General features: G+C 37.1%; 1 protein-coding gene and 1 pseudogene across 2 annotated transcripts; one reads left to right on the top strand and one right to left on the bottom strand.

The window, feature by feature from the left end:
- The first annotated feature begins 41,673 nt into the window (after positions 1–41,673).
- On the top strand, positions 41,674–45,047 carry LOC149203870 (uncharacterized; annotated as a pseudogene). The gene is made up of 3 exons (XR_016253707.1): positions 41,674–41,715; positions 41,875–41,985; positions 42,788–45,047. The product of XR_016253707.1 is annotated as an uncharacterized LOC149203870 (transcript).
- Positions 45,048–49,891: 4,844 nt separating this feature from the next.
- Positions 49,892–50,580, bottom strand: LOC149203869 (cyclin-dependent kinases regulatory subunit 1-like). The gene is made up of 3 exons (XM_089400259.1): positions 50,528–50,580; positions 50,337–50,397; positions 49,892–50,059 (listed from the first exon to the last, which is right to left on the bottom strand). Exons 1-3 carry the CDS (start codon positions 50,578–50,580, stop codon positions 49,892–49,894), a joined length of 282 nt encoding a protein of 93 aa, XP_089256385.1.
- Between the last annotated feature and the right edge of the window lie 21,509 nt (positions 50,581–72,089).

The following is a 72,089-nucleotide window of genomic DNA, read 5'->3' as shown; positions in this document are numbered from 1 at the left end:
AAAAACCATATCTGATTTTTCTTCTTTTATTCTACTGCTAAGAGTTATTTGTTTCATTTTACTTCCTAGACCTCTAATGTTCCAAATTGTAAGCTTCATTAAGAAAGGTTTGTAAAGGAGTAACTGGTAAGATCCCTCATCTTACCTGAGTTAATCATAAGTTTCCCACATTCGAATAGCAGCTCATTATGTTTTTTTCTTCCTCTTTTCCTACCCGGGTTCTTGGAAGAAAGCATCAGTGTATCCTCCATCGTTTTCACTCCCCTATTTTCTTGGCTATCATGGTTTCTTTTGACTCTAGAACACTTCATTTGTGATCTCCAGAGGAAGAGTTGTTGAACCCTGTCAAACTCCTCTTTTTGTAGAGAGTCTACCCCTTTGGTGATTCCCTACTCTAGAAACTTTTCTAGATCTAAATTCTCCCTCTCTAGAATCTCCTGCAGTTCATGGTCTTCCATTCCAACCTCACTTGGGGTCATCTCGTGGTCCCTGCTGAGATCCATCATGCTCGGCACATCATCCGTTTGTTTGTTGTTATTTGGTATATCCTCCATATTACCATCGCTTTCCTTCTGAGTGGGACTATTCTTCGATTCCTAGTTTGTCCCATTGTTTTCAACTTCTTCTTCTAAGATCTTGAAACTATTGTGGTTCGGTTGTCCGTCTTCAGTAATTTTCTTTTGGTACCTCTTGCCCCTTTTCCCTTTACCCCCAACCTTAGTAAAACCTTCAGGATCCTTGCCTGTAGTGGCTTTCGCGTTTCTCTCCAACTTGTTCATTAGGCAGTCCCTGTATAGGTGCCCGTGTTCATGGCACTTATAGCACCTAAATGGGACATGTTCATATTCTACCACCTGCACCCATTCCTCGTCATACACTTCCAAAATGATGGCATCCGAAAGTGCCCCAGATAAGTGCATTTCCACACATATCTGGGTGAAGGAAGTGTATTTTCCTCTTAGAGTAGCATCTGAGATCTTTATAAAATGCCCTAGCTTGTTACCGATAGCCTTTACAGACTCCAGCAGTTAATAATCTAAAGGAAGGGAGTAGATTCTTATCCATAACGGCACCAAGGTGAAAGTTTCTCATTCTGGGACAAAGTTAATTACCCATGGTCTCATGTAAAGGCCTGCAGAAGTGTAAAAATAAGGTCCTCCCTCAAACACTCTGTCTTTATCCTCTAAGCTTGTGAACACCACCGTGAAGAAGCCCTTGGACCCAAGGTGAAGGTCAATTTTCCCCTTTGGTTTCCAGTGGTTCCTTATCCATGCTTGCAAAGCCTTCTCCGTTGGCCAAATCCCCATAAATTTACAGATAACAGCATATTCCGCCATGTGTTCTCTGTGCACCTGCAGCACTGGGTCACTTAAAACGACTCAAGGAATAGTGGTCGACTTGGGTTTACAGGCCCTGATGTATTCATAGGAGAAACTTTCTGATTACTAACCTCTATCCTCTTCTCCTTACTAGCTTCCTCATGATTCTCTTCCTGTCCTTGAGGTCCAATGGTTTCTGATTTTTCTTTATTCATAGCCTCTATTGCCACCTCTGTTGGTTTCTTGAAGCAATGCGATCCAACTCCCTTACTTCTGTCCTCAGCCACGTGACAGTAGGAGGGAGTTGAACTCCCTCCTCCATGCACTGCCATAGTAACGAGCTATACAAACCCTAAAGCCAAAAACCCTAGTTCAGATTTGCAGAGCTCAATTTCCTCGTGTTGAAAATTAATTAATTAAAAGATTTATTAAGATCTTGTCCAAAACTATTTAAGAAAGTTTTATACGAAACTTGCTAGAAATGATTAGAAATATTCAAATTTTAATTATTAAAACTATTAAAATATATAATGTAGAATCTAAAAATTGTTAAAACTTTAAAATAGTGATATTCCATTAATAAATGAGTCATAATAAAACTATAATCCTATTTAAATTATAATTAAGAAAATTTTGCATGAAACTAGCTAAATTATTAAAATGTTCAAATTTCAATTATTAAAACTGTTATAATGTAGAATCTAAAAGGATTAAAACCTAAAACATTTTATACTTTATTAATAAATGAACCATAATAAAACTATAATCTTATTTAGGAAATTTTATTTAATTTTATAATTAGTAAATTTTATATTATATAAATAAAATCCTAATACATTGAAATCTTGTTCAATACTAGTTAAGTTAGAGTTGAGAAAATTTTAGGCAAAACAAGATAAATTATTAAAAGTAAATCTTAATTGTTGAATTTAAGCTTCTGTGATCCATATATTGAGAAGATTTTTCGACGGAAATCACATTATAATACTTTTTTCGATGTGTTTCGAACCAACGAGTGTGGTTCATCATCATGACAAGTTGAAGAATCAAAAGGAATTCATTAGCCAAGAAAGATCCTAAAGAGTGAGTCTCAAGGGTTCATCTCCCTTTCATCCAGGGGACTACTGATAAGATTGCTAGAATTCTTAGGAAGCATAATGTTCCCTCTACCTTTAGACCCCTTAACGCCATCCGTAGCTCCCTTAGATTGGTAAAATACTCGGTTGACCCCAAGGACATGAAAGGTGTCTATGTTATTCCATGTTCTTGTGGGACCTCATATGTTGGTGAGATTGGTCACTCTATTAATCAAAGGATTAATGAGCACTCAGCCAACATAAAACATAGGAGGACCTAGTCTTCCGCCCTGGCTAAACATGCGGAGAATACTAAGCACCATGTATGCATTGAGGAGGCCCGTGTTATTGCCAAGGTGGCACATTTCCATCACCGGAAATTTAGGGAAGCCATAGAAATCGAAAGAAAACTGAGCAACCTTAATAGAGATGACAACTGGAAAATTAGTAGTTGTTGGATCCCTGCCCTCTCCTCCTAACTGCTTCTCCAACCTTCCCCCCCTCTCCCCCGTCCCGAGCCCAGGTTTTCCTTATTTTCCCCCTCCTCACCTTGATCGATCGTTTTCCTTTTTTCCCTTCTTGTCTCTCTATTTTTAGTTTCTTCCACTCCCTCCAGATGAATAATCCTTTTCATTAACTTATTGTATGAACAGATGGATTATGAACATTCCTTCTGTTCCTAGACATTGATTTTAACCAGTAAATTCCCCCCATGCCCCCCCTTTTTTAGGAATTAACCAACCCTATTCTTCTTTAAGGATTTTAAGGATTTTACCTCTTCTCAATACTTTTAGTTTCCTTAATCTTAATTATTGGTCCTTTATTTAACTTATTAGGTTTTATAAGCCTCTAGGATATATATATATATATATATATATATATATATATATATATATATATATATATATATATATATATATATAATTGATTTTTGTTTTTATTTTAGATAGGTCTATTAATAGGTTAGGGTCTTGTGAGTTAATTCTTACCATTTCTGTTTATGATAATAATATTACAAGAAACTAACTTGCATAATAACTAATTACCTATTTATTTATATATTTATATTTAATTTATATATTTACAAATTATTCCATATTATATTAATAATTTATAGCTATTTCATAATATACATACATATTTAATTAGTATTCCATCTATATATAGATATATATATATATATATATCATTGGTTATAATTTGTCATATACCCCGATAACCTCGCATGTAAAAATAGGGAGTTAGAAGTTTTTATACAATTACCACAAGTAATTAATCAATTCACAACTCCACAAATCATCATTAACCGTAGATATACTATTCATTATTACATCAAGTAAATTGCCATCAAAGACAGTAAGTTTCATAACCATTGCATAACCTTTCGCCACCACTGTAATAACATAAACTGTCTCATGAATCCTTGCATCCATTTCTTGATATCCTTAAACATATTAGATAATCATGTACTAAGACATTATAGTTGTCTCATCAAATAAAGAACCATCATCATCAAGGACTCATCATTATCAATGGACACAAAAGGCAATCACACCATTTGAACACCAATTTACCCTGGAAACCCCGTAGGGTGAAAACCAACAAACGTTTAATCTTATTATTAAACGCTCGTGAGGGATTTCACCCCTCACTCAATGGCTTATAAGGGATTCCATCCCTTAACCATTGTTATAAAATCATTACAATAAGTTATCATTAAGTTATCACATAACTAGCTAAAAGCTAATACAATTTCCATGTAAATCTTTCACTTACATACCGCCACATACAATAATCCTTGTGGCATGATTGTTCTAACAATGTATGTTCCTGCAACTCGAACTCATCCGCATGGACCAATAATCCTTTTCTTGCCATAATGTTAAACATCACTTTCCTTTGGCACCATCATCTGCCATCGTTTCCTGTCAATGTAGTTGTCAACAAGCTTGGCAACAAGATTAGATGTCATATTAATCAATCAATAAGCAACTTCTAAAAGAGATCTTTTAACATCTACTCATATGCATGAGCAAGCATAACATACTAATTAACTAGTACATATATTCAAGTAAATTCTTGTTCTACTTTTCACAATGCTTATTCACACTAATGCATATTTCTCTCTAAGAGATCTAACCATTAGTTTTTACAAGTCCATGTTATCATTATCAACATTGACATCATGATTTCATTTATAAATAATCATATTATTTAGCATTTTCCCCTCGCTCAAGCACATATTCGTAGAGGACAAAACATTAAGGGATACCCTTGAAGGGACTAACTACAACATCAGTTATAATCTGCTTACATGAAAATTTACATAAACTTTTACCAAAAGAGCTAGTCTTCTAGCCATTACTTTTGTTGCCTGCAAACATGTAAAGCAAACTAACACAACTTGTTGTCTCTTCCTGCATGCATATGTATACCCTTTCTAATGAAAGCTAGCACAAATCTCGTGTGCTTACGCATCTCGTTCAACAAGAAACTAAGATAATAGTTACGTTAGCATAAGGTAATCACATATTATTTTACTAAGGAATATGACTCAATAGTTATGTCCATACAAGAACATACCTCTATAACACGATGGCTAATCCTTAGTGCATCCCATAACTTATCATAATCATTAACTTCTATTCCTTTAATATGCATTCTCTTTTCCAAAGATGCAATATTAACTTCTATTCCTTTAGTATGCATTTTCCTTTTCCAAAAATGCAATAGCTATTAAACAAAATAACACATATTCATTTCCTTACCCAAAATAGCTATGTCTATAAACAAATAACACATACTCATTTTACAATACTAGCATAAACTCTTATGTTTTCCAAGATTGTCATAAATACTTATCTCTTCAGTTGTATCACCATCAAGCTGAAGCTGCTGTAGACATGGAGCGCACAACAGCTGCAGCAATGCAGCTTGAAACAAGCGCTGACAGGGGAACTGGACCGCATGAAAAAGCTCCAGCCTCCGCCCAAGAACCAACCTCTAAGAAATTTGATTAACCAGCAAATGTTTCAGTGCCAATTCTCTCGAGGCATGTTGTGGATGACCAGCAGCCCTGACACTGATGATTGGAATTGCAGGTGGAATCCTTGTTTCTCTGTAGGTCGTTCCTATCGATTGGGCAACAACCATTTCCGGACGTCGATGTCAATGGTTATACTGCAGAATTTAGTTGCAGGAGGCTCCACTTTAATGGACACATACTTGTACCCGATCTCCAACCTCCAACTAGTTGTCCCCAACGATAGCAGGCAAGGCTAGCATATACGCAGCACCCTCAAACCTGCAATAAGGCCTGCAACATTCCTCCCACGGTGCTGACCAGGGTTCGAATCCCCGGATGCGCACCGGAACTTCGTCTCCAGCCTCCACCAGAGGGCACACAATAGCCGAAGGCAGAAGCTCGTGGCCATTGTTCACCAGCGATCAGCACGACGTCGGAGAAGACTCCGAGGATAGGTAGAAGCAACCCGCCAATTATTCCAGGGCCCATCTGAGTTAACAAAAGCTCACGGCCATCCGCAATAAACATGGCAGACTTGAACATCATGTGTCCATAAGCCGCCATCAAAACCAAATTTCCCACTACAGTGATACTGCAAGGCATGAAACCGTAAGTCTCATCGCAACTACCCGACGACAAAGACCGTTGCCGGCCTGTCTGCGAACTGGGCTTCGCTATCAAGCCCCAAGAAGGCGTCTCTCGAACTCCATTGGAAACCAAGACTGGTTCGCGATCGATTCCCGTTGAGGATCCGTAAGAAAGAATTCGCCCCGGTGCCATCCCACGAAAATGCATGCTCCTGTCTTTCCGAATCCATCTCTTTAACCACCGTTAAAGGCTCTATCAGTCGGACTGCCATTCCGTTGGCGAAATTTACGACAACCACCCAAATCAGTTATCAAGAATTAGTTTGTAACTAATTCGTAACTTATTTCAGAACAATTTGATTTACGTTGAGTTAATTACGTGAGGGATATGACATAATTATTATTATCTTCTTCTTTTTTAAGATAGGTTTATTAATAGGTTAGGGTCTTGTGAGTTAATTCTTATAGTTTATGTTTATAATAATAATATTACATAAAACTAATTTGCATAATAACTAATTAACTATTTATTTATATATTTATATTTAATTCGGAAAGTATATATTTACATATTATATATAGCTATTTCATTATATATATATGTATATATATGTATATATATGTATATATATATATATATATTAGTAACTTTTAGGTTATTAATGATTAATGTTTGATTTGGCGATTACAATTTTTGGTAATAAATATAACAAAAATTAACTTTCATAATAATTAACTAACTATTTATTTATATGATTACAATTGGAGAAAAGGCCTAGTAATAACTAATTTATTAATTTTCTTAATTTTTAAATACAAACTTTACCTTTATTCAAATGTTGGTAATAAATATAACAATAGTTTTGGTAATAATTATAACAAAAATAACTTTTCTTTTCCCTCGGTCTAGTCAGGTTGGCCAGTCAAATTTAGTCATTTGCGTCGACAAAAGTATTATAATGTGATTTCAGCCCAAAAATCTTCTCAAAAATCTTAATTATTAAACTATTTAAATATATAATATATAATCTAAAAAAATATTAAAATTTAAAAAATTCAATACTCTATTAATAAATTAGCCATAATAAATATATAAGGTTATATAGGAAAATTTAATAAAAAGAAACAATGAAACTATAATTCTATATAGAAAATTTCTATATAATTAATTTTATAATTAGGGAATCTTATGCTATATAAATAAAATAATGATATATTGAAATTATAATAAATTTTATATTATATTATATGATAAATTATGAAATTATATAATAAATTTAATTAGGCTAAAAAAGTTTTAAGTTGTACAATCAAATACTAAAATAATTTAATGAAAATTGATAATTTACTTTATTTAATAATTTCAAGATACAGATAATATACTAAATAAGTATTGCATTGCATTAAGTGAACAAAGTTATTATAATACATCTATGATTATGAATTACAACATACTTTACCATAAAATCAAATCATAATATTCTTTTATAAATTTATAAGGTTGAACCATAATATTAAAGAATAGCATACCTAGAATTTAAAAAGCCTATACTATTGAAAAATAACATCGAAATAATATGGAACAAGCGAACATTCTTGAGAGCCTGCTACACCTGAATTACGACATAACAGCGATAAAATGAATTTAAAAGAAACTGATTTCACTTATTGAGAAAAAAATGATTTGACTACTCAGGTTTTTCGCAGAAATGTTCAAAAGAAACGGCATCTTTATGTTGATTACTGATCCTGAATATTTCAGGATCCAATAGCCATGGGCTAGATCAAATAATTAACCTAGCCCATGTCCGTCAAATATGTCAAATATTTCGCAATTCCGTAATAGACTTAACTCAGGGCAGAATAAGCGAACGTTGTTCTTGGCAAGATTATTATTATTGAAAAATAAATAAAAATAAAAAAGCGATACGTGTACCCACAAGGATCATATTTTTCAAACTCCAACTAGACAATGGTCAGCGGAATCCGGAGGTATATTTTCACAGAATTTTCTTGTAATTCTTGCAAAACCTTCAATATTTCGAGAAGAAGATGCTTACCAAATACCTTACTCGTTTTGGTGGGAGGGAGAAAATGAGGACGTGACCCGGAACACGCTAATCGGAACCTTCAAACTTCTTCAAATTCACAAACCATTGTCGCATGTGTGTTTGTATCTTACTGGATTCACAGTACCATGTAGCCAAAACCAGCCTCTCCCGCCACAGGACCACGTAGCAGTGACTGCTCCCAGCAAAGCAACTATTGCGGCCATCGCCACCGTACGTCAATGGATTCTTTGAAGTGGAGGAAGAAGAAGACCATGCCTAAAGCAATCTGTCGCAGCTGCTGACAGAAATATCATTACTGCACAAAGCCCTGACATTATGAATTCTTGGAAAATATGAGGCAACAATTTATAGGAGAAATCAATTCCAACCTTCGCCAACTAATTTTTCCATCAAAACTCCCATCCCTTAGTTTACAAGTTGTTTTCTGCACATGCCGTATGTCTGCATGTTAGTTTACAGATTGTTTTGTGCACATGCAGCACATGAATTCCATTTAAAATAATCATCAGCGAAAAACTATCCCTATTTACTTCATTCAAATTTTAAATAACACAAAAATGCTCGAATGAATTGCCACCTGTCACTTGCATGAGCCTCGACTGATCACGTCTAGAATTGTGAAGTATGTCTTAACATATGTCCGTAAAATTCTCGTATGAATTGCCACCTGTAACTTGCATGAAGCTTGACTGTTCACGTCTAGAATTGAACTCCAACTTCAACGTATTTTAACTAACACAAAAAGATTTAACGGTTTTTTATGTCAGCGCCTACTAAGAGTTCATACAAAAATGTCAGTGGTATCTTTGTGTTAACTATTATGAATCTTGTATAATTAAGAGTTTTGTATAACTAAAAGCTTTCAGAGCAGAGAGGCCAAATTTGGACCTTTTCTAATATTAAAATTCATATGGTTATATAAATTTAAGATGTTATTAACAATGCACAATATTATTTGTGTAATATAATAAAAAATACTCTTTTCCATTTTAAAAAATGATATTGTTTTCCGTTTTTTTCAATAGGGGTAAAATCTAATAATGTTATAAGAAATTGATGATGAATTTCTTATCTCTTTTATAAAAAGCTACAAATGCAAGTTTTTCTTTTTGGGAAAATTGTAATTAAATGTGAAGACTTTCCATTAAAGTTTCAAAATTAATTGTATCAATTATAAAATGTAATAAAGTTAACAATATGGTAAATAAATAAATAAAGAAAATACATTTTATTATTGTGATATCAAATAGTTTATCACTTTAATCAACAATATTGATGAGGGTTCAAATGTAGGTTTTAACCATGTACAATCAATCACTTCAATATAGATTGCTAATAAAAATAAAAGAGATGTAGTGATACACACACATTTACATAGAGATTTTACCCTTGAAACCCAAAATGGAAAAATAAAAAAGATTTTAGTATATTCTTATCTTTAGTGTTACAATACAATATCTATATCACATAGCATCCATAACAAGTATATTATCGTAATACAATACAATATCTACAATGTGCATATGGCTCAACTTTGGTTGATTATTTATGAACTGCAGTGCATGATTATCATAATACAAAATAAATTCCTTGGGCAACAAGTAATGCCTCCATTTCTTTAAAGCTTGAACAACAACATGGAACTCTTTATCATAGGATGAGTACTTCCACTTGGCCTCATTCAACTTTTCACTGAAATAAGCTATAGGTCTCTGCTCTTGGCTCAGTACAACTCCAATTGCTATCCCACTAGCATTAGTCTCAACTTGGAAATTTTTATCAAAGCTTGGTAAGGCTAAAATAGGTTTTTCAGTGATCTTCTTTTTCAACAGTTTGAAGTTTCGGTCTGCTGCCTCTGTCCACTCAAATGGTTGTTTTATTTCCTTTATTGTTTCAACTATCGGTGTATGTATCTGACTAAAGCTTCTTATAAACTTTCTATAAAAACTTGCAAAACCATGAAAAATTCTTACCTCAAATACGCTCGTTGGAGTTGGCCAATTCAAAATTTCTTGTATTTTTTCTGGGTCCGTCTTCAAACCTTCTTCTGAGACTACAAATCCCAAGTAAACAAGCTCTTTCTTCATGAAACTACACTTCTTCAAATTTATCAGCAGCTTCTATTTTTGCAAAGTATTCAAAACCAACTTCAGATGCTCTAGATGCTCTTCTTTACTCTGACTGAAAATTAGAATATCATCAAGATAAACTATCACAAATTTTCCAGCATATTCTTTTAAGACCTCATTCATCAGTCTCATAAATTGTACTTGGTGCATTAGTGAGTCCAAAAGGCATCACTAACCATTCATAAAACCCACTATTAGTCTTGAATGCAGTGTTCCATTTATCCCCCTCTCTAATCCTTATTTGATGGTATCCAATCTTCAAAACTATCTTACAAAAATACTTTGACCCACTCAAGCAATCCATCAAATCATTCATACGTGGTAGGGGAAATTTGTACCTGATAGTGATCTTATTTATCGCTCTAAAGTCGATGAACATGCACCATTCACCACCCTTCTTTGGACTGAGCACTGCTGGTACTGCACACAGACGTAGGCTCTCCTTTATCAGTCCTTTATCCAACAACTCTTGTGCATGTCTTCCAACTTCTTCATTTTCCTGAGGAGTTAGCTTATATGTTGCTTTGTTTAGTAACTTTCACCAGGTATTAAATCTATGTGTTGGCTGATACTTCCATTTGGTGGCAATGCATTTGGCAATTCATCAACAATAATGTCAACATAATCATTTAGCAGGTTCTTAATTTTGACAGGCAGATTATCTAAATTAGTAGAAGTCAAAATTACCTTAGGTTTACCGAGAACATCAAAATGCATTTCTTTCTCCTTTTTGAATTCACGCAATAACTCTTTTCCACTGATTATCAAAAAATTATTTCCAGCCACTCCTTTTTTCGCTTCATCATTCAAAGGCAACAATGTGTACTTCTTCCCATCCTACTCTAAGGTGTATGTGTTTCTTTTGCCATCATGAATGGATTTCCTATCAAACTACCAAGGTCTTCCCAGCAATATATGGCACACATCCATTGGCATTACATCACACAATACCACATCTTTATATGTACCAATCTGTATCTCCACTCTGCACTGTTCTGTCACCAAGAGCTGATGTCCTTTCTGCAACTAGGACACTTTGTAGGGAGTAGGGTGTACCATCTTAACCAACCCCAATTTCTCTACCATCTCTGTGGAGACAAGATTGTCAGTGCTCCCACTATCAATCACAACCTTGCATCATTTCTCTTTAGACTTACACACAGTCCTGAATAAACTTTTCCTTTGAGTTGTTTCATTTGCTTCTTTTTCTACCTTAAGCAACACTCTTTTTAACAATAAAGACTCTCCCACATCAGGTGGTTCTTCTTTCCCCTTGACCTGAGGGTTTTCCTCTTTTGTCTCATCTTGATCCAAAATGGATCTTGGATAAACCTCTAAGTCTAAAAGACTTCATATAAGAGGTAAAAGCTGTTAAATGGCACAAATCCTTTGTAAATCTGAGTCGAATAAAGAAAAGGGTCAAAGGCGGAGTTATATGTAAATGTCACATTAGAAAGGTTCAAAGGGAGGACTTAACCAAAGGCCTTAAGGACCCCAATTGTGATCTCTGACATATCGCATCGGAGGTAGGCTGCCATGCGATATCGGAACCCGGGTGAGCCGATAGAGCGATTGCGATCGGTGGATCAGCGGATCAGCGATTGGCACAGTCAAAGGGAAGACCCCCAGGGCTGTTGCTATAGCGATATGCAATGCACCAATATCGACGATCAGTGATGAGTGAATCACATCGCAACAATACAAGGGCCAATGCACATACGACAATGCGATTGTGATCAATGATCAAGGCGCGGACCCGATAGAGTAAGGGACATGATTGCATATTATTTGAAGTCCAGATTTTTGGATTTTCAGTGTATTCCCGTGTATTGATGTTTTTGGCCATTTCTTGGGTTTTAAGCATTCCGCCTGTGCGATTGCGATTTGCAATGACAGGATGGACCCGATAGGTTTATCAATGTGATTGAATGCATTTTGAGTTCCGGTTAAATGGCTCATGATGCATTTTCTTATGTATTTCTGTTATTTGGCTATTTCGGCCAGAGGAAGGCAAAACGATCGAGTGGCCATGACCACTGGTTCCTTTCCATTTGTAAACTGATTCTTGTAATGAAACATTCAGTCTTCAATGATGGAGGTGATTGTAACTGATGTATTACAAAAAGAACAAGGAGCTCAATTGACTGGGCGGTTGAAGGTTGTTGAGATTCGCTTGGAGGTCGAGCAAACCACTGATAACACAAAGAGGTAGAGTTATGCTCAAGAGAAGCACAAAGAAGCCCAAAAGGCTCAGAGATGCTTGAATGTTGAGTATAAGCCCAGAGGAGGCAGTCTACGGAGTCGGGGTGACTCAGAAGTAGAAGTTCGCTTGGAGGTCAAGTGAAACTAGAAGCTCGTGAGAGCCAGAGCCGAGAGCCAGAGCCAAGAGCCAGAGAACAACAAAGAGATCAAATGGTCAAGCTATTGCTGATGTCTGATGTGTGCTGAAGACAGAAGAAGGAGTTCCAAAGACAGTTAGCAGAATTCTAAGGGAGTTGGTGAAATCTAGAGCTCAAGATATCTCAGAGCACTAATTGAAGGAGTCTAGTCTAGAGAAGCCTAGATTTGTCTACAAAGTATGGACAGCCAGCGGGATAAGATGGTATTCTAAACCCATAGGTGCAGTTGTAAACTAATGGAGTTAAGTGTAGAACTTGTAAAAGAAGCATTACCATAATCCCAAAGAGCCTAGTCGAGTTGATTAGAGCTCAAGGAGATGTAGCCCAAGATATCAGGGTGAACTCCATATTATATTGTTGTCTTATGTGTTTGTTTATTTGTTGTATTTTACTATTATGTGTGTTTATATATCAGTTTAAGTAAATAAACTAAAGGCAATTAAGCAGTTAAATGAAAACACAAGCATACACCTATTTCAAGTCATTTATTTCGCAAATTATCAATGATAAGCATAGATCTTGGGAATATATAAGCTTTGGAGTGGGAGAGGTTCTTGTAAGCTTGACAAGAAGCCTTTAAATCCCCATTTTAGATCAGGTGGTATCGGAGCTGGTTACATCAGAGCAAGTTATACCGGAGCAGGTGGTATCATGAAGCAAGTGGTATCATGATACTTGATTGACATAGAAATCTATTTGCTTGTTTAACTTGAAAGGTGTTTAAATAGTTGAGGATTGATTGTTTGATTATTTGTAAACTGACTATTGTTTGAGTTTGCAAAGGTTCAAGGAAAGCTATTGATAGCTAAGTCCAAGAGAGGACAAGAAGGAAGAAGGACTAAAGGCATTCTTCTTATTCCAAAGGACCTCAAAGCAATCCTTGAAGCACAAGAGGTTTGTTGCAAAAGGTTGCTTGAATAAGCTCTTTGTTAATCTTGTTTGAAGTTCTTTTGTTCATTTTGATAATGACAACTTCTACAAGTGAGTCCTCAAATTCTTCTTTCTTCACAAGATTCTTTGATGAAGACATGAAGCAAGACTTGTTCATCATGATGGATATGGTGAGAGAAATGTATGAGGATGGAAGGAAGAGCATCATACTTCGAGAGCAGTTGAATTCCATGAAGGAAGAGAATCAGTTGCTTTCTGACAAATTGCAGGAAATGAAGAGACAACTTCATATTGCAAATATGAACCTGGAAAGGATGCATGAGTTGGAGACACAACTCTTTGTTGCAAAGGAAGCCTTAGTCAAGTATCATCTTGAAGAAGAGGTAAATAATTCCAATTTGTCTTCAATTTCCTCTAAGAATGTTTATATTGGTTCTTTTTCAAAACATACCGGAGGCATAGGGTCCAAGTTAATGTCCAAGATGGGCTATGAAGGAAAAGGATTGGGCAAACATGCATAGGGTATTGTTGGACCAATGGTGGTTGAGGAAAGGCCTAAGTATTTGGGTCTTGGCTATGGACAAGCTTATGGAGAAAGTTCCAAAGCTGCCAAGAAGGCCATTGAAACAGTTAAAAGGAGGAGTTTCATTTTAGATCTTCTACCTCAAAAGTGTAAAGATTGTATTCTTGAGGAATGCAATAGCTTGAAACATCATTTTCAGAAAGAAGGTGTTCATAAGAATACACTTGAACCAAAGAGTTGTGGAAACTCTGAAACCATTGAAGAGGTTGATGGTGTTCTAAAGGGAGCTACTTCTTCATTCAATTCACCTCCTCATGAAGGTAATAAAGGTGAAAAAGAAAGGTATAAATCTGGTTCTAACCATATTCCTTTTGATTATGTAAAGCATGATAAATTTCCATATAAGTATGGGAAAAGAATTACATGTTCCTTTTGTGGTTTGGTTAACCATAATGTTTCTATATGTTGGAAGAGAATGGCCACATACAGGAAATTTTTGAAGGAAAAGAAGCAAAGAGCCAAAGGTCTATTGGACAAGGCAAATCATGTTGTCAAGAGAATGCACATGTGTTTCACTTACTACCATAAGTAAGGACACATTGCTGAAAAGTGTTGGACTTTGAATCCAACAATGCTTCCACGAAACTTGAAGAAGGTGGAAAGAGAAAATGGCAGGAATAGAAATAAAGATTCCATGATTGATGTGTTTCAGGATGATTCACATGTTGATGTTGATGTGCAGACAAAGGAAGGACCTTTGAAATGGATTGGTAAGAAATGGTTAGAATTCTTATCCAATTAAGATTGCATGTCTATTGATATAATGAATCTATTTGCATTTCTTTGTTAATAGAATGCAAGTTGCAGGGTTTTACCAAGAAGGTGAATGGAAAAGTTGAGTAGGAGACTCACTTTATTGTTGCAACATTGTGTTCATTTTAGCTTTGAAAGTACAGTGTACTTAAGCAAAAGTTGAAGGATGAAACATTATATTTCATTTCAGCTTCGAAAGTATAGTGTACTTAAACAAAGTTGAAAGATGAAATGCATGCATAAGCTTGATATGCATGAACACAGAGATGTTAATGATTTCCTTGTATTTAAACATGTATGTGTGATTAACTTGAAGGGTCAATTACTTTGTTGTAAACATGTATGTAATGTTAATGTTGACTTGGAAAAAGTTGATTTGGTCTCCAAGATGGAGATAATGATGAAGTGTTTCATCTTTGAAAAAGAACCCTAAAGTTCTTCTTCTACATGCTTGACTTGAAGGGTCAATTGTTTTAAAGGCATGTTTTGTTGGCTTGTTATCTAGTCAATCATTTGTATGCAGATGTGAAGACATGGAGATGTTCACAAGATGTGAAATCTATTTCTTTTGATGAAGCAAGAGTTTAGGCCATCTAGTTGTTGTCTGTAATTCTGTTGTTGTTAACAGTTGTTGTTGACAATATGTCAAACAGATGCAAATGTAAATTTTTGTGAAGAAGATGTAAATTCACATTTGTTTGAGCCACCTTGGATCAATGATGAAGGAAGAGAATTTCAAACTGCCTTCTGTAACCTTCTTAGCAGGAGTTCTACAGGAAGTCAAGGAGGAAGACAGTTCTTCCCAGGAGGACAAGCACATCCAGGAAGGGAGTGTTCAAACGCTTTGGTTCAAAAGCACTATGCAAGGCAAGTGTATGGAGGCTGAAAGAAGAGAGTGAGGTACTCTCATTTACTGTTCATATCAGTATATCAGTCTTTTGGAGACCAAAAGCTTTTTAGTGGGAAGGCATAATCCAAAATGGATCTTAGATAAACCTCTAAGTCTAAAAGACTTCATATAAGAGGTAAAATGTGCTAAATGGCACAAATCCTTTATAAATCTGAGTCAGATAAAGAAAAGGGTCAAAAGCAGAGTTATATGTAAATGTCACATCAGAAAGGTTCAAAGGGAGGACTTAACCAAAGGCCTTAAGGACCCCAATTGTGATCTCTGACATATCGCATCGGAGGTAAGCTGCCATGCGATATTGGAACCTGGGCGAGCTGATAGAGCAATTGTGATTGGGGGATCGGCAGATCGGCGATTGGCATAGTCAAAGGGAAGACCCCCAGGGCCATTGCAATAGCGATATGCGATGTGCCGATATCGACGATCGGCAATCAATGAATCGCATTGCAACAATACAAGGGCCAGTGCACATACGACAATGCGATTGTGATCAGCGATCAAGGCGCGGACCCGATAGAGTAAGGGACACGATTTCATATTATTTGAAGTCCTAATTTTTGGATTTTCAGTGTATTCCTGTGTATTGATGTTTTTGGCTATTTCTTGGGTTTTAAGCATTCTGCCTATGCAATTGTGATTTGTGATGACAAGATGAACCTGATAGGTTTAGCAATGTGATTGAATGCATTTTGAGTTCTGGTTAAACAACTCATGATGTGTTTTCCTATGTATTTCTGTTATTTGGCTATTTCGACCAGAGGAAGGCAAAATGATCGAGTGGCCATGACCATCAGTCCCTTTCCATTTGTAAGCGGATTCTTGTAATGAAACAGTCGATCTTCAATGATGGAGACGACTGTAACTGATGTATTACAAAAAGCACAGGGAGCTCAATTGACAAGGCAGCTGAAAGTTGTTGAGATTCGCTTGGAGGTCGAGCGAACAACTGATAACAAAGAGAGGTAGAGTTATGCTCAGGAGAAGCGTAGAGAAGCCCAAGAGGCTTAGAGATGCTTGAATGCTGAGTATACGCCTAGAGGAGGTAGTCTGTGAAGTCAGGGTGACTCAGAAGCAAAGGGTCACTTGGAGGTCAAGTGAAACCAGAAGCTCATGACAGCCAGAGCCGAGATCCAAAGCCGAGAGCCAGAGAATAGCAAAGAGATCAAATGATCAAGCTATTTTTGATGTCCGATGTGTGCTGAATATAGAAGAAGGAGTTCCAGAGACAATTAACATAATTTTGAGGGAGTTGGTGCAAGCTAGAGCTCAAGATAGCTCAGAGCACTAATTGAAGGAGTCTAGTCTAGAGAAGCCTAGATCTGTCTGCAGAGTATGGATAGCCAGCGGGATAAGATGGTATTCTAAACCCATAGGTGCAGTTGTAAACCAATGGAGTTAAGTGTGGAACTTGTAAAAGAAGCATTACCATAATCCCAAAGAGCCTAGTCGAGTTGATTAGAGCTCAAGGAGACGTAGCCCAAGATATCAGGGTGAACTCCATATTATATTGTTGTCTTATGTGTTTGTTTATTTGTTGCATTTTACTGTTATGTGTGTTTATATATCAGTTTAAGCAAATAAACTTAAGGAAATTAAGTAGTTAAAGGCAAACACAAGCATACACCTATTTCAAGTCATTTATTCCGCAAATTATCAATCATAAGCATAAATCTTAGGAATATATAAGCTTTGGAGTGGTAGAGGTTCTTGTAAGCTTGACAAGAAGCCTTTAGAGCCCCATTTCAGATCACATCTATATTTACATTCATTTGATTTGTTGGTTTGTTTTTAGGACAGTCCCATGACATGTGTCCAAATTCACCACATGTGTACCACCATATTTCTCTTCATCTCATTCCAATATTCCTCTACCAAAGTCTCCCCTCTATGATGGTCGATTAATTGAACCTTCTGCTTCATTCTGAGAATTATGGAATCTTGGTCTGGAAGCTCCTCTTCCTCTTACTGGACCTTTACCTTTATTTCTCTGACTTTGTTTTCTCAATGTTTTCTCCTCTTCCTTCAAAGTTGCTTTAGACTTTAGACTTAGCCGATTGATTTCATCTTGTATGTCATATCTCAAGTCATTGATATACCTCGCTATCTTTTCTATGTCATCTTTAGCATGTCCTGATCTAATGCTCAGTTTGTAAAACTCCTTTGTGTACTCTTTGAGAGTCATCCCTTTCTGTCTTAAGTTTTGTAACTGTTTGAAAAGGTTTAACTGGTTTTATTTAGGCATAAATTTACCTTTTCATTTACTCACCATTTTATCACACTACTTAATCTTTAGTTTTCCCTTTCTTTCTTTGGATATTTGTAGCTCATCCCACCAGATGGCTGCATGACCTTTCAATCTAGTAGCTGCAAATTTCACCTTCTTTTTGTCTTCGACCTCCTCATAGTCAAAATACTTATCTAATGAACTGATCCAATCCATCACCTCTTCCACATTAAGGTTTCCTTCATATAGAGATATTTCCACCTTCGGTCTTCCACTTGCTTTTGCCAACATCTTGAAAACTTTGGCTGCTTCACTTTCTTCCTCTTCTTCTTCATCAGAAGATTCTTCTTCAGCACTGGCATCTCCCTCATCAGGTGCTCTCGTTTGAATAGTTTCCATTTCTTCCATTCTTGTGCGAAGATGTCTAGTTTCCTCAAGGAGCACTACATTGGCTGCAGGTCTTCCTTGACCTATGCTAGCTCCTCTTCTCTTAGGTGGCATATTTGTTGAAGTTCTAAGAATAGAACTATGTTCATGTGTTCTGATACCAAATTATGACCTACGAAGGCCAAATTTCCCTTTGTGGATCACAAGAGGTTAAAATCCTCTTTCAATAAATAGTCTTAAACCCCCGGATCATACCATATTTTGCTTCTCCCCTATTCTACAATCACACAGACTTGATGTTCCAGAAAACATATGCATTCACCACAGACTGAAAGGCTAAGCATGAAACCATAAAGCTTAGTTCCTTTTGTCACATACACACCACCATGGCCTCGACTTATCTCATCCCCTATTCTATAGATCTCGTGGTTTGTTAACAAGATCCGGATACCCAACCAATCTACATGAGCAAATATTGATCACAGAGATGAGCTAAAGATTCAACTTATTCTCATGTAAATGTTACATACAAAGTATTAATTCCCCTCTTCTTTTTTATTAAAACTACATGCCCCATGGTTTGGTCAAATTCTAATCACCACATCTTCAATGGATTATCTCAACGCAACCTCCAAAAGAACTACTCCCAATAGCATTTTAAAGTCCCCTCTATGCCCTACTCATGCTAGATCTATATTGGTGGCTAAAAACATACAACAAATTCTAACAACCAAAATCCACAATCAACACAGAAAACTAATCTTATAAATTTATTCATCAATGCAAAGTGGGGCTAGATACAAAGATTTTTCTTAAATCAACTATGTATTGAAAAACTAAAACCCAGAGATAACTCTTTCCCTTAATGGCCCGATTTACATTGAATCTGGGTTCTCCCAAGACCCTACCCATTATTTCTATATGCATTATCCTTATTCGAAGGTATTTACAACCATATCCCATTCGAATCTTCCAACAAATCAATCCCTAATTAATTGGATTATAAAACACCTACACTAACAAATTCAATCGGTTCATTACCAATGTGGAATTCTTAACAACTTAGTACAGACAAATAATTAAAGAAAATTAAGAGGGCCAACCCTCTTCGGTAAATGATTTTTACTGGTCAGGTCAAAGTGAATTGATATAGTTTGATGCTCCTACATCATCCAATCAAGAAAAAAATTAAAATTTAAAAAATGGAAAATGTCAAAAAATGACCATGAATAGATCATTGAGGATGGCATTCCATTAGAATTTTTTAATTGAACTACCCAACAGTATCATCTCCTTGTATTCATTGTTGAAATGTGGCAACAAGAGTATTCTAATTTAATTTTTCCTTGAATTAAAATTGAATTTAGTCTTAACAGCTACTTGGAAATAATTAATTTGTTCATTTTGAATTAATTAGTTGGAGAAATTCAAGTTAGAAGTATTTCTGAAGTCATGCAATATTTATCCCTTAAATTAAGGAGATAGGATTGAGTTATATTTGAGTTGTAATTAGTTAACTCAGTTTACTGAGTTAAGTCCAGTTAAATTAGTTCCAAACTGTTTGAGGAACTAAAAGTGAGTTAACAGTCAGTTGATGCATGCATGCACTCAACTAGTGTACTCCAGTTAATTGAATATTCCCTCATTAGAAACTCATGCATGTCTATTCTGAGAAAGACCCAATTGAGATTAAAGTCAAGGATAGTGTACTATCAGTTGCATGTGTTTTCTTATAAAGAAAACTCATTCATGCAGTCAAGCTATCATTCCTTGAGGATTGCGTAGTTCTGACAGTGTGTGAGAGAGTGTTCCATTTGGTTGAAGGAGAATCATCCCAAAGGAACAACGCAAGGAAATAAGAGCTTGGAGGGTAGAGAGGAAGGCTGGAGAGCAACCAAGATTTCCTGTGAGCATCTGTGAGGATTGTACTAAGAGCTGGCTAGCTATGAGAGCTAAGGCTCTGTATAATTCCTATGTATTTCCACCTTGTATGATAATACAAATAGTGGGGTTTTTAGCTGAGGCTTTCCCCAAAGTATTTTCATGTGTATTGTGCGATTGATTCTTCTTCTTCTAGTTATATTGTTCAGCTTGATCTTTAAGCTTCCGCAAATTGATAGTATAAGTAGGTTATAGTATTCTACTTTGATTTATATTGCATTATCGAGTTAACCTACATCAAATTTTTCTACATGGTATCAGAGCAGGATTTGTAGAAATTATTCTATATGGTATCGGAGTGAAGTTTGTAGAGATTTTATACAGGGTATTGGAGCTTTGAATAGTATACTCAGAAGAGAATTCGAAGTTTGAAGTTTGGGGTTGCAGGTGCAAATTGAATTCATATCATACTTCAAGGTTGGCCAATGGTGTTCTATGGCTTAAGACTCGAGTATGCCTTGGAAGGTAGCTCAAATTACATAGCATGGAAAGATAGAATGGAGGTTGTATTAGAAGACAATGGCTTGAAGGAATTCATTGATCAAGAAATCCCAAAGCCAGCTTCACCTAATGCACAAGAGTTGGTTGAGTGGAAGAAGTGTGTGGCGAAGGCGAGACGGACCATCCTTGAGGGAGTTTGAGACCATATTGTCTCGAGTCTCCATGGCAAATATACTCCATTTTCAATCTGGAAGACATTGAAGGACCTTTACCAGAACAGTAGCAACCAGAAGAAATTAGCGCTCAGGGATAAGCTTTGAAGAATCAAGATGGAGAAGGGCGATACTATTTCCACATATCTGAACAAGATCACCACCTACAGAGATGAGCTTGACAGTGTGGGAATAACTACTGCCGATGATGATATGGTGAGCCTCACTCTCCTTGGCCTTCCAAAGAGTTGGAATAGCTACCAGGACTCTGTTAATGGAAGGGAGAAACTACCAAATTAGCAACGACTGTGGTCAGATCTTATGCAGGAGGAGATCAGGAGGAGCACACGAGATGGTTCTTCATCTAAGGATGATGATGAAGAAAATCTGGCCTTAGCAAGTAAGGCAAGGAAAGGGAAGGGGAAGGCTTCCCATTTCAAATAGAATTCTTCTCATGGAGGGAAGAAGGGTGACATGTCTAAAGTAAGATTCTTTAATTGTCACGAGATGGGACATTATGCGACTAAATTCCCATCAAAGAAGTCCAAGAAGGGATCCTCAAAAGGATCAGAAGGTGAGGCATTAGCCTTTCAATTTGAAATGGGCTTTACCCTCATCGCATGCATGGTGTCATCGATGATGGGTTGTGTCTGGTATCTTGACAGTGGAGCCTCATTCCACATGAACGCTGATAAAAGTTTATTCAGTGCCTTGGAGGAGAAGGACCTCGAGATGCGCATAGAGATGGGTGACGACGGAAGGTATAGTGTTTCAAGAGTGAGCACGGTTTCTTTTCAAAGGGAACATGGAGCTCCTATCACCTTGACAGATATGAAGTATGTGCCTAGACTAAAGAAGAACTTGGTATCAGTCACGATGTTGGAGGAAAAAGGCTACGATGTTGTCTTCAGTAAATGAAAGGCATTCCTAAGACACATAGCCATAGGTTAGACCAAGAGGATAGGGATTCGGGTGAAGAATCTCTATAAACTAGAGGTAGATGATTGTGCGGCATTGAGTAAGAAAGTAGAAATGGTGTAAAGCCAAGATATTGGTGAGTTGTGGCACAGGCGGTTGGGTCATTTGCATCATGGGGCTTTGAAGATAATGTAGCAAATATCTACAGGACTTCCCAAAGGTAAAATTCAACAAGTTGACACATGCAAAGGTTATACCTTGGGAAAGTACACCAAGTCTTCCTTTCATGATCGAGACAGTCGAGCAAAGGCTATCTTAGAGCGATTTGATACTAATGTGTGTGGACCATTCTCGATGGCATCCATAGTGAAGCAAAGGTATTATGTGTTTTTCATTGATGACTATTCTCGTAAATGTTGGATTTATTTCATGCAAAAGAAGGACCAAACTTTCACAAAGTTTTGTGAGTTCAAAGCTTTGGTAGAGAAAGAGTCAAGGAAGAATATTAAGGCCTTGAGAAGCGACAATGATGGAGAATATGTCTCTCAAGAGTTTAATGACTTCTATGCAGCGGTAGCAATTAAACGAGAGCTGATGGCGCCTCATAACCCATAGCAGAATGGGGTGGCCGAGAGGAAGAACAGAACTATTGTAGGGGAAGCACAGGCAATGTTGCAGAACCAAATCCTACCACTTCACTTGTGGGCTGAGGCTTGCAACACAGCAGTCTATTTGCAAAATAGAAGCCCACATCGCATACTTGGGATGAAGACACCAGAGGAAGCTTTCTCTGGTAAGAGACCAAATGTGGGGCACTTCAGGATCCTTGGCTCATCAGTATATTGCTATGTGACAAAGGATGCACGGAAGAAGCTTGAGCCAACATTAGAGTTGGGGATATTTGTGGGGTGCATGATATACCTCACAACTATCAGGTATACTTGCCTACCAGTCGGAGGACAGTGGTTCACAGAGATCTCAAGTTTGATGAGCAAAAGGCCATGCAAGTTTCCCTTGAGAGGGAGATCCAACTATAGGCTATGGAGAAATTGTTGGTTCCTAAGGAGGAGAAACCTCAGACTAATGCGGAGCAGCCACATGCAGAAGTTCCAGGAGTGGAGACATGCACTCAAGTAGATTCTTCTAGAGATGGATGGAAGCACACAAGAGAAGATGACAAATTGTTGGAGGATGCGAGAGAGAATGTGGGAGCACCATCTTCTCAACGCAGAAAGAGGAGGTCACCTGAGAGGTACACTAGATACATGGCCCTTGCAGGGGAATGTGTTGAGACTGAGGCATATTCCTTTGAGGAAGCAGTGCAGCAGCCGATTTGGGTTGATGCTATGGTGGAGAAGTATGACTCCATAGTTCGTAATAGTGTTTAGGATGTGGTTCCAAGACCGAAGAACAAGTTAGTTGTGAGTTCACATTGGCTTTACAAGGTAAAGCAAGTTGTTGATGATGGGAGGATAATGTTGCTGCAGTATATTTCAACAGAGGAGCAAGATGCTGACATTTTGACAAAGGCATTGTCAAAGTGTAAATTCGATTTCCATAGAGACAAGATAGGGGTGGCAGATAATCCCTTTCTTGTTGAGAGGGAGTGTTGAAATGTGGCAACAAGAATATTCCAATTTATTTTTTACTTGAATTAAATTGTGAATTAATATCGAATTTAGTCTTAACAGCTACTTGGAAATAATTAATTAATTAATTTTGAATTAATTAGTTGGATAAATTCAAGTTAGAAGTCCTTCTAAAGTCATGCAAGATTTATCCCTTAAATTAAGGAGATAAGATTGAGTTATATTTGAGTTGTAATTAGTTAACTCAGTTTAGTGAGCTAAGTCTAGTTAAATTAGTTCCAAACTATTTGAGGAACTAAAAGTGAGTTAATAGTTAGTTGATGCATGCATGCACTCAACTAGTGTACTCCAGTTAATTGAAGATTCTCTCATCAGAAACTCATGCATGTCTATTCTGAGAAAGACCCAGTTGAGATTAAAGTCAAGGATAGTGTACTATCAGTTGCATGTGTTTTCTTATAAAGAAAACTCATGCATGCAGTCAAGAGTATCATTCCTTGAGGATTGCATAGTTCTAACAGTGTGTGAGAGAGTGTTCCACTTGGTTGAAGGAGAATCATCCCAGAGGAATAGCGCAAGGAAATAGGAGGTTGGAGGGTAGAGAGGAAAGCTTGAGAGTAGCCAAGATTGCCTGTGAGCATCTATGAGGATTGCACTGAGAGCTAATGCTTTATATAATTCCTATGTATTTCCATCTTGTATGATAATACAAATAGTGGGGTTTTTAGCTAAGGCTTTCCCCAAAGCATTTTCATATGTATTGTGTGATTGATTCTTCTTCTTCTGGTTATATTTTTCAACTCGATCTTTAAGATTCCACAGTTGATAGTAGAAGTAGGTTATAGTATTCTGCTTTGATTTATATTGCATTATTGGGTTAACCTACATCAAATTTTTCTACATGGTATCAGAGCAGGATTTGTAGAAATTATTCTACATGGTATCAGAGCAAAGTTTGTAGAGATTTTCTACAGGGAATCGGAGCTATGACTAGTATACTAAGAAGAGAATTCAAAGTTTGAAGTTCAGGGTTGTAGGTGTAAATCAAATTCATATCATACTTCAAGGTTGGCCAATGGCGTTCTATGGCTTGAGACTTGAGTATGCCTTCAAAGGTAGCTTGAATTACATAGAATGGAAATATAGAATGAAGGCTGTATTAGATGACAATCGCTTGAAGGAATTCATTGATCAAGAAATCCCAAAGCCAGCTTCAACTAATGCACAAGAGTTGGCTGAGTGGAAGAAGTGCATGGCAAAGGTGATATGGATCATCCTTGAGGGAGTTCAAGACCATATTGTCTCGAGTCTCCATGGGAAGGATACTCCATTTTCAATGTGGAAGACATTGAAGGACCTCTACCAGAACAGTAGTGACCAGAGGAAATTGGCGCTCAAGGATAAGCTTCAAAGAATAAAGATGGAGAAGGGCGATATTATTTCCACATATCTGAACAAGCTCACCACTTGCAGAGATGAGCTTGGTAGTTTGGGAATAACTACTTCTGATGATGATATGGTGAGCCTCGCTCTCCTTGGCCTTCCAAAGAGTTGGAATAGCTACCAGGACTCTATGAATGATCTGAACTTAAACAGGAATGCAACAAATTACAGAGATAACCATAAACACAAATATGCAGTGGAAATAATACTTCATTTCATTAATGTAAAATACTGAAATATGCTTACAAACAGTTATGGAAATAAACCAGCTAGGGCAATGGTAGCTTATCTCTGAGAAGATATGTGGTGGCTACATCCTCTGAACTGTGTTACAATGAGGCTCAAAGGCCTATTTATTGTTGAGAAACAATGGAAAACCCTTCACATTCCAAAACCTAACCCTAGAAGATGAAACGCCAAATTGTGGGCCCCGTTTCTGGGTAAGTTGGTACATCAACTTCCCGGGGTCGCGAATTGGTCATATTATCTCCGTTTGATGCGCATGATAGCCCATTAGAAAGATCTCTCCGAGGACTACAACGAATAAAACAATTTTTTGACAGAAAAATCACTGGCGGTAGATTTCCCAAAAAACATCGTTTAGGGCCTCAAAACGGCTCCGGAAGTTTAGGACCTGAAAAACTGCTAAAAATAGTAAACTGTGCTACAATTGAGGAAACTGAAAAGACTAAAAGAGACAGTTGTGGGGATCCAAATGGGATAGGTGGGTGGCCACCAACATCCACCTGGATCATTCCTCCCCCCTTAGGAAGCAATGGTCCCCATTGCGTTGAGTTCCTCCCTAAGATGAGGAAGCTTCTGCTGAGCTGGATCTCTAGTGAGCTGTTCTGCAATCTCTGATGTGTCCAGAAATGGTGGGAAGCATGGTCGACGACGGTCCACATTGATCACTTGGTGCAAGCGAAGGAATGGAGGAATGCTGTGCTTCAAAGCATTGTTACCCATAGCCTTGGTACTGGTGTAAGGACCATGTCGTAGTGGCCTGAGCTTCTGATGGGTTCTGGTAAGGAGTTCTTTCTGTCGATGCAACCAAACTTTGTTGCCCACCTGAAACTTGTGTGGTACCCCTGTGGGTGAGGAGAAGTTGTTCCTATGTTTTGTCATGACCGTATCCCTTTGCTGCTACTGCGTGGAGGAACCCTTCGCGGGGGTCATGGATGTAGCAACGATCTTCCCCTTACTTTGGGAGTGAACCAGACAGAAAATAAATTTCCTAGTCTGTGAGATGAGCTTGTTTCCTTTCTTAGTAGTGATCAAAGAGGTGGCAGTAGGTGGGGCTATCTTCGGTATCCTGTATAATGAATCACCCAAAGAAATAATGACAGCGCGAGGCCTTGACTCATACACAGCATGTCACCTCCACAAGTATGGTTGGCCTAATAATACGTCACAAACATCTAGAGGTGTAACATCACACAATACCTCGTCTATGAAGGGCTTGATGCTATAGGGAAGGTGGCATTGCTGGTGAACTTTGAGATCTCGTCCTTCGTGAAGCCACGCGATACTATACGGCTGTGGGTGTGGTGTAGTTGGTACGCCCTTCCGCTTCACGACCTCTGCTGAAATGAGGTTCTTTTGGCTGCCACTGTCGACAATGAATTGTAGCGGCGAACCCTTCACCCACATCTGTGAGTGGAAAAGATGTTCCCCCTCCTCTGGATCTTCAGGCTCATTTTTCTGGATCTTAGCGGTGGCAACAGTGGCGCTGGGATCCGCATCAATGATCTGCTTCCCTTTGCTATTCCCCTTATCGGGTTCTGGCTCAGGGTTGGAACTTGCATCTGATTCAGAAGCCTTCAACTCAGCCACCAGCGACTACTTGGTCCGACACTCACTTGTGTTGTGAGTGGGGCTCTTGTGGAACTCACACCACTTTCCTGTGTCCTTCTTCGGCTTCATGGTGTTATTCTTTTCTTGCGGCTTTGACAGGTTGTCTTGGGTCACCCCGCCTTGGCTTTGTCCTTTGGGCTTTAGATTTGCAAATCCAAAGTCTCACTTCTTCTGTTTGAACATTTGCTCGATTTTGACAGCGTATCGGTACGCCGTGCCGAGCGAGGAGATGTTCAGGAACTCCATCTCTTCCTGGATGTATCTGTGTAGGCAGCCACGGTATTTGAGTACCAGATGCAACTTAGAATCTTTGATACCCAACTGTGTGCGAAGGGTATGAAAAATGTTTGTGAACTCTGGCACATCTTGGTCTCGTCCCTGCCGTAGTGTGGTCCATTTGATGTATTTGTCCTCATAGCTTTTGACAGGGTAGTACTGCTCCTTGATGGCATCCCGGAAGTCATTCCAAGTGGGTGCGGGTGAAAACAGTGAGCCTGTACTTTCATCCTTCTATTCGCAGTATGTTTCCCACCAGTCCTTGACGTGGAGGGCTGCTTTGAGAAGAGCGAAAACAATCTTTTCCCGACTTGAAAATTCATGAACAGAAAAATAACTCTCTAGCATATTTAACCATTTATCTACGGCATCCGTGTCTATTTGACCCTCAAAGATGGGGATTTCAAAATTAACTTGTACCTTAAAGGGTGTAGCATTTCCAGAGTAGTTGTTGGAAGTCGATGTGTCGCCTCTGGGTAGCCGCTGAAGGATCTGCGCAAAGCTGTCCATCATCGCATTCATTTGTCGCTCGAGGGCTTCTTCGAGCAAGATTTTGATAGGATCTCTGCCCTCCCATATTTCTTCTCATCCACCATGGGAGGCCGTCGGGATTTGTGAGGCTGGTCTTGCAAAGGTTCAACCAGTTCAAGCCCTAACTCCTTATATCCCGACCTCGTTGGGGACATGCAAAGAAAAACAAAGAAAGAGCAGACCACTCTGATACCACTGATCCAAACTTAAACAGGAACGCAACAAATTACAGAGATAACCATAAACACAAATATGCAGCAGAAATAATACTTCATTTCATTAATGTAAAATACTGAAATATGCTTACAAACAGTGATGGAAATAAACCAGCTAGGGCGATGGCAGCTTATCTCTGAGAAGAGATGCGGTGGATACATCCTCTTAATTGTGTTATAATGAGGTTCAAAGGCCTATTTATTGTTGAGAAACAATGGAAACCCTTCACATTCCAAAACCTAACCCTAGAAGATGAAACACCAAATTGTGGGCCCCGTTTCTGGGTAAGTTGGTACATCAACTTCCTGGTGTCGCGATTTGGTCATATTATCTCCGTTTGACGTGCATGATAGCCCGTTGGAAAGATCTCTCCGAGGACTACGACGAAAAAGATGATTTTTTGTCAGAAAAATCACTGGCGGTAGATTTCCCAAAAAACGTCGTTTAGGGCCTCAAAACGACTCCGAAAGTTTAGGACCCGAAAAACTGCTAAAAATAGTAAACTGTGCTACAATTGAGGAAACTGAAAAGACTGAAAGAGACAGTTGTGGGGGTCCAAATGGGATAGGTGGGTGGCCACCAACATCCACCTGGATCAATGAATGGAAGGGAGAAATTGTCGGATTGGGAACGACTGTGGTCGGATCTTATGCAGAAGGAGATCAGGAGGAGCACACAAGATGGTTCTTCATCCAAGGATGATGATGAAGAAAATCTGGCCTTAGAAAGTAAGGCAAGGAAAGGGAAGGGGAAGGCTTTCCATTTCAAATCGAATTCTTCTCATGGAGGGAAGAAGGGTGACATGTCTAAAGTAAGATGCTTTAATTGTCACGAGATGGGACATTATGCGACTAAATTCCCATCGAAGAAGTCCAAGAAGGGATCCTCAGAAGGATCGGAAGGTGAGGCATTAGCCTCTCAATTCAAAATGGACTTTACCCTCATCACATGCATGGTGTCATCAATGATGGGTTGTGTTTGGTATCTTGATAGTGGAGCCTCATTCCACATGAGCAGTGATAAAAGTTTATTCAGTGCCTTTGAGGAGAAAGACCTTAAGATGCACGTAGAGATGGGTGACGATGGAAGGTATAGTGTTTTAGGAGTGGGGACGGTTGCTTTTCAGAGGGAGCATGGAGCTCCTATCACCTTGACAGATGTGAAGTATGTGCCTGGACTGAAGAAGAACTTGGTATCGATCGCGATGCTAGAGGACAAAGGCTACGATGTTGTCTTCGGTAAAGGAAAGGCATTCCTAAGACACATAGCCACAGGTCAGACCAAGAGGATAGGGATTTGGGTGAAGAATCTCTATAAACTAGAGGTAGATGATTGTGCAACATTGAGTATGAAAGTAGAATTGGTGCAAAGCCAAGACATTGGTGAGTTGTGGCACAGGTGGTTGGGTCATTTGCATCATGGGGCTTTGAAAATAATGCAGCAAATATCTGCAGGACTTCCCAAAGGTAAACTTCAGCAAGTTGACACATGCAAAGGTTGTACCTTAGGAAAGTACACCAAGCATTCCTTTCATGATCGAGACAATCGAGCAAAGGCTATCTTAGAGTGAGTTCATACTGATGTGTGTGCACCATTCTCAATGGAATCCTTAGAGAAGCAAAGGTATTATGTGATTTTAATTGATGACTATTCTCGTAAATGCTGGATTTATTTCATGCAGAAGAAGGACCAAACTTTCACAAAGTTTTGTAAGTTCAAAGCTTTGGTAGAGAAAGATTCAGGGAAGAAGATCAAGGCCTTGAGAAGTGACAATGGTGGAGAATATGTCTCTCAAGAGTTTAAGGACTCTGGTGCAGCGGAAGGAATTAAACGAGAGTTGATGGCACCTCATAACCCACAGCAGAATGGGGTGGCCGAGAGGAAGAACAGAACTATTATAGGGGCAGCAAGGGAAATGTTGCATGACTAAAGCCTACCACTTCACTTGTGGGCTGAGGCATGCAACACAACAGTCTATTTGCAAAACAGAAGCCCACATCGCATGCTTGGGATGAAGACACCAGAGGAAGCTTTCTCTAGTAAGAGACCAGATGTGGGTCACTTCAAGATCCTTGGCTCATTGGTATATTTCCATGTGACAAAGGATGCACGGAAGAAGCTTGAGTCGATAGCAAAGTTGGGGATATTTGTGGGGTACACTGATACACCTCACAACTATCAGGTGTACTTCCTACCAGTCGGAGGATAGTGGTTCACAGAGATCTCAAGTTTGATGAGAAAAAGGCCATGCAAGTTTCCTTTGAGAGGGAGCTCCAACTACAGGCTGAGGAGGAACTGTTGGTTCCTAAGGAGGAGGAGCCTTAGACTGATGTGGAGCAGCCGCATGCAGAGGTTCCAAGAGTGGATACATCCACTCAAGCAGAGTCTTCCAGAGATGGACAGAAGTGCACAAGAGAAGCTGACAGATTGTTGAAGGATGTGAGAGAGAATGTGGGAGCACCATCTTCTCAGCGCAGATAGAGGAGGTCACCTGAGAGGTACACTGGATACACAACCCTTGCTGGGGAATGTGTTGAGACCGAGGCATCTTCCTTTGAGGAAGCAGTGCAGCAGCCGATTTGGGTTGATGCTATGGTGGAGGAGTATGACATAGTTTGTAACAGTGTTTGGGACGTCGTTCTGAGACCAGAGAACAAGTCAGTTGTGAGTTCCTGTTGGCTTTACAAGGTAAAGCAAGCTGCTAATGATGGGAGGATCATGTTGCTGCAGTATATTTCAACAAAGGAGCAAGATGATGTCATTTTGACAAAGGCATTGTCAAATTGTAAATTCGAGTTCCATAGAGACAGGATCGGGGTGGAAAATAATCCCTTTCTTGTTGAGAGGGAGTGTTGAAATGTGGCAACAAGAATATTCCAATTTAATTTTTCCTTGAATTAAATTGTGTATTAAAATCAAATTTAGCCTTAATAGCTACTTGGAAATAATTAGTTAATTAATTTTGAATTAATTAGTTGGAGAAATTCAAGTTAGAAGTATTTCTGAAGTCATGCAAGAGTTATCCCTTAAATTAAGGAGATAAGATTGAGTTATATTTGAGTTGTAATTAGTTAACTCAGTTTACTAAGTTAAGTCCAGTTAAATTAGTTCCAAACTGTTTGAGGAACTAAAAGTGAGTTAACAGTTAGTTGATGCATGCATGCACTCAACTAGTGTACTCCATTTAATTGAAGATTCCCTCATCAGAAACTCATGCATGTCTATTCTGAGAAAGACCCAGTTGAGATTTAAGTCAAGGAAAATGTACTATCAATTGCATGTGTTTTCTTATAAAGAAAAATCATGCACGTAATCAAGGTATCATTCCTTGAGGATTGTGCAGTTCTGACAGTCTGTGAGAGAGTGTTCCACTTGGTTGAAGGAGAATCATCCCAAAGGAATAGCACAAGGAAATAGGAGCTTGGAGGGTAGAGAGGAAGGCTTGAGAGAAACCAACATTGCCTGTGAGCATCTGTGAGGATTTTACTGAGAGCTGGTTATCTATGAGAACTAAGGCTTTGTATAATTCCTATGTATTTCCACCTTGTATGATAATACAGATAGTGTGGTTTTTAGCTGAGGCTTTCCCCAAAGTATTTTCATGTGTATTGTGCGATTGATTCTTCTTCTTCTAGTTATATTGTTCAACTCGATCTTTAAGCTTCCTCAAATTGATAGTAGAAGTAGGTTATAGTATTCTTCTTTGATTTATATTGCATTATCGGGTTAACCTACATCAGATTTTTCTACATTCATCTTTGAGGAAGAGTTCAAGTAGATTGTTGGTCTTTTTTTTTGTGCACTCTTAAGTTGTTCATTCTAGCTAGTACTAAGTATTACAAAATTATTTTCATTAATATGGTGGCTTTGTTGTTAAGTTAAAAAGAGATGCAAATATCCCAAATACTACTATATTGTAAGGATGTAGCATATCACAATTTTCTTGTTTGTTGTTGATTATACACCTATCATGTTTGCACTACATTTTTCTTTTATATGTCACCATTTTATCTTTTTAAATATTTTTAGTGTTATCTTAGGAACATTATTTACTTTATTAAAATCACATTACCATCAATTTAAATGTTTTGTATCTCTTGTACATCTCAATAGCTCAAAAAAATGCATTTTATTATGTTTTTCCTATACATGTAGTGGATACAAAACCTATTAAAACTAATAATGCATGATCCACACATAGTATTTAATATTTGAAATTTTCATTTGCTTTAATGCAACTTTTGAAATTAACGCAACTTTGTTTGATTCAACATTGTAATTTTTAATTCTCACTCTCTAAGCTTTCTCAAACTTCATAAAAAATACAATAGTATCTAAAAGTAGACTTTAAGACAAAGAAGGTAATTTAGAATGTATTTTTTATAATGCAATTTTATTGTATGTTTGATTTGAACAACTTTATATTAAAAGATAAGTACCAACGCATATCCATAGCATCTCTTCTATACAAGATGATGATATATTCATGAGCGAAAAATGTATACATGTACCATGTTTTATAGTGTGAAATTTCAAGTTATATGATTGTTTTAGACACCTACACCATTTTAAGATTCATGACTGCTAAATTTGCCATGTTTTTGTAATTTGCAATTTTATAATTCATTAAAAAAGTTGAAAAAAAAACGTCACAAAACCTAAGAATCAACCCAAATCCATAAATTATCTTCTACTAACATTATATGAATCATCATGCAAAATGTACCATCTAAATGAAAATTTACAAACATTTCTTCATATTCATGAACTTATATGTAAAACCTTTAAGCATCAAACCATGCATCACGAAAAATGTAACATGTTTTAAATAATGTTTATTGTTGATTAAACTCACAAACTATAACTTGAAACCTTACATCAAACAAAAAATTAGAAATTAACTAAAACAACCAAGCAAAGGTTGATATGAGAACTTTGGCGTGTAATAAGGAAATCCAAAATGGCATGTGTTCTACTTATCATTTAACTTGAAACATACATCAATTGAAAAAAAAATATGGGGAAACTATAACTATTACAAAGGATATCAACCCACTTCCATAGTATCCCTTCTATACAATATGATGATCTATTCATGAATGAAAAATGTATACATGCACCATGTTTTATAATTCAATTTTAAGTTATATGATTGTTTTAGACATCTACACAATTATAAGGTTCATTCAAATGCAAAATGTGTCATGTTTTGTAGTTTGCAATTTTATTATTTGCTAAACAACTTGACAAAACAAATTTGAACAAAACCTGAGAATCATATACTAAAATTATAAGAATCATCATGCAAACTATACCAATTAAATGCAAATTTACTTTCATTGCTTCATATTCCTAAACTTAAATGTAAAATCTTTAAGCATCAAACCATGCATCATGCAAAATGTACCATGTTTTATGATGCAATTTTATAGTATGTTTGCTTTGAACAAATTTATATTAAAAGTTAAGTAGTAACCCACATCCATAGTAGCTCTTCTATACAAGATGATGATCTCTTCATGAATGCAAAATGTATACCATATTTTATAATGCAAATTTAATTTACGATTGTTTCAGACATATACACCATCATAAGATTCATGAATGTAAAATGTACAAGTTTTGTAATTTTCAATTTTACTAATCATAAAACAACTTGATAAAACAACTTCACAAAACCTAATAATTTGAATCCAATTCCATCTTATCCTATACTAAAATTATAAGAATCGTCATGCAAAATGTATAAACTCCAAAATTAGCATATTAAAGATCGATTCATAATAAAGAATTCTATTTAAAATATGTCCAAAATTTATATCAATATAAAAGTAAATATAATAAAAAGTTGTCAAATAAAAATATGCATCAAAGAGATCAATTCATAATAAAGAGTTTTACTTTAAATATGTTCAAAATTTATACCATGATAAAAGTAAATATAATAAAAATACCCTCAAATAAAAATTTGCATCAAAGAGAATCTCCCTAAAATGTATGATCTAACAACATCCTCATGCTATCATCAAAAATCATGGGGTCGTTACATAACATGTGTAATATGCATATACACATAAGACTGTGTACTTTAAACTTAAATTTTAATGTTTTAAAATTAAATGAGAATTTTATCATCGAAACAAAATTATAAAAGGTTTCAAATTCCATGCAATAACCCGTGATGTTCCCCCTCCATAGCGCCCTCGTGGAAGCCATGTACAACACAGTACACATATATATTAAAAATCTAAAATTGCACATGAAACTGCATGAATTCATAATATTAAAAAAAAATGTAACAACTTTTTAAAATTGTGTAAATGATCTAATCCTCGTAGATGACTCAAGTTTCAAATTCCATGTAATAACTCGTGATGTTTGCCTTGAATTGTGCCCTTATGGATACCCTATACAATGAATGTACATGTATGTATTAGAAAATTAAAATTTCACGTGAAATTGCATAAACTCACAGTATTAAAAAAATCAAGTAACAACTTTTTCAGATTTTCTAGACAATCCAATCCTTGTAACTGACTCAAGTTTCAAATTCCATGTAGTGCCTCGTGGTGTTCCCCCTACATTCCCCCCCATGGATGCCATGTACAATACATGTACATGTGTATATTAAAAATTTAAAATTGCACATGAAAATTCATAAACTCGCAATATTAAAAAAAAATGACAACTTTTTCAAATTGTCTAGAAGGTCCTATCCCCATAGCTAACTCCATTGCTAATGTCCCTGAAGAAGGGAAATTGTCTCCACAAACCTAAAATTCAAAAATTTAAAAACTCTAAGATAGAGATCTCATTTTTTAATGAAACTTGCTTCAATTTATAACAAAAATTAAGTGAAATATTCAATACTTGTGATAAGGGAATATTTGACACATCTCCTAATAGGGAGGAAGAGAGTGGTGTTGTGTCAAAAATGCCAAATGGAATGGAAATATGTTAACATTTAATTATATATGTAATTATTTCTTTTATAAATATGTCTTCACAATATCGATGTAATAAAAGTAAATTAATAGTATCAACATGAAATCTTCAAAAAAAATTAACATCTCTCAACATATCTTGATTTGAAACTAATCCCGGCACCGTGAGATTATACCAATTTTCATTCAAAAAACAACTTACCTACAAATGGTGAACATATGATACATTCATGTTAGATTATATCTGAAAATTTTTACAAAATGTATGTGAATCAACATTAACACATACATTACATTACATTAAAATATCCACCCTAAACATTAACACATACCAATCCCATGCCCTCTTCCTCATGACCAATCAGGTCCTCCCAACCATAATAACAAGCCTTTGTATATGCTTTAACATCTTTGATATTCAAATTATCTATCTCCACATATGATTTATATACAAAATTAGCACGTGCATCAGCTCGTGCTCTTTGTTGATTTAGACTAACATCAATTCCAGAAAATGTAGTCTACATGTTGTCTATAATGGCATCCCTTGCTTCTTGACTAATATGAGAAGTGGCATCCATCTCTGACCGCAAAGTTACGAAACATGGAGGTTGAGGTACCAAAGGTGGTGGAGGATGAGAAAATTCAATATCCCTTAATGCAACCTTACGTTCATATGTCTGACCTCTCCTTGTACCATAAAATTTAGATGAAAGGTCAATATAATCAAGTTTCATACCCAGAAAAAAATTGTACAAAATAATTTTTCAAAATAATGTGGAACCTCATCATCCCATGGTAGCTTGCCATACGTTGCAAGGAACCTACCATACAAATGGTGGGCTATTTCAGGGTACTTGAAATATTGCGCCTTGAGCATCTTTCTTTTCAACCCTTCTTTGAAATTAAACATAGATTTGGTATGTGCTTTTGTAACCCTCCTACTTACCTCATCCCATTTATCAAGACCCATTATTAGGTTCTTTTAAATATAAAGAAATTAACTTAGATAGGGCACAACTATTTCTAAGCTTTGTCACCTCTCTGTAGGGAGCTCCAAACTCCCAAGATATTTATTTAATTTTCATTAATGAGTTATGCACATCTGTAATGTACAACGTTGGACATTTGTTTCCCAAGCAAGCTGATTAGTGAAATCAGATGGATAGGTGGTAGTTGGCGTATGGTCTTCTTCTTGAATCGCCTTGCTTCACCTATGTTGGCTTTGGTCAACATTTTCACCTCTTCCTTCAATATCATTACATAAATATTAAAACATGCCAATGTATTTATACACATGCAAGATAGACATGTAGTACACATATATGTACATACAATTCATTTAGATGTACCAATTTTTTTTAACATATATATATATATATATATATATATATATATATATATATATATATATATATATATATATAATTTACCAAAATGATGAGGATCATGATGATCTAATTGAGATTCATGACCACCCAAATGGTTGAGAACCATCACGCCCAAGAACATGAGTTGATTGAACTTGTTGACCACCGAGAGAATTTTGAGCACCCTCGCACAATGACCTAGTTAGAGATGCTTCCAAAAAAAAATATAAATTATAAATCAGTCAAGTTAAATTGAAAAAAATATATTAAATATATGTATGTATATATGATTCTACATATTTATCATTTAAGTAAATGCACATAAACATATATTTACCATACCACAATGATGTAAACAATGGATTTACATTGATTGATCTAATACTCTCCTCGCCCTAGTGAAAGATGCTCCTAACAAAGATGGAATTGATTATAAATTAATAAAGCTAAATTGAAAAAAATCAATTCAATATGTATGTACATATGGTTATACGAATATCATTTAATAACTTTCACATAAACATATATATACCACGATGATGATGTAATGAACGATGGCTCACCCATGATTCATCTAATACTCTCCTTGATCCATGACCAATCTCATCGACATGCATAGAAAGTCGCCCTCTAGTCAATGCATGAGACTCAGTTGATGCAGTATCCCATTTACGCCTCAAAGAATCAGCTGGTGACTACTCATGTGATGTTCCAGGCCCTCGATATATATATATATATATATATATATATATATATATATATATGTATGTATGTATGTATGTATGTATGTATGTATGTATGTATGTATGTATGTATGTATGTATGTATGTATGTATGTATGTATGTATGTATGTATGTATGTATGTATGTATGTATGTATGTATGTATGTATGTATAATCTTTTTTAAAGATTATACATACATACATACATACATACATATGTATGTATGTATGTATGTATGTATGTATGTATGTATGTATAATCTTTAAAAAACCAAAGTTACCTCATGCATTTAACAAAAATTTAAAATTACTATTTAAAAAGATCAAGAATTCAGAAAATTAATAGACAAATAAATGTAACTATCCAAGGGTTTCTTCAAAATTATTTGGTGTAAATTCTTCATTTCAAATATACTCAAGACTAAAAACACAAATGTTGAAGTGCACATTTTGAGAATTAAATACATTTTTTTCTAAAACATGTTAGGTTCACCAAGTTGTTCTTACACAGTGGGGGAACACTTAGTAAGGTATTGAAAGAAGCACACGGTCATTCAAAACACCACATTTATAAATAAAAAACACAAACATACCAAAGATATCTTACAATGTCCATCAAAAAGTTTTTATGGAGAGCTTCTTGACACCAATTCATCTTTCACACACAAATATTGAATTGGCATTGCCTCATACAATAGATTACTAGACATTCTGTTAACATTTGCACAATGACTTATGATAAATTATTGAAATTGACTAGCAATAGTTTTTTCTTCTCCATGGAGTTCTTTTAATTTATCCTTTTTGACTTGGTACATGCCTTTCATCAATTTGGACACAAGTTTGAAATTGGTGAATACTACAATTTCATTGGATGCATACTCCCTAGTTGTTCCTAAGCCTTCTATCAGTGCAATATAATATGCTTCATTGTTTCTTGTCCTTCCAAGTACATTCCTTTTCCTTTGGAGGACTTTGTTTGTCACAATATTGTATAACAAATGAGTAATCACGACTTGTTCTAGATTGGGATAACAAGAAACTTATATGCATAATGTCCATTTTTCAACCATTTTTAATGGGTTTTCTGATCCCCATAAAAAACAAATTAAATAAGATGAATAATTTTTTTTTTGGAAATGCCTTAGATTTAAAGAATTCAAACTATATTTAAAAAAAATCCTATAGTATAATTAAATTTAAAATAAAACTATGATCCCCCTGATTGGGGTGCGAGCGGGAAAATCTCGATCATCTCAATAGGTAATGGGTGCTCTATAGATCCCAAGGTGCCCCTACGCCACCCTCCACATGCATGAAGTACATGGAGGGGTGGCAGATTACATGATCACAATCAATGCAAGGTGGGAAGGTGGTAATAGAATGAAAACTTGGCAAGCTACTAGCTTTTTTGTCAGTGAGATTGTTAAGTACTCCGTCTGCGATTTCTTTTGGCACAGTATTGGAGTACAGTAGTTTGGCAGGCCAATGAAGAATTATGTGGAGGTATTTATAAGGGCTTGGGTTTTCCTATAGTGGGTTCAGGTCAGTGGCCTCGGGTGTGTTCTCTGACTTTTCCCATATCTCTTTGTCATGGCTCATCTTTTCTTGTCTACGGTTTTCGTGGAAGAAGGGATGCGTCATGAATAGGTTGGTCTGGGGGTCTTGTTGTTAATGAATTGCTTGAAATTTGTTTTTTTTTTATATTTGTGTGTCTATGTTTTTTGGACTTTTGTTGGATTGCATAGGCATGTTGTTGGTAAGGCCTATGGGCTGCCCATGGTCTCTCTGATTATGTGATTGGAGCACTTGCTTAATTATTTCGTTGGTAATATGTGGTCATGACCTTGTATTATCAAGGTCTCGGTAGGGAAATGGCTTGGTTTTTAATGATACCCTCCACTGATCTGCATTCGGTTGCACTTATGTCTATGATCCTTAGGATTACTCATGTTTGAGGGGCCTAGGTTGCCAAAGGATATACCGTTGGGTTTTGAATGGGTCATGGTTCACATCCCATTCTCCTAGTACTTCTACCAACAAAACTTGTGGGCATAAGTCCACCTCTAGGATTATTGATGAAGCGGCCACTGCATATCATGCAGGCTTAGCCCTAGTTCGTCGACTTATAGCTCAAAGTGAAGAGGAGTTACATAAGAAAGTTGAGCTTCTGAACATTGATGTGGATGATAGGCAGACCCTCGTGCCTGATCCTAGGCACTCTCAGGGTCGTACTTCTCAGTAAAAGTAGACAGTTCACTTGTATTGGTTGCTGAAGATCCTTTTGTTCAAGGCCTTGGAGCACATTCCTTTAGGCTCGACCATGGCAGCACAGGCTTTCCCAGATTATAGTTAGCATTTTCAACAAATGAAGTTTTGATTTCAGAAGCAAAAAAGACACCTCAGCCCCATAAAACAGGACATCCCATGCATTCTGCAATCTGAACTTCCCGAGTCAAGTGCAACGGAACTAAACCCGGTTGACTCACATGACGATGAGTAGTCTGGTGTATCACCTTTGTTTTGAATTTTAGTGTATGCAGCAGTTTCTATCTTTTCACTACTTTGAGTATGTTTATAGATATCTAGATGTTAGGCAGTATAAAGACAATCAAACCTTTTTAGCATGGCTAAATAGACTTTCTATTTTGTTTCTAGATGGCTTATCATGCACACCTGATTTCCCTCAGGGCAAGTTGAGTCCACCTAACCATTTAGCACATGGATGTAACCTGCTTGATTTTGAAAGATAATGAAAAGAAAGGTCTTACCAAGCTTTCAAAAAAAAAAAAAAAAAAACCTACAATCTATCAAAATTACAAATATTTTAATTAAAAGATTTATTAAAATGTTGTCCAAAACTATTTAAGAAAGATTTATATGAAACTTGCTAGAAATGATTAGATATATTCAAATTTTAATTATTAAAACTATTAAAATATATAATGTAGAATCTAAAAATTGTTAAAATTTGATACTCTATTAATAAATGAGTCATAATAAAACTATAATCCTATTTAAATTATAATTAAGAAAAATTTACATGAAACTAACTAAATTATTAAAAGTATTCACATTTCAATTATTAAAACTATTATAATGTAGAATCTAAAATGTTTAAAATTTAAAACATTTTATACTTTATTAATAAAATACCCTCAATAAAACAATAATCTTATTTAGGAAATTATAGTTAATTTTATAATTAGTAAATTCTATATTATATAAATAAAATCATAATACATTGAAATCTGGTTCAAAACTAGTTAAGTTATAGTTGAGAAAATTTTACACAAAACAAGATAAATTATTAATAATAAAATCACAATTATTAAACTATTTAAATATATAATATATAATCGAAAAAAATATTAAAATTTAAAAAATTCAATATTCTATTAATAAATGAGCCATAAGAAATATATAATGTTTAATAATAAGCAATAATGAAACTATAATTCTATATAGAAATTTTCTATTTAATTAATTTTATAATTAGGGAATTTTATGTTATATAAATAAAATAATGATATATTGAAATTATAGTAAATTTTATTATAAATTTAATTAGACTAAAAAAAATAAGTTGTAAAAACAAATACTAAAATAATTTAATGAAAATGAATAAATTATCAAAAAAAAACTTTATTTAAAAATTTAATTTAATAGTTTCAAGATATATATAATATACTAAATGAATATTGTATTGAACAACAACGAAGTTATTATGAATTACAACCTACTTTATCATAAAATTGAATCATAATATTCTTCTATAAACTTATAAAATTGAATCATAATATTAAATAATAACCTAACTGGAATCTAAAAAGCCTATACTATTGAAGAATAACATAAATCAAATCTAGAAACCAAAACTAACATAAATTAAATCTAAAAACCAAAACAAATTATTATTTATATAGTTAAAAAATATATTACTATTCATATGATTAAAAAAATGTATCACTAAAAATCAATTTTACAAATATATTTTAGATTCGATGTGTATAACTTGTTGATGGGATAAAGCTATCTTAAACATATAAAACTAACAAAAATAGTAAATTAAAATTAAATTTTGTTAAATTATATTCTCTTGTTCACATAATATTTTATTCAAAATACAAAAATTCTACAAAATTAATAAAGATAATAAGATAAATAATAGGTACATTCCGGCTAAACTTCGCTGTGAACATAAACATGTTATTGCCCAGTTTTTTCTGGAAATTAGATTTTTCTGAAATAATATCGAACAAACGAACATTCTTGAGAGCTTGTTGCGATAAAATAAATTTGCAAAAAATGATTTCGCTGCTAAGGTTTTTCAAATAAATGTTCAAAATAAAAGGCATCTTTATGTTGATTATTGATTCCTGAATATTTCAGGATCCGATGGCCACGGGCTAGATCAAATACTTAACCTAACCCATATCGGTTAAATATTTTGCAATTTCGTAATTCTGTAATAGACTTAACTCAAGGTAGAATAAGCGAACGTTGTTCTTGGCACGATAATTATTATTGAAAAATAAATAACTAGCATTTGCACCTTATGTTGCAAAGGAAATGCCATAAGGCATAGAGTGGTAAGGCATAGAGTGGGGAAGAATAGCGACATGTGAATGGACATTGTTGAAAGCAAGGGTGGATGATAATGTGTATTCTGAAAATGGATATTTTGTTATGGTCAACCTAATGCATTCATTAATTAGATTGAGACCCATAGGTTGAGATTGAGCCCCAACCTGTTGCTGCTGGTTTTGCTGGTAATTCAAAGGTCTTCTGAATAACATGATGGGTGGCTCAGGACGATGAATGGCATAGTGCACCCATCCACTAGACTGTTGAACTCCAATGGCTCGCCATTCGTTCTGGACCATAAAGAATATCACTTTGGTTAAAATTATTAATATGTTTATAATAATAAAAATAAAAAATAAAATTGCTTGGTATCTATGTTCTAAGTTTTTAATTGAGGTAGCTTTGTTAGTAACTTAGTGTTACATTTGCTCATAAAAATCTTGAAATGTACTAAGAGCTTTTGTCTTTCTGCAGGGTAATGATTGTGAATATCGGCACAGTGAAAGTGCCAGGATCAATCCCAGAGATTGCTGGTACTGGCTTGGGGGCAATTGTCTAAATCCTACCTGCGCTTTTAGACATCCTGTGAGTTTCTCTTATTATTAAGAACTTTTTAATTAAGTCACATTAATGATAGATTTTCTAGAAAAGGCTGATCCTGAAGTTTCCATTGTAATATAGTCCATTAGCAATAAGACAGTTTGATGAAATCTCTGACAATCCCTTAAATGATCTTTATTCCGATCCTTTCTAGCATGATTGTTCATTGCACCTTCTTGGCCCTTCCAATTATTCTTCAACTCATCAGGGCTCCCTTCAACCTATCTATTAATATGGTAGATGTCCCTTTGTTGTGCAGTATTATTACCTCATCTGGGTCGTTTTTCTAGTTACAAAATTGTTAACTTAAAAGTCCCACAGGTCTTTCTTTTTGGACTGTATTCTTTATTGTTTGCGTTTTTTTTATGGGCATTAGTTTTCTTGTATTTGTCATGTTGTATTTTATGTGGTTGTGGATTCTTTTCACATTTTCCGTAGGAATTTTCTTGATATTCATACAGGTTTGTCAAGAATATTTTCCTCGTACTTTATTATTATTATTATTTTGTGTTGACGACTTTATACATTCATTTCTGCATCAGTGTTTGTATATAGATCCAAGTAGTGCACTCAATTACGGGTGTTTTACTTTCTCTCCCATTATCTCTAATAAATAAACCTAATTGTAGTGTGTGTTTCTGATAGGATTGTAGGTTGCGACCTATTTTGGTTGTTTCTTGTTGTATGTCTGTCTTTTGGTAATTTTGAAGACTGTAAATATGTCTTTGTATAATTTTTTTTAAATCTATTTATGACACTAACTTGTGAATTTGTGTTTCCGTTTCAGCCACTAGATGGCTTGTCAGGAGCACCAACACCAGCAATAGTGCCACCATCGTCCTCAGCATCGTTACCGGCATCTGGCACTGCAAACAAACCAAAAGTTCCCTACTATTTTTTCCCGCAAGGATATTGTGTAAAGGGTGATAAGTGCCCTTTTGTGCATGGTCCATTTTCAAGAGCTAATCTAACTTCTCAAAAGACAACAAAACCAAGTCCAGCAGTTACAGAGCCTCAGGCAAGTGGGAAACAAGCAGTGAATGAAACTGAAAGCAACAAAGATGGAAAACATCCATCTGATTTAAGCTTTCCCAAGGCAGCGCAATCAATTGATCCTAATGTAGTGCAGTCAAGCAACCCCATGACATTGAAGTCAAACAACTTTCAGGCAGTGCAGTCAAGAAACCCTGTGGTAGCAAAGGCAAATAACTTCAAGGCGTCACAGTCAAGTAACCCTGTTGCATTGCAGTCCAATAACTTCCAAGCAGGGCATTTGGGCAATCCTTTAACACTGCAGTCAAATAATGTCAAGGAAGCCCAGTTGCAACCAGAAGCTAGACATGTCTCTCAATCAAGATCTCAGCCTACCTATATAATGGGAAGCCCACATGAAGTCGAACATTTTTTTCCAGAGATTGAACCTACAAGACAAAGGATACATGATGCTTCAAGAAACAGGTCTCGGATACGCCCGTCTCATCCTCCAGAAGAGAGACTACAAAATGGATTAGAATTGGAGGATTTGCTGGGTGGTTCATCACCAGGATTTGATGTACTTGAGGATGATGGACCTGACCAGCTAAGCCACCGGGAGGATGCTGATTATTATAAACATGATATGGAATCTGGAAGAGATGCAATCAATGGTCGAGAAAGAATTAAGCGCAACAAACGAGAGCTTGTCCGAACTGGCTACTATGATGCTGAATTTCAGTATGACCATGGAGCTTATGAACCATATAAAAACAGGGGATATGAGCGTGGTGGCCGAAATCAGTCTAATTCTTTTGATGACAGGGTTTTGGAGAGACCGATTGTGCGAGAAAGGAGGTCCTTGTCTAGTGAAGATGATCCTGAACAGAACAATATGGAGGATCTCCGCCACCGGATTTCAGAACGTAGGAGGGCTGGTGAGGCTAAAGTAGTGGATAGCCCCTCAAAGAGACAACATGTGGATAGTCGACATGGTGAATTTCACCGTGGCTCTAGGCAACAAGATGATGACCGTAGACAACAAGATATATATAGGGATCAGTTAAGGCAAGGTATGAATCACAGTAGTAGGCGATTGCAGGGTAGGATTCAAGTAGAGACTAGTGGCTTCAAAAGAGAGACATCTGACAATATAGAAGCTGATCAATAAGGCAAGTTAGAGAGGGCTTGGTCCAGAAGCTCACCAAGTAGACGGGACTTAAATGATCATTTCAGAAGCAAGTATCATGAAAAGGAGGGGCAGAATGCCTGCAGATAGTTCTATATCATCAGAATCCAGGGTACCTAGAGGTCAAACTTTTAGGAACACTGAAACAAGGACAGATGCCATAAAGACTCTTGCACAAATCAAACAAGAAAAGAATCGTGAGAACAGTGAAGAACCTTCTACTGCACAATCAACAGAGCATGGATCCTTACAGAATCCCTCTATGAAGAGTCCAGACAAACACAGACAAAATCTTCCTTGGGAAGAAAGGAAGATGAGATTGGGCAAGGTAATCAGTGATTCAAGTGGGGAACAAGACTTTCAGGCTCCAAAGCCATTAAGTGATATTCTGAAGAAAAAACGGAAAGTGACTCAAGAAAATGGTGACAATGAAGGAAATATACCTACAGAAGGGCAGGGTCAGGCCATTTAGGGTTTCAATTTGAACAAGGGAAATGATGGCTTGCCACCACCTGAAAAAGATGTTGAAGAGGGAGAACTTCCAACTGGTGATAGTTATACATTTGAACTGCCCACTTTTACTCTTGTGGTGGATGACACTGAGGCATCCAATGACGTGGATACTCTTGTAGAAGACAAACCATCAGCCTTTTCAAATGGAGCAAAGCCTGTTGTAGTGGATGACCAGGAAGATGTAGTAATGAATGATGTTGTTCACAGCAATGAAGATGAAGATGTTGACCATGAAGAGTATGATTTGGAACATGTAGAGCATGAGGACAACGAAGAGTTGGAAAGGAATGAAGATGAGCAAGAAGATGAAGACTTTCTAGAAGATGATGATGACGACGACTTTGCTAGGAAGCTTGGCGGCATCTTCTCTTGATTAGTGACTTGTATTAGAAGATCTTTTGAAAGCTGTTTGCAAATCTGTGCATGTATTGGCAAGCACAATGGTGGTTTTCTGTTGTAGTTTTGCTTGGAATGTCATTGTAAAATGCCAATTTCATGTGTTGCTTGACATGATGTTCTCACAACTATTCAAGATAATTGTTTCTTTTTTCTGTATTGAATCTTGTTAATGATGATACAGATCCTATTTGTTTTATATTATAGAGGAGCCTATGCAGATGGGAAGCAATTTGGTAGTTTCCGGAGGGAGAACCACATGTCTGGAGATGACACATAACGCCCAATCATCAAAATAATCCATTTGGGTGAAATAAAACCCTAATTACAGATATTCAACTCACCACCTAGACAGCCAGCAATCAAGCATACCCACACTCAAAGATAAAACTATAAATATCTCAAAGAAACTTTGATATGCATTATCTCAAAGAAACTTTGATATGCATCTGATTGTAACTGACCAAAAGCAGTTATCGGGCATTTATTTAATATATGTCCAAACTTCCAGGAAATGATTTGCAATGTAAGAACAACGTGGACACATCGTCTCCTTCTCTGCATTTATTTAATTACCTGGCATCACAGTGAAAGTGCCAGGATCAATCCCAGATATTGCTGGTACTGGCTTGGGGGCAATTGTCTAAATCCTACCTGTGCTTTTAGACATCCTGTCAGTTTCTCTTATTATTAAGAACTTTTTAATTAAGTCGCATTAATTATAGATTTTCTAGAAAAGGTTGATCCTGCAGTTTCCATTGTAATATAGTCCATTAGCAATAAGAAAGTTTGATGAAATCTCTGACAATCCCTTAAATGATCTTTATTCCGATCCTTTCTAGCATGATTGTTCATTGCACCTTCTTGGCCCTTCCAATTATTCTTCAACTCATCAGGGATCCCTTCAGCCTATCTGTTAATATGGTAGATGTCCCTTTGTTGTGCAGTATTATTACCTCATCTGGTTTGTTTTTCTAGTTACAAAATTGTTAACTTAAAAGTCCCACAGGTCTTTCTTTTTGGACTGTATTCTTTATTGTTTGCGTTTTTTTTATGGGCATTAGTTTTCTTGTATTTGTCATGTTGTATTTTATGTGGTTGTGGATTCTTTTCACATTTTCCGTAGGAATTTTCTTGATATTCATACAGGTTTGTCATGAATATTTTCCTCGTACTTTATTATTATTATTATTATTATTATTATTATTATTTATTTATTTTATTTTTTTGTGTTGACGACTTTATACATTCATTTCTGCATCAGTGTTTGTATATAGATCCAAGTAGTGCACTCAATTACGGGTGTTTTAATTTCTCTCCCATTATCTCTAATAAATAAACCTAATTGTAGTGTGTGTTTCTGATAGGCTTGTAGGTTGCGACCTATTTTGGTTGTTTCTTGTTGTATGTCTGTCTTTTGGTAATTTTGAAGACTGTAAATATTTCTTTGTATAATTTTTTTTTAATCTATTTATGACACTAACTTGTGTATTTGTGTTTCCATTTCAGCCACTAGATGGCTTGTCAGGAGCACCAACACCAGCAACAGTGCCACCATCGTCCTTAGCATCGTTATCGGCATCTGGCACTGCAAACAAACCGAAAGCTCCCTACTATTTTTTCCCACAGGGATATTGTGTAAAGGGTGATAAGTGCCCTTTTGTGCATGGTCCGTTTTCAGGAGCTAATCTAACTTCTCAAAAGACAACAAAACCAAGTCCAGCAGTTACAGAGCCTCAGGCAAGTGGGAAACAAGCAGTCAATGAAACTGAAAGCAACAAAGATGGAAAACATCCATCTGATTTAAGCTTTCCCAAGGCAGTGCAATCAATTGATCCTAATGCAGTGCAGTCAAGCAACCCCATGACATTGAAGTCAAACAACTTTCAGGCAGTGCAGTCAAGAAACCCTGTGGTAGCAAAGGCAAATAACTTCAAGGCGTCACAGTCAAGTAACCCTGTTGCATTGCAGTCCAATAACTTCCAAGCAGGGCATTTGGGCAATCCTTTAACACTGCAGTCAAATAATGTCAAGGAAGCCCAGTTGCAACCAGAAGCTAGACATGTCTCTCAATCAAGATCTCAGCCTACCTATATAAAGGGAAGTCCACATGAAGTCGAACAATTTTTTCCAGAGATTGAACCTACAAGACAAAGGATACATGATGCTTCAAGAAATAGGTCTCGGATACGCCCGTCTCATCCTCCAGAAGAGAGACTACAAAATGGATTAGAATCGGAGGATTTGCTGGGTGGTTCATCACCAGGATTTGATGTACTTGAGGATGATGGACCTGACCAGCTAAGCCACCGGGAGGATGCTGATTATTATAAACATGATATGGAATCTGGAAGAGATGCAATCAATGGTCGAGAAAGAAATAAGCACAACAAACGAGAGCTTGTCCAAACTGGCTACTATGATGCTGAATTTCAGTATGACCATGGAGCTTATGAACCATATAAAAACAAGGGATATGAGCGTGGTGGCCGAAAGCAGTCCAATTCTTTTGATGACAGGGTTTTGGAGAGACCGATTGTGTGAGAAAGGAGGTCCTTGTCTAGTGAAGATGATCCTGAACAGAACAATATGGAGGATCTCCGCCACCGGATTTCAGAACGTAGGAGGGCTGGTGAGGCTAAAGTAGTGGATAGCCCCTCAAAGAGACAACATGTGGATAGTCGACATGGTGAATTTCACAGTGGCTCTAGGCAACAAGATGATGACCGTAGACAGCAAGATATATACAGGGATCAGTTAAGGCAAGGTATGAATCACAGTAGTAGGTGATTGCAGGGTAGGATTCAAGTAGAGGCTAGTGGTTTCAAAAGAGAGCCATCTGACAATATAGAAGCTGATCAAGAAGGCAAGCTAGAGAGGGCTTGGTCCAGAAGCCCACCAAGCAGACGAGGCTTAAATGATCATTTCAGAAGCAAGTATCGTGAAAAGGAGAGGGGCAGAATGCCTGCAGATGGTTCTATATCATCAGAATCCAGGGTAACTAGAGGTCAAACTTTTAGGAACACTGAAACAAGGATAGATGCCATAAATTTTTCTAGGCCTAAGACTCTTGCACAAATCAAACAAGAAAAGAATCGTGAGAGCAGTGAAGAACCTTCTACTGCACAATCAACAAAGCATGGATCCTTACAGAATCCCTCTATGAAGAGTCCAAACAAACACAGACAAAATCTTCCTTGGGAAGAAAGGAAGATGAGATTGGGCAAGGTAATCAGTGATTCAAGTGGGGAACAAGACTTTCAGGCTCCAAAGCCATTAAGTGATATTCTGAAGAAAAAACGGAAAGTGACTCAAGAAAATGGTCACAATGAAGGAATTATACCTACAGAAGGGCAGGGTCAGGCCATTCAGGGTTTCAATTTGAGCAAGGGAAATGATGGCTTGCCACCACCTGAAAAAGATGTTGAAGAGGGAGAACTTCCAGCTGGTGACAGTTATACATCTGAACTGCCCACTTTTACTCCTGGGGTGGATGACATTGAGGCATCCAATGACGTGGATACTCTTGTAGAAGACAAACCAGTAGCCTTTTCAAATGGAGCAAAGCCTGTTGTAGTGGATGACCAGGAAGATGCAATAATGAATGATGATGTTCACGGCAATGAAGATGAAGATGTTGACCATGAAGAGTATGATTTGGAACATGTAGAGCATGAGGACAATGAAGAGTGGGAAAGGAATGAATATGAGCAAGAAGATGAAGACTTTCTAGAAGATGATGATGACGATGACTTTGCTAGGAAGCTTGGTGGCATCTTCTCTTGATTAGTGACTTGTATTAGAAGATCTGTTGAAAGCTGTTTGCGAATCTGTGCATGTATTGGCAAGCACAATGGTGGTTTTCTGTTGTAGTTTTGCTTGGAATGTCAGTGTAAAATGCCAATTTCATGTGTTGCTTGACATGATGTTCTCGCAGCTATTTAAGATAATTGTTTCTTTTGTCTGTATTGAATCTTGTTAATGATGATACAGATCCTATTTTTTTTATATTATAGAGGAGCCTATACAGATGGGAAGCAATTTGGCAGTTTCCAGAGGGAGAACCACATGTCTGGAGATGACACATAATGCCCAATCATCAAAATAATCCATTTGGGTGAAATAAAACCCTAATTACAGATATTCAACTCACCACCTAGACAGCCAGCAATCAAGCATACCCACACTCAAAGATAAAACTATAAATATCTCAAAGAAACTTTGATATGCATCTGATTGTAACTGACCAAAAGCAGTTATCGGGCATTTATTTAATATATGTCCAAACTTCCAGGAAATAATTTGCAATGTAAGAACAACGTGGACACATCATCTCCTTCTCTATGTTTATTTAATTACCTGGCATTCTAACTTTAAAAGGACCTACATAAATTCATGGAAAACCTTCAATCTAGACATCAATAGGTTGTCTTGGGTGGAGGGCCATGATGACAGAGAATTTCGAATACATCTTATAAGGAGATTTTGAAGTTAACAGATATGATTGTGGATTGGAATGGTCGTCGATCCTTCAGCTCGGCAAAAGCAAATTTCTTAATAAATTCCAGATATCATGGGCAACGATTCCTTCAATTTTATTAAGATATTTGACATTACATCCTTTTATATACTGACTGTGAGGTTCTTATTTTCACTTGACAGAAATCAAGCAGGTCTAAAAACAAAGGCTTGTCCAACAAAGAATGAAAAGCTCAAAATTGGATGCAGGGTCTGCCCCTGGCTTGAGGCCTATTCTACGACTAAGAATACATGTTAATTCATGACAGGCATCACTAACACGGTTTGATAGTGTTGATAAACTCACTGGGCTTTCAGACCCATAGGTTGAGATTGAGCCCCAGCCTGTTGCTGCTGGTTTTGCTGGTAATTCAAAGGTCTTCTGAATAACATGATGTGTGGCTCAGGACGATGAATGGCATAGTGCACCCATCCACGAGACTGCTGAACTCCAATGGCTCGCCATTCGTTCTGGACCAAAAAGAATATCAATTTGGTTAAAATTATTAATATGTTTATAATAATAAAAATAAAAAATAAAACAAACAAACAGATTATCGCATTAAAAATGGCATTTGAAAACAAATTAGGTGCTGATTACCACATTGGGAAGTTGGCAAAACAGATGCATTTGCATTAAAAATGGCATTTGAAAACAAATTAGGTGTTGATTACCACATTGGGAAGTTGGCAAAACAGATGCATTTGCATTAAAAATAGCATTTGAGAACAAAAATGCGGTGCTTACTTCATTGAGAAGTCGGTTCTTGGGAAGCAATTTGGCAGTTTCCAGAGGGAGAACCACATGTCTGGAGATGACACATAACGCCCAATCATCAAAATAATCCATTTGGGTGAAATAAAACCCTAATTACAGATATTCAACTCACCACCTATTTTATTTAACAAAAAAAATAGCGCAAGCTGTGTGTTACAAACCTATATTCATAAGTATCATCAATGTATTTCTCTGAGTACTGAAGTTGAGGCATCCTGGTCGAGCGAACTAAAGGCTTGATATTTCTCTGAGCACTGAAGTTGAGGCATCCTGGTCGAGCAAACTAAAGGCTTGAATGATCTGAACCCAAAGAAAGGAAATAAGGGCCAATGATTCAAATCCATCCATAAATTGCAATTAAACGATACAGCCCTCGAACAGCAGGGTCATGTCTCCCACAACCGAAAGCATCAAAAGAAAACAACAATATGCAATGATCATGAAGTTCATGAGCACCCACATGGAAAGCAATATAGGTAATTTGTCTCCAATGAAGGCCCACAAATTCTTTTCATATAAACATTGGCTTAATTAAAGTGAACGTGGATAAAGAAAAAGATCATAATCACAAAGTTAGTAGGTTAATATTCCAGAAAAGTATGCTAATATTCTCCTCTGAACAATTCAGAACATGAAGCCAACCAATGTACAAATAGTCCAAGGATTCATATGTTTTAATGAGATGTGGTCAATGGGGTTAGTAGCAGATTGTCCGGTAATATCTCAGTGAAAAGTGCCTAAAGCATCCTGAATTCTAGTAAAAAATAATAATAAAACCTAAGGGGATGCTTGCAAGACAAAATTCAACAGGGAATATTATTGGTAAATGTTTGAAAAACAGTGTAGTAAGCATTTTTAATTTTAATTTTTTCTGGGAACATTGTTCTGGTCAGTTTTCTCAACCTGTCTCCCACAACCGAAAGCATCAAAAGAAAACAACAATATACAATGATCATGAAGTTCACGAGCACTCAAACGGACTTTCAGTGTTTTCTTCTTCGACTTCCCCATGGCTTCTGAAGAATAAATACCCAACAACAAATCCCAGAATGACAGCTATAAAAACCCCCATTGAAAGACATCACTGCCAACATGAACAAATATCCCAGCCCTGCATTTAGACCAAAAACGGTTGATTCCATGACCCTAAATCCAAGTGCTCTAGGGTTTCTTCCAATCAGAGAAGCATTAAGGTCCGAGGCAGCTTTACCACTCGAAATCCCCTATAAATGAGACCATAGATTAACAATATACTCATGAAATACAGAAGCAAAAAACAAAAAAAAACAAACAACAACAAGGGTAAGCGAGTAACCAAGCCATGATTGAGTCTTTCAGCCCTCGAACAGCAGGGTCATGTCTCCCACAACCAAAAGCATCAAAAGAAAACAACAATATACAATGATCATGAAGTTCACGAGCACCCACATGGACTTTCAATGTTTTCTTCTTCGCCTTCCCCATGGCAAGAAGAAATACCCAACAACAAACCCTAGGATCACAGCTATAAAAAAAACCCCATTGAAAGACATCGCTGCCAACATGAGCAAATATTCCAGCCATGCATTCAGACCAAAAATGGCGGATTCCATGACCCTAAATCCAAGTTCTCTAGGGTTTCTTCCAATCAGAGGAGCATTGAGGTCCGAGGCAGCTTTACCACTCGTAAAATCCCCTTCAAACGAGATCGCAAATTGACAATATACTCATGAAATACAGAAAAAAGTGATACGACAAGAAGGGTAAGCCAGTAACCAAGCCATGATTGAGTCTTCCAGCCATCGAACAACAACTCCTGCAGTAAAACATTATGTGCATCATCTTGGAGGTCTGGAGTTCGAATCCGGATGAAACCCTTTTCCACAATTTCGCTGGAAATGCCCCTAACAGATCCGATTCAGGGCCTGGTCCTCGATATTGAAATGGATACAAAGAAGAACATTCCGATAAGGTATATTCTTCTCCAACTCATCCAAGACTGCCCTCCCTCCCGCATGTATACAGAAATGCTCAAATGCAAGCTTGAAATCAGGAATATACGCCTTGATCTTCATCTTCAGAAGTTTTCTTCCCACACCAAAAACCGCTGCTGACCCAAATCAGACAAGAAGACAGAGATACAAAAATGTGAGAACCAGAATCATAAAACAAGAAGCAGATACAAAAATCTACAAACTAGGGATTGGGCTCCAAAAATCTAAGAATCCAAACCAAAAATGGTCTCAATACCGCCACCCACTTTGATATACCCATAAAATTTCCCTGTGTCGCTTCAGACCTCAGGGCGAGCGACTCTTCATTGATCAGAACGTTCTTCACTGATGATCTAATGGCTGGAGATTATTTAATCGTCTAACAATCCATTTAATGGCCCACATCGAGACACGGTTGCATGGAAGGGAGTTCATTTCACAGGGAACGCCTTACGGCGTAAAAATAAAAAAGCCATACGTATACCCACAAGGATCATATTTTTGAAACTCCAATTAGACCAGTTGTGTGACCATGTTCAGATTATTTTTTAAACTCCAATAATAATCAGCAAAATTTTAATTAACCCAAAAAAGCTCGAATGAATTTCCACCTGTCACTTGCATGAGCCTCGACTGATCACATCTAGAATTGTGAAGTATGTCTTAACATATGTCCGGAAAACTCTCGTATGAATAGCCAATTATGTCTTAACATATGTCCAGAAAATTCTCGTATGAATTGCCACCTGTCACTTGCATGAAGCTTGACTGTTCATTTCTAGAACTGAACTCCAACTTCAACGTATTTTAATTCACACAAGAAGATTAACGGTTTTTCATGTCAGCGCCTACTAAGAGTTAACTATACAAAAATGTCAGTGGTATCTCTCTGTTAACTATTATGAATCTTGTATAGTTAAGAGTTTTGTATAACTAAAAGCTTTTAAAGTAGAGAGGCCAAATTGGGACCTTTCCTAATATAAAAGTTCACATGGTTATATAAATTTAAGATGTTATCAATAATGCACACTATTATTATGAGAATATAATTATGTGTAATATAATAAAAAAGGTCTATACCATTTAAAAAATATACTGTTTTTTTTCATTTTTTTCAAAATAGGTAAAACATATAGAAATCTTTTAAGATTTTAGGTCCAAACACATAAATATTAATTCTTAAATTAAATTAGAAATGTCAATAAAATTAAGTTAATAAAAGAAGTAACTTTTAGACATTGTCTTCACTGTTTTATTAATGATTCAATTTAATAGATGTAATTTACCACTAAATTAAAGAATATATTAACATTTCTGTATTCAAAATTGTATTTTAGACAACAAAAAATCTGAGGGTGCTGAATACATTTATACATTCAAAATTGTATTTTAGATAACAAAAAATCTTGAAATTGCATTGTCATATTTTGGTGAATTCTGTGAAAAAGTTGTTTCATCTATTAGTTAGACTAGGCCAAATTTTAATGAAATGAATATCTAAAAATAAAAATAAAAATAATATTTAAATCAAAACAATAAAACAATTAATAAAATCAATATAGTAACATAATAAAATAAAAATAATATTTAGGTCAAACTTAAAAAATAAAAATAAAAACTAATTCTAAAAACTTAGAAATAAATATAAATAATAAATGGTCAAATTTAAAAAATAAAAATAAATTAATAATAATAATAATTAATTAAACTAAATTAATAAATAAACCAATAATGAAGAAAATAAAATAATTAATCATTTATTAATAGCCAAGATAAAAGATACAAATAAATAATAAAAATTAAGAATATATATATATGAAATAAATAAAAACTATTTATTTTCCAGTCATGGTTTATTAATAGTCAAGATAAAAATACAAATAAATAATAAAAATTAAGAATGAATATATATAAAACTTAAGAAGAAATGGCAGGGATCCAACAACTACTTATTTTCCAGTCATCGCCTCTATTTAGATTGCTTGGCCTCCTTTCAATCTATATAGCTTCCATAAACTTACGATGATGGAAATTATCTATCTTAGCAATGACTCATGCGTCTTCAATGCAGATGTAGTGTTTTTTCTTTTATGCATGTTCTGCTAATGCTGAGGAGGGGGTCCTCCTACGTTTGATCTCTACCTCATTTTCTTGAATCCTCTGATTTATTGAGCGGTTAGTTTCACCAACATAGGGTGTCCTGCATGAACAAGGAATTACATAAACAGCTCTCATATTCTAAGGGTACACCGTGTATTTTATAGATCTTAGGGAATTTTGAATGGTGTTAAGGGGCCTATATGTTGAGGGAACCTTATGCTTTATTAGGATCCTTGTATAAAAGGAAGGTGTACCCCAGAAAATTGATCATTAGGTTCTTTTTTAATCTTGGAACCCCTGCCAACTTTAAGGAAAGCCCTAAGACATTGGAGCTTATTATAACCATTATTTTTGAAAACCTTGAGGAGATGGGTTTTCTCATATTCAAGGTGACTTTCATCACAAACTCTAAACGCGTGAGTGGCTAAAGTGTTGAGAACACCCAGCTTTTGAGCAGGAAATGATGGGACTTAGCATGAAGATATTTTTGTGTGTGAGTTTTATTTCGAAAGACCTGGTATGAGAATGATACATTGTCCTTCTTTGAACAAAGGACGTCAAGAAAAGGCAGGCTCCCATTGATTTCACATTCCATAGTAAACTTTATGGAGCTAGACTTATTATTAAGATGTTGGAGAAAGAGATCCAACTTATCCCAACCATGAGGCCAGATGACGCAGGTGTCATCCACAAATTTTTTCCAAAACTTTGGTTTGTATTGAGCTGAGGACAAAGCTTTGGATTCAAAGTCCTCCATGAATAGATTAGCTACAATAGGGGAAAATGGCGATCCCATGGCAACACCATGTGTTGCCTCATAGAATTCCCCTTCAAAGTTGAAGAAAGTAGAGGTAAGACAAATATCAACCAATTTAGCAATATCAAGATTCGTGACATGGTTAATGACCTCAACGGACTCGTTGATGGGGATATTAGTTTAAAGGGAGACCACTTTGAAACTCACAATAAAATCATCAGGCTCAAACATTATACCCTCTGACTCATTGACAAATGATGAAGAGTCTTTGACAAAGGACTCTGTAAGGCCAACAAGGGGTTTTAGGTTTTGGACTAAATACTTTGTCAGAAGATAGGTTGGCCCTCTTATAGTGTTGACAATGGGTCTCAGGGGAGCCCCCTCCATATGGATCTTGGGAAGACCATAGATCCTAAGAGTGCTAAGGTGACTCTCGATGAGTTTATGGCTCAAGGAGTTAACAATGCTACTGGATTGTATAGCTAGAGACACCTTTTTAGAGATCTTACGACATTCTTACTGAATTTTTTGTAGCTTCCGTTGTTAAAAAGGTGGTACAACATTTTTCTCTGGTAATCTTCCTTATCTAAGATAACCACAACTCTACCCTTGTCTGTTTTGAGAATAACACTATCTGCTTTTGATATTGAAATGAGTTATGGTTTTAGGGCATGTCATATGATAAACTGTGGTATTGGCCCATGATATTTTAATAAGGTTTATTTAGGTCATGGTTAGGAATCTTGTTATGTTGCAACTACTAAATTTTCATATGCTTATTAATTTAATTTAAATATAGTTATGAAATCATTATTTTAATTAAATGGTAAAATGGATTTTAATTATAACTATTATTTATATTTATATGTTATATCTTGTAATGTGATATGTATATTATGATTTTCTATAAAAATATTAGTTTTTATTTTATTATAAAAATAAAATTATAATATAAAAATTGAATTAAATTTATTTATTAATTTTATTATATCTTTAATTGAGTGGACATTATATTTTTTTATTATTTTTTTATTTAATTGTCGAAAGATTCTTATTTCAGCTTAAGGTGGATGAGGATTTGTTGACTTTTTTTTTAATTAAGTGCCTAGATTGATTCTCCGGATCAGCATATGCTTAGCCTTAATGATGTAGTGTGTTACAGAGTTTGTTAGGTTGCACTGACTTTTAATAAATTTAAAAAATTATATTTGTGCCACGTGGCTTCTTGCCACCAATTTCCTAGGGATTTGAGATTATTCCAATTCTAATAAGTTCATATTCTAATTAGATGGGGAAATTAATATATAAGCAAATTTTATTTAGCAAAATTGTCCATTTTACAATAAGATGTGTAATTCCTTTTTTTTCTCAAATTAAATTAGATTGTGCCACATGGCTCCCCACCCACCAATTTCTTAGCGATTTGAGATTATTCCAATTCTAATAAGTTCATATTCTAATTAGATGGGGAAATTAATATATAAGAAAATTTTATTTAGCAAAATGTTCCATTTTACAATAGGATGTAATTCCCTTTTTTTCTCACGTTATAGTTGACCCATAACCTTTTTATACATGGTTAATAATGTGTACATTAATAAGACATTCTTCATGTTGCAATCGTTTTTTTGTTGCGTGTGACACTCTACAATGCAATATGAGTGTAGATCTCAAATAAAAAGGTAAACATGTAAATGTAAACACAATGTTTAACATTTAACATTTTTAATCTAATGTCTGCCCTATTTAAAAATGTCTACCCTAAATCTAATGCCAGCTCTATTTAACACTCAAAAAGGATGTATGGTAAATAAATAAAAATATAAATAAACTAGAGGTATGGTAAATAAATAAAATATTTTTTTATATTTATTCGAGAAGTATGGTAAATAAATAAAAATATAAATAAACTAGAGGTACGGTAAATAAATAAACCTCCTTTTATATTTATTCCGTAAACCACTTTATATTTACGAAAACTCAGAAAATATGTTTTATTTAGGTGAAGCTTATGGGCCAAATACCATGGGACAAATAATTATTAATACCATGGGCCAAATACCATATTTATAAAAGAGGTATGGTAAATAAATAAATATAAAAGAGGTATAAAGAGGTATGATAAATAAATAAAAATATATCAAATAGGATTAGAAATCAACATCTAATTATATACCACGCCTATGGGAAAAATACCATGGTAAATAAAAGAGATATGATAAATAAATAAAAATATAAATAAACCAGAGGCATGGTAAATAAATAAAACCTATTTTTATATTTACTCCATAAACCTCTTTATACTTACTAACACTCAAAAAATAGGTTTTATTTAGGTCAAGCCTATGGGCCAAATACCATGGGCCAAATGATTATTAATACCATACAAAAAAACATTATTAACCCTAATATTAATATTATTATTATTATTATTAAATCTAATATTCATATTAATATATTATAATATTAATATTATTAAATTTAATAACTTTGGATTAATACAATATTAAATTTGTTATATTATAATATATATTAATATATCATGATATATATTAACTCTAGATATATATGGGAGGGAAGAACAAAGACATAGATTGATAGAGGTGGAGAGATAAGGGGAGTGACAAGGGAGAGATGGAGATAAACTTAAGGACAGGGGAGAGGAGGAATGAAGAGAGAGAGAGGGAGATGAGTGAGAGATGTAGAGAAGGGTAAGAGAGGGAGAGGGAGACACAAAGATGGAGGGCGAGAGAGAGAAGGAGAGAGGGAGGGAGATAGTGAGAGGATTGGAGGGCGAAGAGAGAGAGAGAGAGATGGGGGAAGAGAGAGGAAGGTAGGAGAGAAAGGGAGAGAGAGGAATTGCACGAGAGGAGGAGAGAGGGAGGGAAGAAGAAAGATATAAAGAGTGATAAGTGGAGAGAGAGGGAGTGACAGGGTAGAGATGGAGAGAGAGAGAGAGAGAGAGAATATTTTTATGGGTGAGATAAAGAGACAAAGAAAGAGAGATAGAGAGAAGGGGAGGAGAGAAGGAGAGAGGGAGGGATATAGTAACATAGTTGGGGAGAGAGAGAGAGTGATGGGGAAGAGAGAGGATTGCAGGGAAGAGAGAGAGAGAGAGAAGACTTGAGAGAGAGGAGGAGAGTGATGGGGAAGAGGGAAGGAGGTAGGAGAGAAAGGGAGAGAGAGGAAGTATGAGAGAGCGAACTTGAGAGAGAGGAGGAGAGAGAGAGGGAAGAAGAAATACATAGAGAGTTAGAAGTGGAGAGAGAGAGGGAGTGACAACGAAGAGATGGAGAGAGAGTGTGTGTGTTTGGGGGTGAGATAAAGAGACAAAGAAGGAGATATGGAGAGAATGGGGGAGAGAAGGTGAGAGGAGAGAGGGAAGGATATAGTAACAGAGTTGGAGGGTGAAGAGTGAGAGAGAGGGAGAGAGAGAGGATGTGACAGAGTGGAGAGAGGGCGGGAAAGAGGGATGGAGTTGGAGGGGGAGAGAGGGAGGTAAGAATAAAGAAATAGAGAGAGAAAGGTGGAGAGAGAGAGAGAGGGAGTGATAAGAAAAATGGAGAGAGAGGGAGAGAGGACAACAAGAGGGAAGAGAGATAGAAGCGGGGGAGAGGGAGAGAAAGGGAAGAGAGGGAGAGGGAGGGAGAGGAGGAGGGAGGGATAGATAGATAGTGATGAGCCTCATCATTGAGTAATTATATGGGCCTTAATTAGCCTTAATTCACCTCCTAGCTTAGTCAAACCAACTATTCTCACAACTTATTGCATACTTTTGATTATATTTTGTTTATGAAATGAGTTAGAGTTGGATATTTGGCTTTGTGGTCTAATCTACATGTAATGCAAGAATAAAGGATAAAAGCAAGGAAAAACGCAAGTATAAAGGATAAAAGCAAAGAACTATGGCAAAGACCTTGGTAAAGACTCGAATGGGACAAGGGAGAGTAACTATAGGAGGTAAATCCTCCTCATTTACTACCCCTCCATTCGAATATTCCACCATCATCTTGGAATGCACACAGCCATCACTTTGAAGACTAAAAGACAACCGAGCAAGGGAAAGGGACAAAAACCAGTTTTTCTTGAGTTATAGGCCAAGCCTCCCTAACGGGAAGAAAGTCATTAGAGACTTCAAATGTATAAATAGAGAGGCTTAGGACCTCAATAGGATTCAGACTTCTATTATAGAACTCTGTTTTATTTCTAAGCTACAAAGACTTGTGACAATTTGCTCTGTAATCCATGGTTTTTATAATAAGAATGAGTTATGTTTAAGCAAGCTCTGAGTTAACTCCAAGGGTTGAAGCTCTTGGGTTAGGGCCCGACCCAAGCAACCGAAGGTCCTCTTTACTATACATGTATGCTAGCATAGTTTCCTAGTTTTCATTGTTCATTTGCTTAAATAGCTTCCTGGTTTTGTTTATTTGTTTAAATAGCTTTCTGGTTTACTTGTTCATTTGTTTAAATAGCATAGAGTTATGTTCTAGTTATTTGCTTAAGTAGTTTCATGGTTTTCTATTCATTTTCTTAAGTAGCCTTATGGTTTTCACTTTTTATTTGCTTAAGTAGTTGCACTTTCATTACAGCAATATAGCGTAGATTATTCATGGTTTTCCTATTCATTTGCTACAGTAGCTGCATTTTCTATAGTTTACTTCCATTTATGCCTTCTTTCATTTCACAGGTTAGTTAGGAGAAAAATATCACTATCAGCTTGTGTGCAAGTGTCTCGGCCTCATCTCCTCCCCCTGGGACCATGACTTGAGGAAGGGACCCTTCAAAAGCCCCAAAAACACAGGTTTCTGGTTCTCGCATGAGCTAGGGAGTTTGTTGTTTGATGCAGTTATTTGTTCACCATCACTGTTTTTCTCTATCATTTTCATTTGAAACCGCCTTAAGCACATTCCTCATGTATTGCTTCCCCGTTGTCCGATCACCAACAAACCTTGACAATCACCATCTGATTCATTAGTTTTTTCCAACTTCTACCTTGCGTGGATTCCACCACTTACTTTATGAACTTTAAGTCCCCACCGTCGATCTGCCTCGCCTGATCCAATGGCTATCCCGTCACCCGATCACTTTAGGCGCTTTAAACCCCCACCGTCGATCTGCCTCACCTAATCCGATGGCTATCTCTTCACCTTATCACCAATTAGCTTGGCCGATCTCCACTGTTGATCAGCCCCACCTGATCCAACGGTTATTGCGCAATCTCGCGCGGATTAGTGCACGAATGTTATCCACCCGAGAGCATGTGAGAAAAGTGGTTTTCTCGTGCTACATGTTGCGCAGTAAGGATAATCGCATGAAATTTTAAAATACAAGTTACGACCTTGAGGGCACACGAGAAACTACTTACCACCTTAGAAACCCACTCCATCATTTCCACACATTTCTTTTCTCCACGATACGATCTCTGCCGTCCATCTCTTGACTTCACCTGCACGATAAGATCTCAGTCATTCATCGCTCTTGTTAGCCTCGTCCGTCCATCTCTTGACTTCACCCACGTGATTAGATCTTAGCCATTCATCTCTTGTTAACCTTGTTCATCCATCCACTCACTTAATCCCTCACGATACGATCTATGCCGCTCATCCAGTTCATTAACCTTGTTCATCCATTTATTTGCTTAAGCCTTCGCGATAAGATCTCCACCATTCATCTTGTTAGTTAACCCTATTCGCCCATCTCTCTACATAACCTCCTGCGATTTGATGTCTGCCGTTCATTTGCCTTTCACCTGACTGATCCAACGGTTCTTATGCATTGTTGCTCCCTCATGTCCTCCTTTCATTGATTTCGTCCTCTAATTTCTCTTCCGCTTGAAACCCGATTTAGTCTTAGTTTCCTTTTCTTACACTTTAGTCTAGTTTTGATTCTCTTTACCTCTACAACTTAGATAGCAGCGTTAGATTAGTGTTAATTTAGCAATTATTCTTAGCATAGTTGTTTGGATGGTTAATTCGATTATGGTGTGGTTTAGCATTTCATGTTGTTTTCTTCAATACTACAGTAGAAGTAGCTCTCCCTTAGGATATATTTGCTCTTCTTCCATCAAAGAGTTAAGCTTCTTCTGACCCTATAGAAGTTTGGCTTGGAACCCCTGGGGTCTCTTTCCAGATGAGCAGTGACAATAGGCAGTACCCTCACTTCCACTTGTGCATATAGCACTGTCACCTCCAAGTTTGTATGAACCCCGGGTTGATAAGTAAAGCTGGTAGCCCTGGGAGTTGTAGCATTCTTGTTGCAATACCTAGGCTTATAAATTTTTGGCACCGTTACTGGGGAGGTGTCTAAGTAGAAGTAATTATTGCTTTTCTTCTACTTCTAGTCTTGAGATTTCTTTTCTTCTACTTCTTATCTTCAGTTTTCTTCCATTAGTTTATTTCTACAAAATTAATCTAGTTTCTTTCTTTCTTTCATTTTTCATTAGTTGTGTTCCTTTCTATTCTATAAGTACTTTCTAGCTTTAAAGAAAATCTTACAAAAACCAACCCAAAAACATTTCCTTTCATGCCTCGTAGGAATAGGGACAATTTAGGGAAATTCTTGACAAATATCCCCACTGCATCCAACAGTCAACCTTCTCTCTTCTTCGGTGACTGTGAAGTGGAAGAACCTTTAGGTGAGAAACCTTACATATTTGAAAAACCTACAAGGGAAGAAGAAGAGGAAGAACCCATTCCTACTAAACCAATGGCTGGAAACGAAATGACAGGGGAAATATAGAGAGAATTGAGAGTGATTTCCCCCTTAGGGAAAACAATGGGGACACTAAGATGAATAATATAAGCCCCTCTACTCTACCTCATTTCCATGTCCTGACCATGGAGGACCCTGACACTTTCCTATTTGAATTTGTTGTTATATGCCAAACCTATGACTATACATATGATGAGAAAAAGTTAAAATTGTTTCCATCTACCCTCAAGGATGCAACATTACGCTGGTTCATGGGTTTACCTAGAGATAGCATCACAACTTGGGCTCAGATGCAGCAGACTTTCAACAACAAATATAGGGACTACTGTAGGTCAAAGGATACTAAAGAAGAGATTTTCAGGATGACCATAGGCCAGGATGAATCCTTAGAAGACTATGAAGAAAGATTCCATCTCAGTTACAAAAGGGTCAGGTGCACACTTGACCCTGAGTCACTAAAGTTAGTCATGCTTAGAGGAGTAAGGGAGGATCTTCTGGATACCTTACATATGATATCAGGAGGAGATGTCTACCAATTACCCTATGAGGATATTAAGACTGTCTTTAGAAACCATTCTAGGGCAGCCAGGAAAAAGGGTAGGGGTAGTCAACCTATGGCCAGTACATCATCCTCTAACTTATCCATCAAGGGTGAAATTGGAAATATGCTGGAAGATTTCAAAAGTGATATGTTGCAAACCCTTGCCTTGCAATTGGACACCATGAACATCAAAAGGAAGCAAGAGGAAGCAGAGAGAGCCTTGGCCATCTTTTGTCCTAGATGCACCAGGAGGCATCCTAGGAATGAATGTCCATTGAACTGTATTAAGATTTGCTCAATCTGTGAAGAAAACCACTCCATAGAAAAGTGCCCTTCTTTACCTGGACTCAAAGTTGTATATCAAGGAGCTAAAGGGGTCACTGAGCAGCTTTGCTACATCAACCAAAGGAGACCTCCTGGGCCTAGACCATACCAACAGGGTATGCAAGGGTCATCCCATGCATATTACAACCCCAACCAAACCACAACTATACCTTCTTGGGGACCCCCTGCTCATCCTTCCTGGTCTACACCCCTCCTTGGTCCTATGCATCTTAGTATCAATCCTAGCTAGCCAGCTAGCCAGTCATTTCAACCTTATGTTCAGCCACAACATCAGTGGAATACCCCGCACCAGGGGTCGAGGCCCCAATTCAACAATGTTCCAGCCCTATTGCCTCCACCACCTACCCAACGACAACTCCTGCACTCTGCTCCACCTAAGAAACCCCAGATGCCTGCCCAACCAAATCCAAACCTAAACAATAGGCAGGCTCAATAAGTATATAGTGAAGAGACATCATACCCATCTTATGTTGTAGAAATCCAGGAGATCAACCTAAGATATGGGAGAATTATTCCAGACAACCAACCTCCCTCTCCATATAGGGAGGTTGATGAAGAAAGAGAGGAAAGCAACCTTAAAGTAAATCCACCCTTTCCTAAGAGATTAGCCCAACCCCTCCAGCCTACCCCAGAAGAAACTGAACTTTTGGGAGAATTGAAAAATCTATGTGTAAAGATCCCCCTTCTCCAAGCAATCAAAGATGTTCCCATTTACAATAAATTGATTAAGGAGAAGTGCTTCAAGCATCCAGGAAGAAGAAAAAAGGATGCCCCTACCATTAATGTCATTAAGCAGTTGTCTAACTTAATGTTGGGGCAGATAATATGTCCAAAATATTTGGACCCTGGAAGCCCTGTAGCAGATGTGCACATCAATGGCACTATTGTCCCACACACTCTGATTGATCTTGGGGCTGCCATTAATGTGATGACCAGGGACACCATTCTCAAACTCAACCTCTAAGGGTCATTGAGGAAGACCACAACAGTTCTGCAACTTGCAGACCATTCCACAGTTACCCCTGAGGGAATTGTGGAGGATGTGATGGTCTCCACTGACTCCTTGGAGTACCTTGCAGATTTCCTAGCTCTCCAGCCTAAGGCTAAGCTTACTGGTTACCCTCTCATCCTTGGGAGGCCATGGTTGGCCACATCTTATGCTTACATTAGCTACAGAGCTGGGAATATGACCATCAAGAATGGGCATCTATCCAAACAATTAGTCCTATACCCTCCTGCTCAACCTACCCTAGAGCATGATTTACCTTTATGGTTAGAGGAGGAGGAAGAAGATGAAGTTTATTCTGCCCAAATTTATGCTTTGGAATCAATCATAGGAGGACAACAAGATGAGGATGACTTAATTGAACACCTACTCCAAAGTCCAACTCCTAGTTCACTGCCATTAGAAGAAGAAATAAGGGAAACCCAGAGAAATCATTCAATTGACTTATGCTTGGCCAATTCCAACCCACTCCATGTCAAAACCATAGAATTTTGCCTAGAGAGAACTTTGAAAATTAACCCATCTCTTTCTGCTTTAGAAGAGGAAAAGCTATGCAACATGTTGAGAGAACACCTAGAAGCCTTCGCTTGGAGTTATAAGGAAATGAAGGGAGTACACCCCTCAGTGTGTACTCACCACATATACATCAAAGAAGGTTGCAAGCTAGTCAGGAAACCACAAAGGAGGATGAATCCAGCTCTTAAAGACATAGTCAAAGAAGAACTGCAAAAACTGCTAGATGCAGGATTCATTTACCCTATCTCAGACAGTGAGTGGGTCTCTCCTTTAGTGTTAGTTCCCAAGAAAAATGGTAAGTGGAGGATTTGTGTTGATTATAGGGAGTTGAACAAAGCCACAAAGAAGGATCATTTTCCCCTACCCTTCATTGACCAAGTGCTAGATGGCCTGGCAGGGAAGAAGTTCTTTTCTTTCCTAGATGGATTCAGTGGGTACAACCAAATCCAAATCTGCCCAGAAGACTAGGATAAGACCACATTCACCTGTCCTTGGGGTACTTTTTCCTATAGGGTCCTTCCTTTTGGCCTATGCAATGCTCCTGCCACTTTCCAGAGAGCAGTCTTAAGTATTTTTGCTGAATTAGTACATGATGCAGTGGAAATCTATATGGATGACTTTACACCTTATGGCTGTGATTTTCAAGAAGCCCTGACTAACCTAGGAAAAGTATTACACAAATGCATTGAAATGAATTTGTCTCTCAATCCAGAAAAATGTGAATTCTTAATGACTGAAGGGACTATGCTAGGTCATTCAATATCTCAGCAAGGACTGTAGGTGGACCCAAACAAAATAGCAATCATCTAAAGGGTCCCACCTCCACAAAAGTAGAGAGATGTCAGGAGTTTCTTAGGGTTAGCTGGATACTACCAAAGGTTCATAAAGGACTTCAGCAAGTTGGCCTCTCCTTTTTTTGGGTTGTTGGCCAAATATTCTGAGTTTATATGGTCAAAGAGCTGTCAAGAGGCCTTAGACATTCTAAAGGGTAAGTTAACCATTGCACCAATCCTTAGAGGCCCAAACTGGGCCCTCCCTTTTCATAGTCATGTTGATGCCTCACACAAAGCCATAGGAGCAACCTTAGGTTAGGAAGAGGAGAAATTTCCCTATGCCATCTATTTTATCAGTAAGAACCTGTCAAAGGCTGAGCTAAACTATGATGTTACTGAAAATGAACTCCTCGCTGTTGTGCATTCATTGAACAAATTTAGGCATTACATTACAGGCTATCAAACATTTGTGCATATTGATCATGTTGCAATCAAATATTTAATGAACAAGCTAGATGTAAATGCTAGAATTATAAGTTGGTTTCTTTTATTACAGCAGTTTCATTTAACTATTGTTGATAAGCCTAGTAAGGAAAATGTTGTTGTTAAATTTCTATCTAGAATGAATCTGCCTGCAAGTGAAGAAGGAATGGCGGATGACCAGTTACCAGATGAGCATTTGTTTGCTATTTCAATTCTCTCCCCATGGTTTGCTGATATAGAAAACTATTTGGTATCAGCACAATTCCCACCAAACTTGCCCTCCAAAGAAAAGAGCAAGATAATCAGGAAAAGTGCCCCTTTCACCTAGATTGGGGGCAATCTGTTCGAACTTGGCCCAGATCAAATCTTAAGAAGTTGTGTAAGGGAAGAGGAAGTCTTTGACATCCTTCTGACTTGTCATGATGGGCCTTATAGAGGTCACTTTGCAACAAAGAGGACAAGATTCAAAGTGTTGCAAGCAGGCTATTATTGGCCTACTCTTCATCAAGATGTGAAAAAGTACATTAGTTAGTGTGATCAGTGCCAGAGGATGGGAAAGCCTACTCCAAGAGATGAAATTCCCCTACAACCTCAAGTGACTTTCGAGCCATTTGACAAGTGGGGCATGGACTTCATTGGGCCTATCAACCCTCCTTCAAAGAAAAAACAGCACATCATTGTGTGCACTGATTATTTGACTAAGTGAGATAAAACCAAGGCAATTAAGGCTACAACAGAAGAGAATGTGGCTGAGTTCCTAAGGGAGAATATATTCTACAAATTTGGGTACCCTAGAGAGCTAGTCATAGACCAAGGCAGCCAGTTTACCTCCAGCATGATTGAATAACTACTCAGCCATCACAAAATCAAGCATATGACCTCCACTCCTTATCATCCACAAGCTAATGGGAAATTGGAGGTGACAAATAGGGCACTAGAGAACATCTTAACCAAGCTAGTGAGCAGCAGCAGGAAGGATTGGGCAGAGAGACTAGTTGAGGCCACCTGGGCCTATAATACAACATGGAAGACCACCACTGGATTTACACCCTATGAGCTGGTTTATGGGAAAAAGGCTTTTTTTTCCATTGAGTTTGAATATAACACATTGAGGATGGCAGCCCAACTAGATTTGGATCTCAGTCATGCACAGAAATAAAGGTTGTTACATTTGAATGGCTTGGATGAATTCAGAATGCAAGCCCTCCTACATATAGAGATAGTTCAGCTTCAGAGGAAGATCTGGCATGACAAACACATTAAGGAGAAGCAATTTCAAGAGGGAGACTGGGCATTGTTATATGATTCAAGGTATAAATACTTCAAGGGCAAGCTAAGGACAAGATGGCTCGGACCTTATGTGGTGGAAAGATGCCATGACAATGGTTCAGTGCAAATCAGAACTATTGATGAAGAAGCCATTCCATTGCTAGTTAATGGACACCGATTGAAAATGTACAAGAGGCCTTTATCAAAACAAGAGTTCATTGACAATATCAATAAGACAGTGATGATGGTGGAGCAAGTTCCAGCTCCTCCCTCATCAGGTCACTGAAAAAGGAAAAAAGAATAAGGATTCAGGTGAAAACCTCCATGAGGTGCCTGAGTCCCATATTTGGGTTGAAAACCTCATGAGGCAGCCCAAGGATGAGAAAAATGAAAAGGATAAGAAGATCCCTAGGTGAAAACCTTCCTTGAGGCGCCCAGGGCAGATATCTAGGGTGAAAACCTCTTTGAGGCAACCTAGGTGTTTTTTAAAATATATATATATATATATATATATATATATATATATATATATATATATAATAAAAGAAAAAAACATAATTTTTATTTACAGGTGGGTGAGAAAGACAAGCAAGGAGCAAAGAAAATATCCAAAGGGAACCCTACCTCACATATATTCATCTCCTCCACTCCTTACCATGCATCCCTCCATCAATCCCATTGTTTTTCACTTCATTGCTTCAATTCCGATGAAGATTGTGTTTTCTACCAGAATCACCTCATCCATTACCATCATCCCTACATCCACATACACTCCTACTCCCTCTGTCCATTCATTACAGCATCCTCACAACACCATCCAGCAACATGATCAAGAAATTCTAAGGGAGACACCAAACATTGCCAAGTGGTAATCCAGGAGCTCCACAGCAGCAGCAACATCAAATCCAGGAGCTCCACAGCAGCAGTAGCATCAAATCCAAGAGCTCCATAGTAGCAGCAGCATCAAATCCAGGAGCTCCACAGCAGTAGCAACATCAGATCCAAGAGCTCCACAGCAACAACAACAACATCAGATCTTCAGTCATAGACACCTACAAAAGCTAATAAACCATCAACAGACAGCAGAGGAGGAAGAAGAATGACCATCAGCAGCACCTTTGATCTTTGACAACTGCAGCATGGCATCAAGACCACAGGTAAGTATCCCACTCACTCACTCATATGCATCATTTGATCAAAAGTTGTAAAGGTTAAGAGGTAGTTGGTTTATAAGTGAAAAGGTGGAAAAAATGAAATTCTTTAATAAGTCAAAAGAATACAAGAGTCCATAGATACAGTATTGTTATGGAAACCATTTTAGAATGCTTGAAAAATTAAGATTTAGGGTAGAAACACCAGTTCACCAAAGACTTAGCATACCCTATTTCTTGATGCAATCACTCATAGACTCCAGCAGCAAAGTAAAGGAAGGGAATTCCCAACAGTTGGCCCACCATGGGTTGATTAGAATCCTTATTAAGGATGCCCTCTAAAACCTCAGGATCCCTATAAAATGGTCAGTCTTCAGAGACTTACCAGCAGAGGATGACATCAAAACCATCATTGGTGATGTTAGTCCTTCTGTCAGTGACGAGGAGGCAAAACAAGAAGAAGAAACAGAGCTAGATGGGATGAGACGAATGAAGAAGAAACTAATACAGAGGAACATGCTGAAACATAAGAAGGATGATGCTAAAAAAAACACAAGGAGAATGATGCTGAAACAGAGGAAGAAACTGATGGAGATGCGAAAGAACAGTAAAAGGAAGAAGATAAGAAAAATAGAGAGGACAGCTACAGAAAAAGAAATATCAAATAGCATATATGGTCAGCCTCTCCTTAGAGGCCATCTAGTGTAGGATGCTAGTTAAATCCTATGCTCTTTACCTCAGAGAACAATGGATGCAATTTCAAATTAAAACACTAGCACAAAGGGGCACCATGCCATTTCAGGACTGTAGACAATTTATTAATCTTTGTGATCAAAGTGCACTAGAGGATAGGGCCAAAATGGTTGAGTTTTACTTGCACAACATGGCCCTCACAGACATGAATATCTGGGATCCTAATGTAGAGCCAGGAGATCTACAATTAATGGCTTTGTCATCATCGATGAACCATGAGAAGTCAAGGGATGCAAAGATGAAAAGGATATTGACCAGAGAACAAAATGAACCCCTTTTCATCAGAGTTGAACAATCAAATCCCATGGGCTTAATCAACACCCATAATATAATTGCAAATGATCCTCAACTGACACTTAGATATCTTGTTGCCCAAGAGCAAGCAATTTCACATTTTGAGGATATGTTTAGGCTACTAAGAGATGATAATATACATGTCTTCTAAAGGAGATGGAAAACACTGCCACACAGCTTGAAGATCAAAGAATATCACTCCCCTCAAAGGTTGAGAAATGCACTCAATAGGACACCTATGTATAAGCAATCAATGCAAAGGTTGAAGGTCAACTGGCCAGGCCTAGAACTCACTCCACCACTACTCTTAGGGATGCTAGAAGGGAGAAAAGAAGAAGAGGAAAAGAGGCAGTGGGAAGAAGTAGAAAAGAAAGTAGGCTTCTATGAACAAGAAGAAGAGACCACAGCAGAAGCATGGGATGTTAGAAAGGCTACGAGAGCCATGAAGGGCATGGACATTAACTAAGTTGCGCAGAGGATGAGCAACACTTTCAGTAGGGGGTGATGATGAGCCTCATCATTGAGTAATTATATGGGCCTTAATTCACCTCGTAGCTTAGTCAAACCAACTATTCTCACAACTTATTCCATACTTTTGATTATATTTTGTTTATGAAATGAGTTAGAGTTGGATATTTGGCTTTGTGGTCTAATGTGCATGTAATGCAGGAATAAAGGATAAAAGCAAGGAAAAATGTAGGTATAAAGGATAAAAGCAAAGAACTATGGCAAAGACCTTGGTAAAGACTCAAATGGGACAAGGGAGAGTAACTATAGGAGGTAAATCCTCCCCATTTACTACCCCTCCATTCGAATATTCCACCATCAGCTCAGAGTGCACACAGCCATCACTTTGAAGACTAAAAGACAGTCGAGCAAGGGAAAGGGACAAAAACCAGTTTTTCTTGAGTTATAGGCCAAGCCTCCCTAATGGGAAGAAAGTCGTTAGAGACTTCAAATGTATAAGTAGAGAGTCTTAGGACCTCAGTAGGATTCTGACTTCTATTGTAGAACTCTGTTTTATTTCTGAGCTGCAAAGACTTGTGAGAGTTTGCTCTATAATCCATGGTTTTTATAATAAGAATGAGTTCTGTTTAAGCCAGCTCTTGGTTAACTCTGAGGGCTAAAGCTCTTGGGTTAGGGCCCGACCCAAGCAGCCAAAGCTCCTCTTTACTGTACATGTATGCTAGCATAGTTTCCTGGTTTTCATTGTTCATTTGCTTAAATAGCTTCCTGGTTCTGTTTATTTGTTTAAATAGCTTTCTGGTTTACTTGTTCATTTGTTTAAATAGCATAGAGTTCTGTTTTGGTTATTTTCTTAAGTAGTTTCATGGTTTTCTGTTCATTTTCTTAAGTAGCCTTATGGTTTTCACTGTTTATTTGATTAAGTAATTGCACTTTCATTACAATAATATAGCGTAAATTATTCATGGTTTTCCTATTCATTTGCTTCAGTAGCTACATTTGATGTAGTTTACTTTCATTTATGCCTTCTTTCATTTCACAGGTTAGTTAGGAGAAAAAGATCACTATCAGGTTGTGTGCAGGTGTCTCGGCCTCATCTTCTCCCTCTGGGACCGTGACTTGAGGAAAGGACCCTTCAGCAGCCCCAAAAACAGAGGTTTTTGGTTCTCGCATGAGCTAGGGAGTTCGTTGTTTGATGCAGTTATTTGTTCACTATCACTGGTTTTCTCTGTCATTGTCATTTGAAATCGCCTTAAGCACATTACTCATGTATCACTTCCTCATCGTCCGATCACCAACAAACCTTCACAATCACCATTCGATTCATTAGTTTTCTCCAACTGCTGCCTCACATGGAGTCCACCACTTACTTTATGAACTTTAAGTCCCCACCGTCGATCTGCCTCACCTAATCTGACGGCTATCCCATCACACGATCACTTTATGCACTTTAAACCCCCACCATCAATCTGCCTTGCCTGATCCGATGGTTATCGCTTCACCCGATCGCCAATTAGCTTGGCCGACCTCCACTATTGATCAGCCCCACCTGATCCAACGACTATTGCACAATCTCGAGCGGATTAGTGCGCGAACGTTATCCAACCGAGAGCATGCGAGAAAAGTGGTTTTCTCGTGCTACGTGTCACGCAGTAAGGCTAATCGCATGAAATTTTAAAATAAAGCTTACAGACTTGAGGGCGTGTGAGAAACTACTTACCACCTTAGAAACCCGCTCCATCATTTCTGCACGTTTCTTTTCCCGCAATGCGATCTCCATTGTCCATCTCTTGACATCATCCACGCGATAAGATCTCAGCCATTCATCGCTCCTGTTAGCCTCGTCTGTCCATCTCTTGAATTCACCCGTGTGATTAGATCTTGGCCATTCATCTCCTGTTAACCTCATTCGTCCATCCACTCACTTAATCCCTCGCGATATGATCTCCACCACTCATCCTATTCATTAACCTCATTCATCCATTTATTCACTTAAGCCTTCGCGATAAGATCTCCATCGTTCATCCTATTCACCCATCTCTCTACATAACCTCCTGCGATCCGATCTCTGTCATTCATTTGCCTTTCACCCGACCGATCCAACAGTTCTTATTCACTGTTGCTCCCTCACGTCCTCCTTTCACTGATTTCATCCTCCGATTGCTCTTCCGCTTGAAAACCGATTTAGCTTAGTTTCCTTTGCTTACACCTTAGTCTGGTTTTGATGCTCTTTACCTCTGCAACTTAGATAGCAGCATTAGATTAGTGTTAATTTAGAAATTCTGCTTAGCATAGCTGTTTGGATGGTTAGTTAGGTTATGGTATGGTTTAGCATTTCATGTTGTTTTCTTCAATACTGCAGTAGAAGTAGCTCTCCCTTAGGATAGATTTGCTCTTCTTCCATCAAAGAGTTAAGCTTCTTCTGACCCTATAGAAGTCTGGCTTGGAACCCCTGGGGTCTCTTGCCAGATGAGCAGTGACAACAGGCAGTACCTTCACTTCTACTTGTGCATATAGCACTGTCACCTCCAAGTTTGTACGAACCCCGGGTTGATAAGTAAAGCTGGTAGCCTTGGGAGTTGCAGC

This window comes from Pinus tabuliformis, chromosome 2_1 (assembly GCF_031772625.1).
Source record: "Pinus tabuliformis cultivar Carrire ecotype Pingquan chromosome 2_1, CPIR1, whole genome shotgun sequence".
In the NCBI taxonomy this organism is placed as follows: Eukaryota; Viridiplantae; Streptophyta; class Pinopsida; order Pinales; family Pinaceae; genus Pinus; species Pinus tabuliformis.
The sequence above is the reverse complement of the archived record's forward strand: the minus strand, read 5'-3'. Positions and strand labels throughout refer to the sequence as shown.

Coding starts and splice junctions, on each gene's coding strand:
- LOC149203869 (XM_089400259.1), bottom strand. CDS start 50,580: ATGCCTCAACTTCAGTACTCAGAGAAATACATTGATGATACTTATGAA. Junction 50,398..50,527: donor GATGATACTTATGAATATAG/GTTTGTAACACA, acceptor TGTCATCTCCAG/ACATGTGGTTCTCCCTCTGG. Junction 50,060..50,336: donor AGAACCGACTTCTCAATGAA/GTAAGCACCGCA, acceptor TTTTTGGTCCAG/AACGAATGGCGAGCCATTGG.